This window comes from Fusarium tjaetaba (assembly GCF_013396195.1).
Source record: "Fusarium tjaetaba strain NRRL 66243 chromosome Unknown NRRL66243_c0000126, whole genome shotgun sequence".
Taxonomy (NCBI): Eukaryota; Fungi; Ascomycota; class Sordariomycetes; order Hypocreales; family Nectriaceae; genus Fusarium; species Fusarium tjaetaba.
In genome coordinates this window covers 1-67,750 of record NW_023501322.1, presented here as the reverse complement: position 1 = coordinate 67,750, position 67,750 = coordinate 1, and the positions used below count along the sequence as shown (strand labels likewise).

At 48.7% G+C, this 67,750-nt stretch overlaps 23 protein-coding genes across 23 annotated transcripts; 16 read left to right on the top strand and 7 right to left on the bottom strand.

The window, feature by feature from the left end:
* Positions 1-2,100: 2,100 nt before the first annotated feature.
* Positions 2,101-3,738, top strand: FTJAE_6512 (uncharacterized protein; the record flags this gene model as incomplete). The annotated part of the gene is made up of 4 exons (XM_037353132.1): positions 2,101-2,156; positions 2,212-2,630; positions 2,680-2,959; positions 3,006-3,738. The coding sequence occupies 4 exons, from the start codon at positions 2,101-2,103 to the stop codon at positions 3,736-3,738; spliced, it is 1,488 nt and encodes a 495-aa protein (XP_037206423.1).
* Positions 3,739-4,031: 293 nt separating this feature from the next.
* On the top strand, positions 4,032-6,492 carry FTJAE_6511 (threonine aldolase; the record flags this gene model as incomplete). The annotated part of the gene is made up of 2 exons (XM_037353131.1): positions 4,032-5,059; positions 5,697-6,492. The coding sequence occupies 2 exons, from the start codon at positions 4,032-4,034 to the stop codon at positions 6,490-6,492; spliced, it is 1,824 nt and encodes a 607-aa protein (XP_037206422.1).
* Positions 6,493-8,104: 1,612 nt separating this feature from the next.
* On the top strand, positions 8,105-10,447 carry FTJAE_6510 (aspartic-type endopeptidase opsB; the record flags this gene model as incomplete). Its single annotated transcript, XM_037353130.1, has 3 exons — positions 8,105-8,522; positions 8,580-8,874; positions 8,929-10,447. 3 exons carry the CDS (start codon positions 8,105-8,107, stop codon positions 10,445-10,447), a joined length of 2,232 nt encoding a protein of 743 aa, XP_037206421.1.
* A 453-nt stretch (positions 10,448-10,900) lies between these two features.
* FTJAE_6509 (serum paraoxonase arylesterase) lies at positions 10,901-12,229 on the top strand (the record flags this gene model as incomplete). The annotated part of the gene is made up of 4 exons (XM_037353128.1): positions 10,901-11,157; positions 11,208-11,631; positions 11,677-12,139; positions 12,186-12,229. 4 exons carry the CDS (start codon positions 10,901-10,903, stop codon positions 12,227-12,229), a joined length of 1,188 nt encoding a protein of 395 aa, XP_037206420.1.
* A 90-nt stretch (positions 12,230-12,319) lies between these two features.
* Positions 12,320-14,298, bottom strand: FTJAE_6508 (isoamyl alcohol oxidase; the record flags this gene model as incomplete). Its single annotated transcript, XM_037353127.1, has 5 exons — positions 12,320-12,490; positions 12,538-12,659; positions 12,713-13,334; positions 13,418-13,842; positions 13,896-14,298. The coding sequence occupies 5 exons, from the start codon at positions 14,296-14,298 to the stop codon at positions 12,320-12,322; spliced, it is 1,743 nt and encodes a 580-aa protein (XP_037206419.1).
* A 756-nt stretch (positions 14,299-15,054) lies between these two features.
* FTJAE_6507 (uncharacterized protein) lies at positions 15,055-15,860 on the top strand (the record flags this gene model as incomplete). The annotated part of the gene is made up of 2 exons (XM_037353126.1): positions 15,055-15,186; positions 15,234-15,860. The coding sequence occupies 2 exons, from the start codon at positions 15,055-15,057 to the stop codon at positions 15,858-15,860; spliced, it is 759 nt and encodes a 252-aa protein (XP_037206418.1).
* Positions 15,861-16,049: 189 nt separating this feature from the next.
* On the bottom strand, positions 16,050-16,316 carry FTJAE_6506 (uncharacterized protein; the record flags this gene model as incomplete). The annotated part of the gene is made up of 2 exons (XM_037353125.1): positions 16,050-16,163; positions 16,209-16,316. The coding sequence occupies 2 exons, from the start codon at positions 16,314-16,316 to the stop codon at positions 16,050-16,052; spliced, it is 222 nt and encodes a 73-aa protein (XP_037206417.1).
* Positions 16,317-18,022: 1,706 nt separating this feature from the next.
* On the top strand, positions 18,023-20,334 carry FTJAE_6505 (IST2; the record flags this gene model as incomplete). Its single annotated transcript, XM_037353124.1, has 4 exons — positions 18,023-18,098; positions 18,147-18,646; positions 18,692-19,120; positions 19,171-20,334. 4 exons carry the CDS (start codon positions 18,023-18,025, stop codon positions 20,332-20,334), a joined length of 2,169 nt encoding a protein of 722 aa, XP_037206416.1.
* A 409-nt stretch (positions 20,335-20,743) lies between these two features.
* On the top strand, positions 20,744-22,551 carry FTJAE_6504 (CPS1-Gly-X carboxypeptidase YSCS precursor; the record flags this gene model as incomplete). Its single annotated transcript, XM_037353123.1, has 3 exons — positions 20,744-21,090; positions 21,139-22,346; positions 22,397-22,551. 3 exons carry the CDS (start codon positions 20,744-20,746, stop codon positions 22,549-22,551), a joined length of 1,710 nt encoding a protein of 569 aa, XP_037206415.1.
* Positions 22,552-23,426: 875 nt separating this feature from the next.
* FTJAE_6503 (endo-beta-1 4-glucanase D) lies at positions 23,427-24,461 on the top strand (the record flags this gene model as incomplete). Its single annotated transcript, XM_037353122.1, has 1 exon — positions 23,427-24,461. The coding sequence occupies one exon, from the start codon at positions 23,427-23,429 to the stop codon at positions 24,459-24,461; it is 1,035 nt and encodes a 344-aa protein (XP_037206414.1).
* A 6,083-nt stretch (positions 24,462-30,544) lies between these two features.
* On the top strand, positions 30,545-32,263 carry FTJAE_6502 (multiple epidermal growth factor-like domain protein; the record flags this gene model as incomplete). The annotated part of the gene is made up of 1 exon (XM_037353121.1): positions 30,545-32,263. One exon carries the CDS (start codon positions 30,545-30,547, stop codon positions 32,261-32,263), a length of 1,719 nt encoding a protein of 572 aa, XP_037206413.1.
* A 753-nt stretch (positions 32,264-33,016) lies between these two features.
* On the top strand, positions 33,017-36,626 carry FTJAE_6501 (uncharacterized protein; the record flags this gene model as incomplete). The annotated part of the gene is made up of 9 exons (XM_037353120.1): positions 33,017-33,456; positions 33,509-33,851; positions 33,903-34,066; positions 34,118-34,454; positions 34,507-34,649; positions 34,977-35,458; positions 35,849-36,024; positions 36,083-36,374; positions 36,436-36,626. The coding sequence occupies 9 exons, from the start codon at positions 33,017-33,019 to the stop codon at positions 36,624-36,626; spliced, it is 2,568 nt and encodes an 855-aa protein (XP_037206412.1).
* A 642-nt stretch (positions 36,627-37,268) lies between these two features.
* On the bottom strand, positions 37,269-38,184 carry FTJAE_6500 (major allergen Asp f 2; the record flags this gene model as incomplete). Its single annotated transcript, XM_037353119.1, has 2 exons — positions 37,269-37,726; positions 37,776-38,184. 2 exons carry the CDS (start codon positions 38,182-38,184, stop codon positions 37,269-37,271), a joined length of 867 nt encoding a protein of 288 aa, XP_037206411.1.
* A 1,202-nt stretch (positions 38,185-39,386) lies between these two features.
* FTJAE_6499 (monooxygenase) lies at positions 39,387-40,964 on the bottom strand (the record flags this gene model as incomplete). Its single annotated transcript, XM_037353117.1, has 1 exon — positions 39,387-40,964. The coding sequence occupies one exon, from the start codon at positions 40,962-40,964 to the stop codon at positions 39,387-39,389; it is 1,578 nt and encodes a 525-aa protein (XP_037206410.1).
* Positions 40,965-41,888: 924 nt separating this feature from the next.
* FTJAE_6498 (uncharacterized protein) lies at positions 41,889-42,272 on the top strand (the record flags this gene model as incomplete). The annotated part of the gene is made up of 1 exon (XM_037353116.1): positions 41,889-42,272. One exon carries the CDS (start codon positions 41,889-41,891, stop codon positions 42,270-42,272), a length of 384 nt encoding a protein of 127 aa, XP_037206409.1.
* A 1,199-nt stretch (positions 42,273-43,471) lies between these two features.
* Positions 43,472-45,667, top strand: FTJAE_6497 (serum paraoxonase arylesterase 2; the record flags this gene model as incomplete). The annotated part of the gene is made up of 2 exons (XM_037353115.1): positions 43,472-44,684; positions 45,039-45,667. 2 exons carry the CDS (start codon positions 43,472-43,474, stop codon positions 45,665-45,667), a joined length of 1,842 nt encoding a protein of 613 aa, XP_037206408.1.
* A 289-nt stretch (positions 45,668-45,956) lies between these two features.
* On the bottom strand, positions 45,957-47,652 carry FTJAE_6496 (cyclopropane-fatty-acyl-phospholipid synthase; the record flags this gene model as incomplete). Its single annotated transcript, XM_037353114.1, has 4 exons — positions 45,957-46,142; positions 46,195-46,303; positions 46,348-47,471; positions 47,539-47,652. 4 exons carry the CDS (start codon positions 47,650-47,652, stop codon positions 45,957-45,959), a joined length of 1,533 nt encoding a protein of 510 aa, XP_037206407.1.
* Positions 47,653-48,917: 1,265 nt separating this feature from the next.
* FTJAE_6495 (uncharacterized protein) lies at positions 48,918-57,085 on the top strand (the record flags this gene model as incomplete). The annotated part of the gene is made up of 3 exons (XM_037353113.1): positions 48,918-49,230; positions 49,279-49,860; positions 50,334-57,085. The coding sequence occupies 3 exons, from the start codon at positions 48,918-48,920 to the stop codon at positions 57,083-57,085; spliced, it is 7,647 nt and encodes a 2,548-aa protein (XP_037206406.1).
* A 535-nt stretch (positions 57,086-57,620) lies between these two features.
* On the bottom strand, positions 57,621-59,213 carry FTJAE_6494 (nicotinamide mononucleotide permease; the record flags this gene model as incomplete). Its single annotated transcript, XM_037353112.1, has 3 exons — positions 57,621-58,471; positions 58,522-59,030; positions 59,080-59,213. 3 exons carry the CDS (start codon positions 59,211-59,213, stop codon positions 57,621-57,623), a joined length of 1,494 nt encoding a protein of 497 aa, XP_037206405.1.
* A 407-nt stretch (positions 59,214-59,620) lies between these two features.
* FTJAE_6493 (arylsulfatase A) lies at positions 59,621-60,961 on the top strand (the record flags this gene model as incomplete). Its single annotated transcript, XM_037353111.1, has 1 exon — positions 59,621-60,961. The coding sequence occupies one exon, from the start codon at positions 59,621-59,623 to the stop codon at positions 60,959-60,961; it is 1,341 nt and encodes a 446-aa protein (XP_037206404.1).
* Positions 60,962-61,062: 101 nt separating this feature from the next.
* Positions 61,063-62,865, bottom strand: FTJAE_6492 (positive transcriptional regulator for purine utilization; the record flags this gene model as incomplete). The annotated part of the gene is made up of 2 exons (XM_037353110.1): positions 61,063-62,629; positions 62,699-62,865. 2 exons carry the CDS (start codon positions 62,863-62,865, stop codon positions 61,063-61,065), a joined length of 1,734 nt encoding a protein of 577 aa, XP_037206403.1.
* Positions 62,866-63,452: 587 nt separating this feature from the next.
* Positions 63,453-65,039, top strand: FTJAE_6491 (DNA mismatch repair; the record flags this gene model as incomplete). Its single annotated transcript, XM_037353109.1, has 2 exons — positions 63,453-63,559; positions 63,608-65,039. The coding sequence occupies 2 exons, from the start codon at positions 63,453-63,455 to the stop codon at positions 65,037-65,039; spliced, it is 1,539 nt and encodes a 512-aa protein (XP_037206402.1).
* A 486-nt stretch (positions 65,040-65,525) lies between these two features.
* FTJAE_6490 (general amidase) lies at positions 65,526-67,555 on the top strand (the record flags this gene model as incomplete). Its single annotated transcript, XM_037353108.1, has 6 exons — positions 65,526-65,804; positions 65,864-66,703; positions 66,856-67,057; positions 67,105-67,179; positions 67,229-67,363; positions 67,425-67,555. The coding sequence occupies 6 exons, from the start codon at positions 65,526-65,528 to the stop codon at positions 67,553-67,555; spliced, it is 1,662 nt and encodes a 553-aa protein (XP_037206401.1).
* Positions 67,556-67,750: the final 195 nt, after the last annotated feature.

Below are 67,750 nucleotides of genomic sequence, written 5' to 3'. Positions count from 1 at the left end.
TCAAGAATCGCCGAGACGAGTATCGGCCATTACTAGCTGGCTGGTTAGAGGACTGTAACTCAAGTCACAAAGACTGCATAGTCTCTGACTCGCTACTGCCGAAACGTGTCTTAGACGTTGGGACTGAGACAGCAAAGCAGTTATTCCTTCACATCTCTTCAGACAAAGTGGCCCCCTATGTTGCTCTCAGCCACTGTTGGGGGAATACCGGTATACAACTAAAGACGACGACTTCTACGCTTCAAGACCATCAGAAAGGAATCAATTTCCAGGATCTTCCAATGAACTTCCAAGATGCTGTAACAGCTACTCGCGGGATCGGCATCCGTTACCTTTGGATCGACTCGCTTTGCATCGTGCAGGACGATATCAACGACTGGCAGGTTGAGTCTTCCAAGATGGCATCTATATATCGCGATGCTTACCTGGTTCTCGCCGCAACTCAAGCAAGTGACTCATGTCAAGGATTTCTTGATCGCAGGGACCAAAAAGAGGGTCCCGGTTATTCTCCGCCGCCCTTAACAGAAACGCCAGTATATACAGGACAAATCCGAAACCCAGATTTTACTGTTTCCAAGATATACGTTCAGGACTTAGGCATACATGGGCCATTCGCGCGTCACCACGCTACGGTAACACACTCACCGCTAAATTACCGGGCTTGGGCTTTGCAAGAAAATATATTACCAAGGAGAATAGTGCATTTTACAAGCAATGAGCTACTATGGGAATGCATTAATTCTCTTAAATGCGAATGTATGGAAGTTGACGAGGCACCGAAAGAAGAAAGAACCGTCAACTTGGTGAGAGGTGCGCACTTCTTTAGGTTCTCCAAATACTACTACAGTGGCTCGGTCACACTACATAGGTCTTGGATTGGCTTACTCGAAGCGTTTTGTCGCTTGAAACTTTCCTATGAGTCTGACAGACTCCCAGCCCTATCAGGACTTGCACACCTATGGAAATCTCGAGGCGCTGGAGTTTACCTTGCGGGTTTGTGGCAAGATGACATTTTGGATTCATTAATATGGATACGTTTTGACACACTCAAACAGATACACCCTTGGAAAGACTATAGGGCACCTTCTTGGTCTCCGTTTGCGCTGGGGTATACTTTGGAAAACCAAAAACCTGTTTCGGCTAAATTCGAGTTTCCAGTTAACTACCAAAGCATGTCAACGAAGTATGCCAAGGTAGTTGATTCCTGTTGCGTCCCAGATGGAAAGGACGAAATGGGAGCTGTCAAAGATGGTTATATTATCCTCTGGACACTTGTCGCCGAGGTCTATCCAGAAGACCCTACAAGCATACTGTTGCTAGATTACAGCTGTGCCTGGGACCGTGGCAGAGAAGAAGCTGAAGGGCAGGTTATTACACTAATTCTACTTGGGTCTTACGAGTTCTCTCCAGATCTAGAAGGTCGTGAACATATCTGTCCTAGGGCTATGGTTACTATACCATCGAGGAGACATCCTGGAGCTTATGAACGTATTGGAATGCTTACGCCTCATTGTGGCGAGCGAGCTGACAGGATATATAAATGTTTAAAAGATGGGGAGGAACGCGAGATAAAGATTATATAGAGCTTCTGGGTAAAAGCTTATATCGGGAAAAAAAATATCGTGTTGTCATTCATTATCTGTGTTTGCAGCCTAAAGCTTAACCTTATAGGCCGCCATCATCCATAAAGATTGTATAGAATGTCTAGGTAATAGAGTATTCTTTTTTATTATACCTTATAGCTTTCTTTTAAACTATAAAGAAATTAGTATATAGTCCTGATTATAGTTATTTATATAGCGTGATAATTTAGGGGTTAAATATAATATTTAGATATATTATTAAATAAAATATATTATAAATATAATTTAAGACTCATGGTATCAGCGGCTTATTCCCCAACCCTAAAAGCTTCAGTGGGGAAGAGCCCCAACGACGGCCCAAACTCACCGTTCCTAACCGCAAAAGGCCGCTCCAAGCATCACCCTCCAATGAACAAGCCCCTCTCCACTTCCAACTCTCAAATGCCGGTCCCGGGATCAGATCCAGATCCAAGCCCTGTCAAGCTGAGCGAGCATCTGCACACCGAGACAAGACATCATGGACTCACCTCACCCAGACGAAAAGAACACCACCCTGACAGAACAAGAACGAAAGTACGTCTCCCCCCAGCCCCCGAAAATCTCTCCATCCTCGCTGACAAAAAGGTAGAAAACTCCGCAATCGCTTATCGCAACGAGCCTTTCGTCGCAGACAAGCAGAATGTATCCGCGAGCTCAAGAACCGCGTGAACGCAGACCAGCGATCTGACAGTGAGCGCGTAGAAGCGCTGCAGAAGGAGAATAAATTGCTGAGACAGCAGTTGATTGATGTGCAGACGAAGATGTCACGGATGATGGCGTCGGTGCAGTTGTTGAGTGATTCGGTGGCTAAGACGCTTGATGATACTGCGAGTGGTGAGGGGGGTGAGCGGCAGAGGGACAGTGAGAGAGAAAGAGATGAGCAGCTGAATGGAAATAATCGGAATGAGGAACGGATTGTTGAAGAGTCTGCGTTGCAGTCGATTGATCTGGAGTTTGATCCGTCGATCCTGGAGTTTGATCCGTCGTTTTCATCATCAAGCGTCACGGGTGAGTATCAGCACTCATCTTATGAATCCAGGCTAACGATTGATTCCAGCATCAACAGACAATGGCATCTCATCAGAGCTCATCAACGTTTCCGGCACAAGCCCATTCTACTCTCAGATCCCGAACATCTGGAGTCATGAGTATCAAATGGGGATGCAGCCTTATCTAACCGCCATCAGCGCAACAGCCGAGTCAAGTCTAGTCCTTGGGAAAGACTACTCTTTTACCAATTCGCCATTCTCAGATCATATCCAATTACTTCAACGAATGCTTAAGAATAAGCTCAATACCCTTGGATTCGTTCCAGAAGGTCATAATCCTGTGCAGAGGTATACATCCCCCTCGCAACATCTTCAAGTCTCCTAACATGTTCAGTGTCTACCAACCAGTCCTCATGGTCTTATCCATGTTCAACAGCATGACCCGTCCAGACGTAATGGCATGGTACGCCAAAACACGCTTCTACCACATCATCGAGCTCACAGCCTGGCAACTCTACCCCTCCTCCGCAACCTTCAACAAACTCCATCCGCGCTACCGCCCTACACCCGCACAGCTCGAGAACCCTCACCCCGGCATCATCGACTGGATCCCCTTCGCTACAATCCGCGATCGTTTAATCCAGCTACACTCTGCAAATCCCCACATCGACCAAATCTTCTGCGACGCTGTAACCGGCTACGTCGTCGAGGCGCTCATGTCAGATCTCGTCCTAGGTGCCCCGCAGATAACGGTCTACGTACGTGTGACAGACCTCATCAACACCATGTCCTCCGCACCATCCGAGTCCGAAAACACAATCGCCATGCTTCCCGCCCCAGACATCTCAACACTATTCTCATCACCTGCTTATGCCCGCGCTGCATTTAACAAATTGAACATGGACAAGGGCGCGGGCTACTACAAGATCGACCCCGCATTCTTCGAAAAGTATCCTGAGCTCTGGGACCAAGCCAGCGATGTCACGGCGACGGGAATGCCGCTGAAGCCAAAGTATCAAAAGATCCTCACGTACCCGAAACCGCTCGACTCTTCTACTGTGGAGACTTATCGAAGCTTTATCGATTTTTCCCTCGACGCTGCGAATACGATATCAATGTCCCCGTGATCCAACCAACCGGGCCGGTTCTCGTTATCTTTAAGCTCCTCACATGATGCGATAACCGTGTGAGGACGGCATTATTAGCGCATTTGGGCTTGGTAAAGTTTCGGGGAGCGTAATGGAATGTTGAGTAAACGACCCACCACGATGGGTTTGACTAACACGTCAGTTACTAACACCTCGATTCTGTGATTCATCTGTGGATCATCGAGTGGGGATGAAATCATCTATATAGAAATGCCAGAATTAGTACAGCACCATCTCAACCGTCATCTACACCATTTTAATCCATCGTCAAAATGCCGTCCCAAATACCAACCGCAATTCCTCGCTATAGTTTCATGGACGATTATAGCGAGGGTGCACATCCCGCTCTTCTCAAGGCCTTGATCACCAGCAACACGACCCAAGAGACCGGCTACGGAGGCGATACGTACTGCGATCTCGCACGGCAGCGAATCCGTCGCCATCTCGGCCGCGACGACGTCGGGATATTCTTCGTGCCCAGCGGTACATCAGCCAATGCCATCTCCATCGCCGCATGTCTCCGACCCCACGAGGCCGTCATCGCTGCTAGCTCCGGGCACATCGTGACGAGAGAAACAGGCGCAGTAGAAGCAAGCGGCCACAAAATCATCAACGTCACACCGCATAATGGAAAGCTCACGCCTGCGACGATCGAGCGGGCACTGGATGACAATTGGCATTTTCCTCACATGGCGAAACCGCGACTGGTGTATATTTCCAACGCCACCGAGATCGGAACGATATACTCTCGCGCCGAACTCGCAGCTATAAAACAAGTCTGCGAAAAGAACGGCCTCATTCTCTTCCTCGACGGCGCTCGCATAGGCACCGCCCTCGCCTCCAAAGCAAATGACATGACCCTCTCCGACATCCTCGAACTCACAGACATATTCTGGATAGGCGGCACCAAAAACGGCGCCCTCCTCGGCGAAGCAGTCGTCGTAAAAGACGCCCGCCTCTCCTCAGAATTCGAATTCTACGTCAAGCAGCACGGCTCCCTCCTCGCAAAAGGGCGTGTCATCGGCGCACAATTCGCAGAGCTTTTTGAAGACGATCTGTACTTTGAACTAGCGCGCAAGGCAAACTTGGCAGCTGAGTTGTTATCGAGCGGTATAGCGCAGGGAGGATTTTCAGTATATGCTGCGACGGAGACGAATCAGGTTTTTGCGGTGTTGCCGATGAGTTTGATCAATGTGCTGAAGGAGAGTTTTAGTTTTTATGTTTGGGAAAAGTGTGGTGATGATGAGGCTGTTATTAGATTGTTGACGACGTGGGCTACTGAGGCGGCGCAGGTTGAGAGGTTTGTGGAGATGGTGCATTCTTGGACTGGATAGAGGAGTTGTGCATTGAAAAAAATAATGGATTTTTCTATGAGAATAGTGTTTTATGTTTTTATGAGATTTTAATATAGACTACCAACTAATCAAATCATCACATCGTACTTGCGTCCGGAAGTTGAAGAGAGGCAACAGTTCGATGTCTTATGTGCCAGATCTTGACAGCGTTGTATGTAGAACAACGATACCTGTTCATTCCTATATCTCTCTTCCATCAAGCGCTACCAAAATCTTCATTCAATGGTGCCCGCCGAATCGCTTCCTCGTTGTGTGAATGAACTGGGTTGTATGTTGTGAAGAGCTTGAATTGGGACTTTCCTCGGCCTACTCATCGAGCGTAATTTATACTTTCACTGACCTCACGGATACATATTTCAGCGAGTATATGCCCCTTCTCAGCTTAGACTACAGTATCGTCCACAAATTTAGATGTCACAAGCCAACTGCATGAGGCCTCTTTCGGCTTCATGCCTGCTTAGTCACCAGTAAGCGACGAGAAGAATTCACACCATTTGACCGCTCAACCAACGTTGCCCATTCCTCTCCTTACTAGTCCTCTCATATAACGATCATGACAGCCGTAGATACATATTCTGACAGGGAGTTCGGGTTTCTGAAGTATCTTGACGATGCCGATCAACACCAAGACTCGATAACCGTCAAGCGCTCCGCCTACTGGTGCTACTGCGGTCCTCTCCTCGACCCTTCGAAGTCATCATTACCGGACAACTTGTACGACTTTGAGAGCCAAGTCTTCACTGGCCCTATTCGCTCAAGACTTGACCCTTTTCTGAACTATATCAAGAGTGTTCTCCTCGACAAGGGATTTAAGCATTATTTCCTTACTATACGCGCCACGACGCCGACACGCGAATTTGATCAACCAAGATGGCATACCGACGAACTCTTCTTCGCCAAAGATATACTCCCCGGTACACGCCTAGGTCTCAAATCACAACACCAAAAACATCATCAACCCACCGGAACAGACTTCAAGATCTGCACTACGCTTCTCGGCCCCTCAACGCTCTTCATACCAGCATCCCATCAACCTCTTGCACGCAAAGCACAAGAATCCGCTCGTGACGCTGCAAGCACGGAGCATGAGTGTGTGTCAATTCGCTGTGTTGGCTGTGCAGCTGCAGCAGATGCTGTGCGCGATGAACTAGCTACTGTACTTGAGCCTTTTGGTGCAGAAGCAGCTGAGATAGGTGAATGCTCTGTGTTTAAGGTTGGCAGGGAGTTTGGAGCTGTGCATTCGGAACCTTGTATGAGTGAGGGAGATAGTGGACGGGTTCTCATTAATGTTGTGCCGGGGACGGAGGATGAGTTGAGAGTGTTGATGCGAAAATGGGGCATGGAATTCCCTAGACAGTGGTGGGTTGGCGGGAGATGAATAAGATTATTTGGAGTGTCTTGTTGAGGATCGGAGATTGTTGGTCTCATGGTCAACACGTGTCTCGGTCGCATTGAGGCTTCACAGCATGGGCTCGGGTAGAACTGCAGGGTAGCACGGACACATGAGTCTATGTCTCGGTCTCACGTTGCAAGTTATTATCTCGTAAAACATCATGTTAGAGGATGTCTTGATGCAGAATTGGTTCGATGGCTGGGGTTATACAAAGAGGTTGAGTCAAACACTGATTATTTTGTGTGACAAGAATTGATTCACTGTTGCAATCAGGATCTGACCAGCGGGCTTTTCACCAGCATTTCATCCAAAGCGTCTCCGCGATAAATAAGAATTAATGTGTTTTCAAGGTTTCTAAACGCAATGTCTGTTTATTTATATATACAGAATACTAACATACGAGCCTCACAGATATGTCCATGAGCTAATGCGGCTCTACCGTTTCATGTTAAAAAGCGCTCTCGAGATCGTCAGGTTCCCAACCGCCCCGCCATCTCCCGACCATCTCGGCCGAGCACAAAAACACCAACCAATCCCTCTCTCCACACCAATCCCTCTACAGCAAGACTGTCAATCGACAACTGCGCTTACAACGGTGTAACACCCTCCAACCCAACCCCGTTCATTTCCCTCCATCCAACTCGCTGATCTCAATCAAACCACCAGCGATAACCTTCTCCGGCACCACTAACCCAACGGCGCACCACAGATTGTGGCTTGCATCGACAGGGTGACATTTCGTCAAAGCTTACGGGAGTCGACGTGGCGCTGCACGCCGTTTTTCCCCAGCGGGTACACCAACAAATCTGTCGTGACCTTATTCCCAACCTCTGCAAGACAAACACGGGATCCGAGGTGTCAATGTCTCGGGACGCGTTTAATTCAGGGAAAGCTGCTCATCCCGTGCGCTGTTTCAAACTCAAGATCGGGTGGGATCTGGAAATAACAAGACCCCGTATTTAACTGCGTGTGTGTGTTCCATACGACGGCGGGGGGGATAGCTAATCTCATAATGGCAAGGCGCTAAGCCCGCACCTACTCAACTGCGGAGCTGACGTGACCCCTAACAAGGGAACAGCGCATAAGGGAGTCTCGTATTTATCACCTCTGCAGATAAAACAACCCTTCAGCTGAGAGATTAAACAAAGGGCGCTTTGTATATATCCACAAAGATATTTAATATTCCCATCCTTTGTCTTTTCTTTATTTCCCCTCTTTTTTGCTTTCCACGTCATCTTATTTTTAAGAACCCGCTTGTAATGACCTGGCGCTACACGAGGCCCCCCCCCTCCCTGTGAGATTAGCGCCAGGCACAGATCATCCAAGACAAGGCCCCCTTAGCTCTGCATGTTGCAGTGCAAGCTTGGGTTTCATATAGAAACAAACGGCACCAACACAGAAAAATTCCCGCCCTCTCCATTTTTAGTCCTTCCAACCTCTCTTCCAATTCACCATCTTCTTTGGTGGTTATAATTGTTTCGTTTCCCCGGTCACTCTCTACGCCGGGTTAACAAATTCCCATCTTATTTCCTTCCCCTGTCTCTTTTTTTTTTCTTCCTCTATTCCCGATTAACCAAAACGTCTCAATTGATTGGAGATGTTGTCCGCTCTTTTCCTCGCCTTCGCGGCCCCCGCGCTGGCTCACGCTGTCGCTCCCACAGAAGATGGCCTTATCCGCTTCCCCCTCAAGGTTTCCACCGGCGCGCCCGTCGTAAAAGGCGTGACCAAGCGCCAGAACGAAGTCGCTCTCGAGAGCCAGCAGAACGGTTTCTTCTACAGCATTGACGTCGAGCTCGGCACGCCGGGGCAGAAGGTCACCGTCAATCTGGACACGGGCTCCGCAGAGCTCTGGGTCAACCCCGTGTGCTCCAAGGCGCAGCAGCCCGCGTTTTGCCAATCCTTTGGTCATTTCGGCGAGAGTAGCACTTGGGTTAACCTCAACACTACTGGCGGCGTTGTCTACGGCACTGGGTATGCTTATTGGAACTATGGCTACGACCATGTTGTCGTTGGATGTGAGACTGGCATTCCTCGCTGAGACATGGGTTTTTTTTTGTGCTGACGGGATTTAGCTGCGAATATTCGTAACCAGGTTTTCGGTGTCGCGTACGATAGTTCTTTTACCAGCGTTGGTATCATGGGCGCTGCGCCTGATCTGAACGGTTGGGATGCGCCGTACCCTCTCGTGATTGACAGCATGGTCAAGCAGGGCCTTATCCAGAGTCGCGCATTGAGTCTCGACATTCGCACTCTCGATAGCGATCGCGGCGCCGTTATCTTTGGCGGTCTCGACACCAAGAAATACACCGGTCGTCTGGAGAAGCGCCCCATCATCCCCGCCGAGTCCTCCCCCGATGGTCTCACCCGGTAAGTCCCCTCGCGCTCTATCAATTGACGAGTGCGCCCGTCTAACAATACCAGTTACTGGGTTCACCTCGACGGTATTAGCATCATCCAAGACGACGGCTCCGAAGACGCAATCTTCTCCCAGACAAACGGCCAGCCCGTCCTCCTCGACAGCGGATACACCGTCAGCGCCCTCCCCGGCGCCATCTTCAACAAGATCGTCGCAGCCTTCCCCACCGCCCAGCGAACCCCCGGCGCCTACGTCGATGTCGACTGCTCCGTCGCCGATCTCAAGGGCACCGTCGACTTCAAGTTCGGCAACACCGTCATCAAGGTCCCGTACGCCGACTTTATCTGGCACAACGACGACCGCTGCGTTCTCGGTGTCTTCCAGGACGATGAGTTCCCCGTCCTCGGCGACACGTTCCTCCGCGCTGCCTATGTCGTGTACGATTGGGATAACAGGAATGTCTGGCTCGCTAACAACGAGGACTGCGGTACTAACCTCGTCGCTATCGGCACTGGTCCCGATGCCGTGCCTGACTTGGTTGGCGAGTGCGGCTCTGACTCTACCACCACTTCTGGAGCTCCTACTTCCACCGAGACTGCTTCTGAGTCTGTCACCGAGTCCGTTTCTTCTGCTGAGACGACTGCCGATACTACCCTTTCCTTCTCTACTACTCGTTACTCCAACACTACTTTCACCACCTCCAAGCCTAATGCAACCTCTACTGGCGGATCTGGCAACACTTATGTTCTCCCTACTACTTCTGCTCCCTCTACAACCATCACTTCCACCGTCACAACCAGCAAGGTCTACACGGTCACTGCCTGCCCTCCCAGCGTCACCGACTGCCCTGTCGGCCATGTCACCACCGAGATCATCACCTCTCTCACAACGTACTGCCCCGGCTCCGAGGCTACAGGCGTTGCTCCTGAGCCCACCAAGGGACCCGTCAAATCGACCCTCACATCGACCCATGTGTACACCATCACATCCTGCCCCGGTTCCGGCTCTTGCAACAAGGGCGACGTCACCACCGAGATTGTTCACAACACGCAGATCATCAACCCCGAGCAACCCACCGGCGTGTTCACCATTCCCGAAGCTATCCAATGCGGCTTTGGAAACTTTGGCTGCAAGGAGGCTACTACCAAGGGATATCGCACCGTCACCATCACATCGGTCGTCAAGGCGCCCAAGCCCACTCCTATTCCCGGCCACTGCACCACCTGCGGACCTCCTGGCTCCAACAATCACAACAACGGTACTTTCACAGGTCACTACACCAAGCCAGGTTATGAGCAACCCACCAAGGGCCACGCTACACAAGATTACCCTGAGCCCACTGGCACCGCCTCCAAGCCCACCGGCGGCAACCCTCTCGAGGAGCTTCACACCTACCAGCCCACACACGTCTACGCCCAACCCCCCAACACTGTCGCCACCGTCGTCAAGCCAACAGGCACACCCGCTGACTCAACACCCTCTGAGCCAACGGGCACCAGCCCCGCGATCGTCAACGGCGCGAGCGCATGGAACGTCCCAGGGCTTGCGGCGTTTATCGTTGGCGCATTTGTGGCAGCTCTGTAAAAAGGAGATGAATGGATGAGAGGCATTTAATACTTTTTTAATAAGGTGAAGCGTAGATACTTTTTGCGATGGTAGATATGGGATGATAATATTTCCCCTTTTATTTTGTATCTGTCTGCTTCTAGAAGCGTATTATTCTTAGATTGGATATTTACATCGATTGGATGTATTTATACGACATTGACTTTTTATGACAGCCTTATTAACTTAGTGATGTTTGGTGGGGATGCAGTATGATTGAGGCACTCTCTGTGATGTATTTGGATGAATTGAAGATGTGACTTGAATGCAGCAATGACTCTCCCGAAACTGTCGGCTTGCATTCATCCGACCATGACAGTAGCGACCATGACAGTAGCGATTGTGTCAATCGCCTAGGATGCACATCCTTCATCGAACCATATCCTAATTTTATTTTCTCTTGTCTCAATCACCATAACCAACATCCTCAAAATGACCATCTTCACCAAAATCAGCGTCGCAGCCATCGCCAGTCTGGCAATCCTCTTCCAGATCTACCTCAAAGAAGCAATATGGCTTGGTTTCGGCATAAACAGAACCATCCAACCCCTCAGCGAATTCCCCTACCAATGCCGTAAGATCGTGCATCATCGGCTGGAAGCTTGCGAGGACATGTACTTATCCCAATCTACGCGCCAATTGTTCCTCGCGTGTTCAGATCCATTTGCACGAAAGCAATGGCAGCCAAAGTGTGTTTCTCCCAAATGTATTTATACTCCCAGTGTAATTAATTGTGCAGTGTTGGGTATCGCAATGTTTCGGGTCGATCGCAGCGCGACGCTATCGTTGCGCTGGATATCGATAAGCCGATTGATAACGGGTTTGAGTTCCGAGCGCTGAAAACACTTGGGTTTGAGGGTACTGCTGGTGATGGACTCATCAACGTCGCTGGTTTCTCTGGCGTCGAGCAAAAAAATGGCGAGATTGATTTCTTTATCGTTAATCTGCGGCCTTCGATTGATGCAGACGGAAAATTGCTAGATCAACATGTTCATGGTGGAAACGCGACCATCGAGCACTTTGTTACTGGCCCTCAAGCGACGGAGATGAAACATGTTCGGACATATGCTAACCAAGGAATTGCGACTCCAAATCGTGTTGCAGCACTGGGTGATCATTCTTTTTATATCAGCAATGATCACGGTCCTCATAAATTCGGCTGGGTAAATATGCCAATACCTCTTTCATAGCGTATACTAACAAGGCAGCGACATCATTTGTCCTTGATTCTAGGCTTCTCCGACGTAACCTTCTGCGATACTCAAACCTGCAAAACCGTCGCACCAAACCTCCAATTCCCAAATGGTCTCGTCATAAAAGACAACATCCTCTACGTCCCCGAATCCATAACAGGCCGTTTATACATCTACCGCATCCTTCCTAACAAAGACCTCCAAAAGATCGACGAGGTTAATCTAGGCTATGGTGTTGATAACGCATCGATCGATGAGAATGGTGATATATGGATCGCTGCATTTCCAATCGGCGTTGAGATCTTCAAAGCTTATAATGACCCGTACAATGCTCATCCGCCTAGTACTGTGTTGAGAGTTAGGAAAGTGGAGGGGGAGTATGTTGTTGAGAAAGTGCTTGAGGATGCAAACGGGGAAGTTTTGCCAGCTGCTACGACTGTTGTGCATGATGTCAAGACTGGAAGGCTTTTCTTGAGTAGTAAGTTATATGGTCATCTATCTGTGACATGGCTAATTTTTGACAGGTGTCATTTCACCGTTTATTGCCGTTTGCGAACCAAAGCGATAAACATAAACTATCCTGGTCATATATCTACTTGATCAGTATCAACAAAACTCAACTCCACTTACAAGCCTTGCCAATGTTCCTATCGCAGACTCATTTGACTCGACAGAGACGACCATTGTCCTTCTGTGCCCATTTCTCACTTCCAACGCAAGGAAAGCACCATAAAACATCACCAGGATCAACGCTCCTCTTGATCGATAAAAGTCTCTCGTAGTTCTTGCCCCAAAAGGCATGCTGCCAGTCTGGTTCGAAAGGAAGAGCCTAGCGCATGTTAAACAAGTATTCCATCTAGTAGTATAGAGTCTTACCTCATTGATATAAGCACCTGTGTCCGGAGACAGTTTGCGAAACGGCTCCATGGAAGCATTCAACCTCTTGACGGCCTCAGCTTCAGAAGTCTTGTTGAAAGGCTCAAAGGACTCCCCGGATACTGATAGACTCGTTAGTAAACATCAAACTGATTCTCAAGGTTCTTCAACTTACTAGCGTGAATATAACTCTTCCTCCAACCCGGGTTGACAGCTGCACTCCCTCCTCTAGGCTTCGCATCCCTAACACCCTTCCCAGCAATCAAATGAACCGTCAACCCCCCAGCAGCATCCAAACTCTCCTCCAAGGCCCCCTTAAACTTCTCATCACCCAGCGCCTCCCTCCCCAACAATCTCGAAGCAAGATATAGCGTAACCCCCGCGGCGCCCTGATCAAAATAAACATCATACCACTCCAAGAACGAACCATACTCTTCCTTCGTCGCACTAAACTGCACAGCCCCCGGCCACCGCTTCTGAATAGTATCATTGATCGGCTTGAACAGCTTGAGAATGTACTCTGAGTCGTTGACGTCCTGTGCCGCAAAGACACCCTGGATCCCGGCTACTTCGTCGGTGCCGCCGGCGGGGTTGGGTGTTTGGGGGCTGAGGTTGGTATAGCCTGAAAGACCGGCGTCGGATAAAGAGGGGAATTGGGAGAGGATGTAGGCGAGGAGATCGTATTTGAAGGGTGCGGCGGCGGATGTTCCGATTGTGAAGGCTGATGCGGTGATTTTGGGAGTTTTGTAGACTTTCATTGTAATGGATGTGAGGATGCCGAAGGTTGAGCCGCCGCCCTATATTGTTAGTACAATGGGTAGTAAGAATGGGTGGTAGAAATGGGTGGTAGAAATGGGTAGTTGAATGGTAGCTGACTTACTCCTCGCATTGCCCAGAAGAGATCGGCATGACTATCTTCATTGATGGTCAGAATCTTCCCAGATGGTGTGATAATAGTCATCTGGAGGACTTGATCAACTGCAAGGCCATGTTTAGTCGATAGTAGAGAATGGCCGCCTCCGGTGACATAGCCTCCGAGGCCGACAGTCTTTCCGCCACCACCTACAACAACGCGTCCATACTTATCCAGCATAGTGTAAAGATCATACATTTGGGTTCCTGCGCCGGCAGTAACAGCATCACCGGTGATGACAGTCTTGGAGTTGTAAAGCTTGAAGGAGCCTTTGTGGTAGGTCATGTCTTTGAGATGGTGAGTCCAGAGGGAGAGAGAACCTGGGGCTATAGAACGGCCCATGTAGTCATGGCCAGTGTTCTTGACGACGAGTCTGATGTTGTTCCTCCGAGCTATCATTCATCAGCAAAGCTCTTGTTAAATTGTTAAATTGTGGAATACTTACCAAAGTCGACTCCCGCCTTGATATCCTCCGCCTTGGTAACATTAACAACATAAGCAGGATATCCACTTCCACTACACGGATAACTCGCATCCGGAAGACAGGTCCAGTTCGAATACTGATCATAAATCAGAGAGACAGGGTCCTGCGTGTGAAGATCATAATGCTTCCATGCCTCAGCGACCTTGGGACAAGTATCTTCATCATAAGACGGCCAGCCCTTATGACAAACAGCTCCCGGAGGAACAGGCGCAAAGAGCCTTCCGTCTAAAGTATCATTAAGACGAGACCACGACTTATGCGAAGGCCAATCTGAAGACCCAGGGTATGCCTTGCAAGTCTTGGGCACAGAGCCAGCAAGAACAGAAGGGATGAGAAAGGCGATAAGATTACAAAGACGAGTCATTGTGTGCGATGCACTGAACTAAGATGCTGTGAACGTGAACGATTCTTGGGGTAATTGCTCGCTTGTTATATAGGCAGAATATCTAAAATGGCCCCCATCTTGGCATCACGAACACGGTCTAAACGAGGGATCATGTCCCGAGACTAAAACAGCATTTCTGCGGCGTCGACGTCAACGCGTATTAGTCGGATTTAGTTTCTGTAGCTCAGCCCTGCCAAGAGGGGCATTTCGTGGAGGTGGGCTTGAATGGGGGATCATGATGCGAGATACGGGGCTTGAGACTGTCATGTTTTGTGGAGGATGGTTGGTCTGTGGGTGAGAGGATCATTTGTGTTTTTGGTCAAGTCAGTACGTTCAGTGTCGCATGCCAGTAATTAAACAATCGAGACATTTCACCAACTCTTCATGTTTCACTTCAATATGTTCTACGATACATTCACAACTGAATGAGCCTCGAGATAACGCACATTGTGAATATATTCCGCTGGATGGGCTCCCGAAGTGCCGAGATCAAGAAAAAAACAACTCATTCCAACCCCTGTCCCTCTCGCCATATCATCCCCAAAACAGCCTAACGCCATGCCCGTAATCAATGCTTAATCTCAATCCAGTAAAGATCAGGTCCAATTCCCTCCCCCCAGACCCCTAATACCATTCCCCCCCGTTTTCCCTCGCGTGGCTGTCGCAAAAAAAGAAAATGCCTTCAATCACACTCATTCCTCTCGCCCTACGTCAGGCGTGTTCACTCCCTCGAAAATGCTGCGGCTCTCGCTGCTCGTCCACTCCCTCCTCATCCCTCTAACCTCCGCGCGCAAGTCAGACGGCGGCACGGTTTGGGCGACGCCGCATGATAGTTACTCCTCGTCAATCGGCGTCCTCGGGTGCAAAGTACGCGACATTAACTGCGCCAATTGAACCGGGCTAATTATCAGCAGGTCAACACGAATCGCATCGCCTACTGGCCGTATTCCGTCGACTGTAATAACATCTGCATCGCGCTCACGTACCAAGGCCGCACCGTGCACCTCCTCCGCGTGGATCAATCCCAAGGCGCCTACGACGTTAGCTACGATGCGTGGAATTACCTCTACACGGGCTACTCTGCCACCGACAAGCCCACGGCCGGCGGTCCCGTCGAGATGACATACTCCAACGTCGATGCATCCAAGTGCTCCGATTTAATACATACAAAGAAGAGCAGGTTGCCGCTCAGCGCAGCGAATAGCATGAACTTTTTAACGTCGTGCCTCGATCGGAATGAGAGTACGTGGGTGGGCGATAATTACGTTCTTTACAATATTCTCGACTCGATATGTACGCTTGGACATGATGAGACGTGTGAGTTGGATTATCCGGCGCAGAACCAGGCTAAGTGTCCGCATACGATGGGCGTGCCGGATGAGTTGAAGGGGGAGGCGGTTGTTAATATTCGGTATCCTAGTGGTGAGAAGGTGAGCGCTGCTGATGGGAAGCCAGTGGATGAGGATGGTGCGATGGAGTTGAATAGCCCGGCTTTGGCGATTGTTGTTTTGCTTGCGGCGTGTCTTGTTCTTGGGTTGTGATGCGTGATGCTGATGATGGCGGAGGATGATAATGTCAAGATACCCCAGTGTTTTGTTCTATACCCTTTCAATTGAGCAATTAATTCCGCGTTGTAAGCAAATAACTCAGATCAATTAATGTAACAATTTAGTATCAACGCCGACATAAGAAAGTATTCCCATCGTCGAGTACCTTCGTTGTCGCAACATTTATTTGCCCAGATTCAGCGCCTCTTTAACCTTGCCCATCGCCGACTTCTTTTTTTGTTCTCCCTCCTCACTTGGTCCAACATCATCCTGACACAGCGCATCTTTTCCGTGCATCTATTACTTGTTAGTATATGTACTCCCTCAATCACAGCGACATACCTTTTGCTCTTCCACTTCGGCCTGGTGCATGATGTCGTGGACCTCTTCGGCCGTCTCATCATTGAGACCAGTCGGGGCCTTTGGGCCAGAATGTCTTCTCTCTGACATGATGTTCTTGTCTTGCTGTATTGTGATATGTTTTATAAGTCTCTTGGTGTTTAGAGTAAGTCTGGAGCAGCAATACGGTGCTGGGATGGCAGCTTCATATAACTCCCGCTCTCATCCCTCGTGTCGTCATCCCTCCCATACCTCACGATGATATGATGCTGATCAACGTCATGTTGAACCATCGCGGGGTCGAAATGGTAACGTTGGACGACAATCTCGAGACCCCTCATCATCACAGTGCAAATGGCGCTGCGACAACATCTCATTCTGCCACAAGTCTCGTTACTTGGATGTACACTTTTGTACCGCATACCGTGACTGGCAACCATCATCACCTTTGAGCGTCTAAACGATTCGACCCCATACGTTGAAATGCTAAATTTCCGCATGATGACATCGCGAAATGCTTATCTTTGTCTTGTTGGTGTTCAGCTGCTCGTGTGCCATCGTGTGACTTGGGGAATTGGATGGAAGTGACAGGCATGATATCACCTCCGCGATTTTCATGGCTTGCTATTGAGCAAAGAAGAATGATCTGATTGATTGGCGGCTTGCGCTTCCATCTCGTGATGTGCCTCTGTACCTATTCTTCTGGCGTCTTCTGGCATCCCATTCATTTCCGGCCACCCTTTCATTGGCTCTTGTTGGAGGTGCGTCCATTTTGATCCGGGTTCAGTGTCCATGGCTCCAAACAGAGCAATAGAAGTATCTAGGCCCTTAGAACGAAAATGAATATTCTATCTTATAATTATTTAGTGCACCACACGCCTTCAGTTGCTTGATCCATGGCCCAGCTTAAACAAGTAACTGGACAGGGCCCGCTGCCGGAACAAAGACGGCCTAACGCGACCTTGCGACCTGAACAGCAGTGGGATCTACAGGGCTAAGAACTGCCGATCTACCGGGTATAGAGAAGATATATCTTTACCAAGCCCTCATTGGAGCATAGTTTCAAGATATTCGACTTCTATTCTGTCGGAGTTTGAGTTATCTCTCGTAGGACTATCTCTCATGTTCAGCGACGATGTGTCTCAAATAACCTCATCTGTATAAGCCAATTAGTCCTTAACACCAATAACAAGACCCTAAATGCTTTATAATTGCTTTCCTTACTCAGGATTCGAATAGCAGTTCTTGTGTCTTGCCCATTTCTTATCTTCCGCAATTGTCTATCTTATCAGCGATAAGATACCAGCACACGACCTTCTTGGCAGATGACCGCCAAGTTGTAAGATGACGATGATAATTAAGATGCACAAAACCCGAAATTATCAATACGAAAATCACAGTAATTGTTTCATTGTTTCCATCAAACCTCTCGGCTCCTGGCGATCCGATCTCAATACGCAAGAACCAATTGAATCTCAGACCCCTAAAATTACACACTCCATCACCAGCGAGGCAGTGCAAATTCACTATCGCCAAGCGGCCAAAACACCAAGAACCCTCGTGCCGACTTATCCGCCCAATCCGGCTCAACACTCTTGGCCAAGTGGACCCAGCTGACGTGTATTGAACCCCCCAAACGTGTCTTTTTCACCTTTTTCTTTGCATCAAACATATCCATTCACTTCTTTACACAGCCGCTGTTGTGGTCCGTATTCTCTATTTGTTCGTTTCTTGGTATGCTCCGTCGCGCAAGGGGTATTGCTTGACTAGACCGCGACACCAGACGGGGAAAGCACAGGGATCTTATAGGCTGGAAGATGCCGAGTATGGGTTTTGAGGATAAGACGACGTACAACGACAAGTATGTCGTTCTGTATGATTTCGGCGAGACGGGTGAGTTTGTGAGAAGAGAGTAAAGAGATGAGGTGCTGATTGGGGTAGATCATGATACGGCTATCAAAGAGTTCAAGACCCTAGTGGCAGACCTGGAAGAAACTGGTTTCGACGTTGAAGTCAGAGCGGGCTATGAACAATCCCTCCTTGTATTCGCAAAAGCACCCCGCGAACTCCTCGGCAACGCCGTCTACAAGTCCAGGCAAGTTACTTTTTCAAAATCAGAACAGGATTTTATTAACAGAGACAGCAGGGTTAAGGACTGGCTATACGGCATCACGCCGAATCACCCTGGCGGTGATAAAAACACAGTCGTTGATGGGGCGTATGAGGCAGAGGATATTCTTTCGGTGTATCATATCGTCCATTGGTCCAAGGATCTTGGTGGTGCGGGCATCACCCCCGGGACAGGGAAGTGGGAGAACGTCAAGGCGATATTTCCTATTCATAATTCAAAGGTCAATCAGTCGTTGCTCAAGTATCTAAGCAGAAAGTTTTTCTTATCCAACGAGGATATCGATCAGATTCGCAACCTTCACGGCTCAAAGGTACGCCCCCTTCTCACCTATATGGACATGTGCTTACAATGCTAGGTCGCTTTTTACTTTGCCTTCATCCAAGCTTATCTTCTCTTCCTCACCTTCCCCGCCATAACAGGCGTCATCGCATGGCTCTGGCTTCCACGATACTCCCTCGCCTACGGCATCCTCACCAGCGTGTGGTGCACCGTTTTCCTCGAGTACTGGAAGATTCAAGAACTCGATCTTAGTCTGCGCTGGAACGTCAAGGGTATTCAACATGTCAAGGTCAACAGACCGCAGTTCAAGTATGACTATGAGTATGTTGACGAGGGCGGGCGGAAACACTACTACTTTCCTCGATGGAAGAAGGTCGTGAGACAGTTATTGCAGATTCCGTTCTTGATCGTCGCGTTTTTGGCGCTGGGGATTACGATCATTGCGGTGTTTACTATTGAGATTTTGATCTCGGAGACGTATGCTGGGCCGTATAAGGATTACTTGGTAGGTCACTCATTTTCACTAACAACTTGTGAGTTGTCTGACATGAGCAGGAATATCTTCCAACTATTCTCCTGGCTGTATCTCTCCCTTATATCACCTCCGCCCTCGAAGACGCAGCAGAATGGATGACCGAATTCGAAAATCATCGCACCGCCGATCTGCACGAAATGTCACTCACCCAAAAAGTCTTTGTCCTCAACATGTTCACCAACTATCTTCCCATCTTCCTCACAGCATTTATCTACATCCCCTTCGGCGGGACCGTCGTACCCAAACTTGAAAATTTCCTATCAGCTGCGTTCGCCAGCGTCGGCAAGAAATTCGTTCATCAGCCGTTCCATCTCGATGCCGATAGGTTGAGAAACGAAGTCATCGCCTTAACAGTCACAGGCCAACTCTCAGGTTTCTTCGAAGAGAACATCGTCCCAATGCTAAAGCATAAATTCTCGGATTGGTATCGAGATTATCGCAGGGCACGATCAAAAGGCGATATGCTTCTTGCGGTGGTGAAGGATGATCCTGAAGAAAAAGCTTTCTTATCACGGGTTCGAAACGAGGCGATTCTTCCAAAGTACAACGTCCAGGATGACATTGCAGAAATAGTTCTTCAATTCGGATATCTCGCTTTATTCTCACCAGTCTGGCCAATTATCCCAATGGGCTTTCTCATCAACAACTGGATTGAGCTACGATCTGATTTCGCAAAGATCTCACTGGAGCATCAGCGCCCCGCACCAGTTCGCTCAGACGGAATCGGGCCTTGGATCTACTCCCTCGAAGCGTTGACCTGGCTCGGAAGCATCTGCACCGCAGCGATTGTGCATCTCTTTAGTGTCGACAAAGTCGGCAATACAATGGGAAGCTGGGCTACTCTTCCCGTTACTGTCTTTATAAGCGAACACGTTCTTCTTCTCCTTCGATCTCTTGTCCGCTTCGTTCTTCAGCAAATCGGCTCTGAGCGGATTCGAGAAGACTATAATCAGCGATATGCAAACCGCGTCAAATATCTTGAGGAGTTGGAGACGAAGAAACAGCAGTCTGGACTAGCTGTACGTGAAGCACACCGCGAGCGACGCAAGTCGGTTTTGGTGATGGAGAGAGATCCATTCTGGACGAAGCAGGTCCACGACGGTGCTAGTGAGCTAGCAGGTGTCACACTCATTCAACAGGTGAAGAAGAATGAAGAGCCAGGAGATCAGGAGAAGAAAGATTAAGCGCAACGCGTAACAAAATCAGTGTATAGATTACAGACCAAATTGTTTTCATATGTAATATTATTTTTATTAATCATTCTTTTCATTGCCTCGGTCTAACGGTATATTCCATCGCCAAGACACGGCCGAGACATTCGGCCGTCTAATCCGAAAGAGAATTTTTAACTCTCGTCATCATTCCAGACTCAACATCACGCGATTGTTGCAGGCTGCTTGCGGGGTCTGAACCTTAATGTGCCGGATGCGAAAAGAAACTGTTCAGCTGTCGAGGTGAGCTGACGAAACTCGCTTCTTGGTGCCTGTGTTGGGAATAGAGTGCCAAGAAAGTATTTCGTGTAGATAAAGTATAAGGATGCTCTGACGCCATGTTGAATGATCTGATTGTCAAGCTCAATTACAAGACATCAAGATGAGATTCACTAGTATTTTCTCAACAGCTTTCGTTGCTGGTGCAGCAATTGCGTTTTCGCATGATGCGCAGCATCGTCTTAGTGAGAAGATTAATGTTGCTGGCACCGCAGACGCGAATCCGAAATGCCATCTTCCTGCTGCGTTGAATCCCTCCGAGGATGGGCTTGAGAGTTCGCATGATTTATTCTCCAGCAAGAAAGCACTACAAGTGATGGTCAAGAAACATCAATCGCTCGTCCGCATCCCTTCAATCTGCTATGACGACATGGGAGATTTGGATACAGATGATAGATGGAAGCCCTTTAACGACATTCCAAAGATGCTCAAGAAGGCCTATCCAACGGTGTAAGTAAATTCAATTACACTCCGAATGATGATCCTAACAAAATTCAGACATAAACACATCACCCCAGAAAAAGTCAACAAATTCGGCCTCGTCTACACCCTCAAAGGCTCCGACCCATCCCTCCAGCCAATCCTCCTAGCAGGCCATCAAGACGTCGTCCCCGTAGCCGACGGAACACTCCACGAATGGGTCCACCCGCCCTTTGACGCCTTCTACAACGAAACAGACGGCTATCTCTGGGGCCGCGGCGCCTCAGACGATAAATCAGCCATCACAGCTCAAATGTCCGCCCTAGAAGCACTCTTATCCCAAAAGACTTATAAGCCCCGACGTACAGTCATTCTAGCTTTTGGTTTCGATGAAGAATGCTCTGGTCATCGTGGCGCAGGCCATATCTCGAAACATTTAGAGGCCAGATATGGAGAGCATGGCATTGCTGCTATTCTTGACGAAGGCGGTGCTGGACTGCAGAAGATGGGCGATGTTTTATACGCGCTTCCTGCTGTTTACGAAAAGGGTTATCTGGATGTTTGGTTCAACGTCAGTGTCGTCGGTGGGCATAGTTCAGTGCCAACACCGCATACGGCGATTGGCATAATGGCTGAGATCGTTACTACCCTGGAACACAACCCCTTCAAGCCCGAGATCGCCAAGAACGGAGCTATTCATCAATGCTTGGCTTGCTTCGCCGAGCATTCGCCCCATGTCTTTCCCGATCTCACTAAGCTCGTCAACGGCGGAGATCTCCCAGGCGTTGCGAAGTTCTTGACCAAGCTGTCGCGCGATATGCAGTACATGGTTCAGACATCGCAGGCAATTGATGTTATTTCTGGCGGTCAAAAGATCAATGCGCTGCCCGAGTTTGTGACGCTTGGTGTTAACCATCGGTATGCGCCGCAGGATAGTATTGGAAGCATTCAGCATCGAATCGTGGGTCTGATCAAGGATATTGCCGAGAGTCACAACCTTCGAGTTGAAGCTTTTGAGGATGATGCAGACTATGATGAGTATCTTGCTGCTAATAACCTCTCTCGCCAATGCAACAAGGACGAAGATCTCTGGCAGCAGAAACACAAGGGGACTTTGACAATCGCAGCGAAGAAAAAGTCCTACATCACGCCTCAATCGCCAACAACCGGTCCAGTCTGGGATATCTTTGCAGGCACTGTTCGTCACTCATTCGCCCAAGAGGCAAAGACTGTAGTCGCAGCACCAGGAGCCATGACAGGCAACACCGATACTCGCCATTATCTCAGTAAGTCTTCCAAGTCCAGGGTATTTCGTTTGTCACTGACTCCCAATCAGATCTCTCCAAAAACATCTACAGGTGGAGCCCCGGCAGCCTAAAGTCCTTCTCCAACATCCACGGCGTCAATGAACGGCTTTTGATGAGCGAGCAGATGAACATGGCCAAGTTTTACTATGATTTCATCCGTAATTTCGATAAGGCCAATGTCTAGGGGCAAGAGTTTGTAAATAGGAGACCAATTTATTTATCGCCGATTATTCTGTCGTAATTCTTCCGTTCATCTGAACTTGTTCCGTTTCTTCTGGCGCTGGGTTAGTGTCCACTCACCTGTTACATCCGGCACTGAACCCCTGTGCTCATCAATTTCCACCAATCACTTCATTTCGCGACGCTGACGAGCATGCCAAGGCTGTGAGATTATCTCCGTCAATTGAGTTTTCAGAATTAATTACAATCTACGATTGAATTTACAAGGTCAAAAACGATACGAAATATACAATATTAAACTCGTATTCATCACTTACACTTACAAACAACCTTATATCGGAACGCCAAATTGTTTGCCGTTGTTTCTGCAAACAGTTTCACGATGTCCTCGCTCAATCGCCCAAAGCGCTTAGATGTCCGAGATATGAGACGTCTCGCGTAACTGACAAGACAGGGTATCTCACCAAACTCACCAAATCTCAAACAGAACCCCCTTAACCAGTTCCTCCAAACATTACCAGACGACTCTCAGCGTCTAATGTAAGGAACAGTTTCAGTTGGCGCGTATTATCCACCGATATTCCAGCAATGATGTGCACATCCGAGAAACAAGGGATCCTCCCTCCATTTAGATAAAGCCATGGCCTCTCCCTCTTGCTTCCGTCTCTTCTTTCTTTCCTCTCCATCCCATTCTTTCCATCACAAGATCTGATTCTTCACTTTTTCGCAGCTGTTGCTTGCGCCTTTCTTTTTATTTTTCTCTACGAGATTATTTCATTCTTTGCAGACCCTGGTGGTTTAGCTATCCTTTCGTGTCCAACTCTACGAAAAATACTTCTTACCACTATATCAACCAATCCTTAAAAAGCAACATTCAAGATGCGATCATCCTTCTCTACCGCTCTGGCCCTCGTCGCCGCCCTCCCCACCGCCTTTGCGCACTACAACTTCGACGCTCTCATCGTCAACGGCAAGGTCACCGAGCCTTATGAGTACGTCCGCAAGACCACCAACAACAACAGCCCAATCACCGACGTCACCTCCAAGGACATCATCTGCAACGCTGGCGGTCTCGACAAGGATATCCGCGCTGCTACCAAGACTCACGCTGTTTCTCCCGGCGATGAGGTTGGTTTCACTGTCGCCAACGACATGGGCCACCCCGGTCCCCTGGCCGTCTACCTGAGCAAGGCGCCTGACGGCACTGAGGCTTCGGACTACCTCGGTGATGGCGACTGGTTCAAGGTCTACGAGATGACATGGAAGACCATTGGTGCGAACGGCATTGAGTGGGCCAACTACATGAACGGCCAGTCCAACGGTATCACCAACTTCACCTTTACGCTCCCCAAGGAGACTCCCAAGGGTACTTACCTCATGCGCGCCGAGCACGTCGGTCTCCACGGCGCTGGTGAGAAGAACGGTGCTCAGTTCTACATTGGATGCGCTCAGCTCACCGTCGATGGTACTGGTGCTGGCAAGCCTTCTCCCGTTGTCTCTCTCCCTGGTGCTTACACCGCCACCGACCCCGGTCTGCTCCTCAGCATCTACTACCCTCCCGTCACCAACTACACTGCTCCCGGCCCCAAGGTCTGGCCCAGCGGCTGTGAGGACCACACTCCCAACTTTGCTGGCCAGGCTAGCGACGGTGACTGCACCAACGACAAGGGTTCCGACTCCGGGAGCGCTGCCCCCGTTGCCAGCGACGCTCCCGCCACTGAGGCTCCCGCTGCTTCTGCCCCTGCTACCACTGAGGCTGCCAGCGCTGCTACTCCCACCGAAGCTCCTGTTGAGCAGCCCGCTGAGACCTCCGCTCCCCCTGTTGCTACCAAGGCTCCTTCTACTGGTGGCAAGTGCAAGGCCAAGCGTGCTGCCAAGCGAGCTCTTAAGGCCAAGCGTGCTCTCAGGAAGTAAGTTGAGACTGTGTGAGATGGATGGTTGAGTTTCTGATCTTTGCGTGGATGGAATGATGGATCATTACTTGATCCCACGTAAAACTTATTCTTTGTACATAGTGATTGAATCACGTATACATATAGCAATTGACGTGTGAACAAAAGAGAGTCTGTGACATGTTCTTCATCGCTGTGAATGAATCTGACTTCGATGGCTTTTACCCCGCATGACGTGAGACTGTCTTGGAGGTTGATTGATGATGACCAGACGAGGAGTTCTGTCTCTCCTGTGGCTTACACGATCACCGCCACGATAACACAGCCACAACACAGTCTCACAACTCGCAACACCATCATAGAGATCATCAAGTCAGCTCAGCAAAAGCATAGTCCTTCAATTCTTGCAAATTAAGACTTTCATATCTCCTACAGCGATCTTAATGACTTATCTTGAATATATCCTCATTCCCGATATGGAAGAGTTACAGTGAACAATCCTGATTTCCCTCTGAACCCCATTCAGCTGACTTGGCTTTTTTCGGTGCTGATACTTATACTTGGTAAACGACGAAGCGAGTATCAAAAGACAAAAATGGGCGTTTCGGATCGTCGCTCTCTCAGATGATTGGTCTAACTTGTCAATCAACCACGTTCCAATAACCTCTGGACCCCTATGGCGTTATCTCAGCTCAAATGTCGCCATCAACGCCCTCTGCATCCTCCAACGCAGTACGGTTACAATCCATGCATGCAAGTCCGTTTCAACTACTGAAGCACAGAAGCCTTCTCGAACACACCATAAAAGGGTGCCATGCGCAAAGATCGAAGCCTACTGCATATGCGAGATCCTGCTAGTCAAAACGATTTGCACTCCATCTTTGACGCGCGGCCCATGTGTCTATCACAGTACTTCAGATGGCGCCATCGATGGATGAATGTCGCAAGGTGGGATTGTTCAATTAAGCTTACTTTTTGGGTAGGACTATCAGTACATATGCGAGGATATGGCGTGGGGTGTCACAGCATAATATCAGAGATAAGAACTGGTCTCGATGTTACGCCGTTATCAGTATACTGCAAGCCTCGAATTTCTCTCGGTAGGGTATTCTGTATGTCTATTGTTCTGGGAGTAGAGCCAAAAAGCTTTGACAAGAGATATAGAGTTCTGGCGTCAATAAGAAGTTGCTTCACACTGTCTATAGTCTCATGCAGCTTGTCTGTCTCATAACAAATCGGGGAATCATTGAAGATTCCCTGATGGCTGCCTGCCAGTTCAACACCATTCCAACGTACAAAAAGCAAAGAGAAGCCTTTACATGCTGCAAATCATACGTGCATTGGGAGGCAGCCCGTCTCCCGTCTCTACGCCCTTGGTATATGTATACACGACACCAACTTACGTAGCTGTCACCCTATAGATGAGGCACAGATCCGGAGAATCTGACGCGGTCCACTTAGATTCTGCAGATATGAGTGGCGTGCATGTTATTGAAGTTAATGGGGAAATGGACTTTGGCCGCATTCTGGACTGCTCAAGAAGATGAGAGGCAGTATGAACAGAACGGATATGGATGGAAAAAATAAATACTGGACCTGGATCAAAGATTGAAGCGAAATAAGTTGTTAGATATTGGTGGCCTTCAAGATGTCTGTAAGATGACGGCCGCTGGAGACCAACCTGTTTGCTTTGGGCATAAGCAAGAGATGTTGGGCTTTAGGGAAGCCACTTCGACCCAGATTGATGAACAAGAATTTAATATAATTGCAAAAACTGGCCTTACAATAGCTAGCGGAAGGGGATGTCGGTATAAAAGCCAGCCACGAGGTCAAGTCTACATTGGGTACTTAGAGATGCTCACAGACAGCCTCAGTCACGAATTCAGACAATTTTCACCCAACAAGTAATGCCGAGGGCAACTCAAAGCTGCCGAAGTTGGGAAAATGATATCCCGTAGAAAATTTCACTTCCAAATCTGCCAAGGAGCGACTTTTGTTGAAATTGGGTCAAGTCCCGTCAGCAAGCGGAGAAATCACAAGCGAAGCCATCTCCGCCCGCAAACCTCCATAATAACCAGTCCAACGGCAGTTACCTTGCCCGAAACTTTCAAGAATTAAACTCTAGGACTATGATCACAAGACATCCCAGAAGGTGAAATTTTACCCAAGCCAAAGGTTTAAATCCCCTCCATCCGGCAATCACCTCCTCGATTTGGCCTCGTATTCCCCGCCGCTGACCCGATACCTGGGACGACTGGAATGCGGGAACCGTTGAAAGTCCTACGCCATTGATGAGAGACAGTCAGAACGTGGCTAGAGGGTTTGGCGCCGTCGCCAGTCATGTCTGAGGCGCAGGCACGCTAGTCAAGAAATCAGGAACGCGCTTCTACTGGAATGCTGATCAGTGCGTAAAGTGACGACGTCTTGATCGAGTTACAAAATGGACTTTTGAGGAGCAGCTTGGGATGAAGTGCATTGGTTACGACTGGTGAGGGACTGGATTGGTGGCGGACTTCCTTTGGGCATGTTGCGACCAGCATGCAAGGCACGAATTTCAATTAATCGTCCACGTTTTTCACCGTAGAAAAATGGTACAGACGAAGATGGACTTTGTGCCATCTACCGTGTCAGTTCGGTGTAACCTGGGCGTCACGATCACGAAGATTATACGAGATGCAACTTGGCAAAGAGTTATCGTTCAAGGAAAATCCCATTAGACAGAACACGTAGGGGAAACTCCCGAGCCTCGTATCGCCAGACTCCAAGCCGCAAGGCTCTCAAGCAAACCTACCAGACAAAATCTCGGGGCATCGCTCAATACCCTAAATCGCCAGCCTCAAGTCAATGACACTTGAGGCCCGACAGGATAGAGTATTGGAGGCTTGCTTACCCGATGTGACACAACACTTTTTCTCCCATCCCATCCGGTGAATCTGCACTTCTGGTGGCTTTCTCAGCTACCCAATGTTGTAAGACTTGGGTCAGCATGCAGAAAGGACGGTGAAAAATACATCTACTAAGGGTATGCAGTGCTGTAATGCATCGGATGTCGGGGGGTATAATGACGGCATGGATATAATTCTGCTGGAGGAGTAGCTCGGATGGGCTTACGTTAGGGCAACGCAGTCATTGGACAATGCCGTGAGATGCTTACTGCACGTGGGTCGTGTCGATTTCAGGCAATACGTTGAGAGAGTCTGACTGCAGATCAGGCGTTTTTTGCGAGTATGGATTTGTGTGTGATTACTCTGGGAGGTATTATGGATGGCGGCGGGTAAACAGTAGATGCCAGTTAATGATCTGATAGTGCCGTGATAAAAACAGAACATCATGTGAAAAAAGCAACGCTGAGCTGAAAAAGTCGATTACCATTCCTGACAGTGATAAACATGACATTGCAGCAAACAAGGCTCGCTCGGACCCAAATAAACATGCATCATCCTTTGAGCTCTACATGGATTAGAAGTTCAGCCAGAAATCAGCCGTTAAAAAAACAACTCACAGTGGCCGTCATCAGCTGACCTGTATAGCCAAGGATTCTCCAGTTGTGGCAGAACAACTATTGTCTGCAGGCGTTAAATAAAGTTACCAAACATTAACAAAACCTCGTTAACGCCAAATAATTACAGGGGAAAAAGGAGACAAGTAATCGGGGGGCCAGGCTCTCGTGTTCTGGGGGGACCAATTGAAAGTGATGGCGCCCTGGATCGTCACAACGGGCGGATAGTTTTTCCCAGGTTCGATCAGCCATTCCCCGCAAATAAGCGGCGGAAAACTCTATTCCTCGTGCCGTGATAAATTTATTGATGGGCGTTTTTTCTTCTCTCCTGATGCTAGAGCTGCAGGTGAGATTTGGGCCAGCCAAGACGATTGAACATGCAACGTGAACCAGGATTTCGTTTCTGCCCCGCAGCTGGACCGACCTGAAACGTCACGATTATTCAATAGAAATCTGCTCACCCAACCTTGGCATATCTTATCATGAGTGTAATCGAGTTAAACCATCGCCGTCATAAACACAGACTACTGAAGTTAAAAATACCCGAGAGAGAAAAACGATCTCAACGGTTCTAACCGAGAGAGTATTAGTCAAGGAGTTATGCACGTTGGCAAGAATAGAATCTCCCGTGTGCCAATGAGATGCGCGTTTCGCGGTCTGGAAATCATGATCAAGAGCGAGCTAAAATCAGGCCAAGACTGTCCCCGCGATCGAGCTTATGGCCCTAAGCTTTTGGGGAACAGGGGTCCCCCTGTTTAGGACTTGAACTGTAATTCGCGTGAGTTGGCGGGCCACGGCCACTATTGAAGCGACACGATGTTCTTGCATCGGAACCTCGGGCGGGGTTGATGAAGCGAGAAGAAGCGAGTGATCTGATCAAGGCCTGAGAGGAAGAAGAACAAGATCGACAGAGCATAGCAAACATCCCTTGCATATCATGATACCCCGTTATTTCCACCATCTTCTGATGCTTCTTGAATGAAAAGTTACATCCAAGGCCCCCTCACCCTCCATCGGTTGTCGGAGACGGAACAGTCGGTCGATATTCCCCCTCTTTAGGTGGACCACCAACAACAAGAAAAATGTGGTTGCATGCTTTTCTCTGACTGGTGCCAACCCCTCGCAGCAATGACATGTTTCCTCTGTGGCTGCAGCTGGGGCTATATTTACCAACAGCTGCTATTCTGTTTCACCCGTGCGTGGCTGCTCTGTCTACCAATCAATGCACTCTTCGTATGCTGAAAATGTCCCCCCCTTTTTCCGGGGCCTCGTATTGCAACAAGATCGGCTTGGCTCCAATTGATTGAGATCCCGGATCTATGTACCTCCGTGCGCATACGCTTGTCTGTGCTGAAAATACCAAGACTCAGCTCCGTTGGCAAACGAAACACGGGAAGAAAATAAGTCCTAGATCGCGGCTCCGAGACCTAGACAGGGATCCATGCTTGTCTCACCCAACCTCACCTCTTGATCGTGTTTATTTCCCCTTCCCCTGGTGAGTTGTCCGTATGTGAGACCAAATAATGCCCCTCAACCTGCATTAGCCAGCCTTACGGTCAACCTCTTTTAGCCTTGGTTGTTTTGCGCGGGGGAAAATGGCCCCAACTTGAGCCTCTCATCCAACGAGATGGTGCAGCTTCAACACCATCTGCAACCTGCAAGACCTCGTATTCCTCAAATCGGTGTGTGATGCAGCCAGCGCATCCGCCCCGGGCGTGCAAAAGAAAAAGGAAAACGCCTTGTGTGCGTCACAGCTGTCATTACTAAATCGTTACACTCACTTGTATATGCTGTGCTACTATCTATGGGAACACCAGACCAGACCTTGGTGGCCCATTTCGGCTCGTCGCTCTCCGTTATGTGATGGATTCAGCTGACCGTCGAATCACGGAGATTATCTAGCATGTCACTGGAGCCTGGTCTACCGTTCGAAGACGCGCAGACGGGACAGAATTAGAAATCGCGGCACAAGTCACTAAATCTGGATCAATCACGGCACAGAACACTAGCCTCGACTGAGCTATCGCTATCAAATCTTGTCCGGCTTAGAGCCGGCTCTGCCTTCACGTTGCAAAAAGTAAGCATAATGTTGGGCCTATTCTATGTCCCGTGCTGTCATGGTTTGTCTCCAGCCCAACCTTTTCATGCCCCTGTCCTGCTGTGTCCGTCTTCCCTGTTCCTCGGGCGTGGTATATGCAACCCCCCTGGACCCGACCGACAGCTGGCATCCACAGTTGAGGCTGGAATTGGCATGTATGTCACACTGCGAGAGGAGGATTCCGGTCTAAGAGAGAATTTAGCTTTGGAACTATTGCCTTGGAGCATCATGCTTCCCAAAGTAGCATGAGCTGACTTCCTATCTGGATGCTGGGATCATCTTGACCAAGGATGGGCACCTGAGCATCAGGATCTCGTATTGCATCTGCAGCCAGACATCTCCTACTTAAACCTCAAGATATCCTCACCAAATCTGTTTCTGTCTCTTCACTCTCAAGTCAGAAAGGCACCAGTTTCTCAACTCGACTGACCTCCTCCTTCACTCGCTCCTCTTCTTTCGTTTTTCACCCCAACCACTTTCGTTGCTGAAAGGCCTGCAGTTGCCTATCATGCATATCAAGTACCTCCTCATCAATCTTTTCGCCCTGGCCGTCTCGGTCAAGGCTCTCCCCGATGCCGACAACGACTTCGGTCTTGAGGCTCGGGATGACTCTGACGCTCTCGTCCAGCGCTGGGACTGTGGCCATGACGCCAAGGAAGTCTACGGCAAGTGTGTCTGCAACGACAAGCAGCTCACCTGGGACGGCAAGAAGTGTGTCTGCCCCAAGGACACCACCTGGCAGTATGGCAAGTGTGTGCCTAACAAGCCTACTTGCCCCAAGCCTCAGGTCTACAACCCTCACTCCAAGAAGTGCGAGTGTCCCTATGGCACTGAGTGGAAGTACGGAAAGTGCATCCCCAAGTGCCCCTATGGTCAGTCCTATGATAAGGACCAAGACAAGTGCGTCTGCCCCAAGGGCACCGAGTGGAAGTATGGCAAATGTATCCCCAAGTGTCCCGAGGGTCAGTCTTACGACAAGGACCAAGGCAAGTGTGTTTGCCCCAAGGGAACTGAGTGGAAGTACGGCAAATGCATTCCTAAGTGCCCTGAGGGACAGTCCTACAACCAGCACTCCGGCAAATGCGAATGTCCCGCTGGCACATCTTGGAAGTACGGCAAATGCGTGAAGGACTGCCCCGCAGGACAATCCTACAACTGGAAGACCAAGCAGTGCGAGTGCCCCGAGGGAACATCCTGGAAGTACGGAAAGTGCATCAAGGACTGCCCCAAGGGACAGTATTATAACCAGCACAAGGACAAGTGCGAATGCAACAAGGGCACTGAGTGGAAGTATGGCCAGTGCGTGCCCGTCTGCCCCAAGGGACAGGAGTACAACAAGTGGTCTCACAAGTGCGAATGCCCCAAGGGAACCTCTTGGAAGTACGGAAAGTGCATCAAGGACTGCCCCAAGGGCCAGAGCTACAACCCTCACTCCAACCAGTGTGAGTGCCCCAAGGGAACTGAGTGGAAGTACGGCAAGTGTATTCCCAAGTGCTCCAACGGTCAGTACTTCGACAAGGACCAGTGGAAGTGCGTCTGCCCCAAGGGAAAGATCTTTGAGTACGGCAAGTGTGTCTGCCCCGAGAACCAGGTCGAGAAGTACGGCAAGTGTGTTTGCAAGGATGGCTTCAAGTTTGAGTACGGCAAGTGTGTTCCCGAGTGTCCCAAGGGCCAGACCTACAACAAGCACACCAAGAAGTGCGAGTGTCCCTCCGGCAAGGTTCTGAAGTACGGAAAGTGTGTCTGCCCCGACAATCAGGTTGAGAAGTACGGCAAGTGTGTCTGCAAGGACGGCTTCAAGTTCGAGTACGGCAAGTGTATCCCCCAGTGCCCTCAAGGCCAGACATACGAGCACGGAAAGTGTGTCTGCCCCGCCGGCAAGGTCTATAACAAGTGGCACAAGAAGTGTGAGTGCCCCGAGGGCAAGGTCGAGGCCTACGGCAAGTGCGTCTGCCCCAAGGGACAGATCGAGCAGTACGGCAAGTGCTCGTGCCCCAAGGGCCAGTACTACGACCGCTGGAGCAAGTCCTGCAAGTGCCCCAAGGACCTGAGCTGGGACGGACACAAGTGCGCCTACGACTGCGGCAAGGACGCCGAGTACAAGTACGGCGGCTGCGTCTGCAAGAAGCACGACCAGGTCTTTGACAAGAAGTCCAAGACTTGCAGCTGCAAGCAGGGCTGGTACTGGGACCAGCACAAGGGCGTCTGCAAGAAGGGCGGCTACTAAAAGGTGTTGAATCGGGGGAGAGATTGAGGGGGATAGTTTGCTTGGTGGAGGACAGGCTGGAAGAGGCTCTGATGATCTTATGAGATTGCCTTTGGCTTTGGCTTTGGCTTGGACATAGCACGTTTACTTCGATGGACATTTTCTTTACACTCCTTATATACTTTACTTCATAGTGGATAATACTTAAATCAAGGACATTGCGGATCAAATCTTTTACCTTTGCTTCAATGACTCTACTCTTTCTATCATGGCCGATTTGAAGATTGATCACTCAGCCAATGAGATTACTGGTCAGCTTACACCATACGCAATTGGGGTTTAGCCTTGAAGAAGCTAGGTCATGTTTATCAACCCATCGCGCGAGACAAGCAATCACGTTTGTGTATCATCAATTCGTCTGTTGCTCTTGGAAACCCTCGGGATTAGACACCGGAACACCCGAAAGAAAGGCGGTGTAATTCGGCGCAGTTGGTTCTGCCTCGCTACGCAATCATGCATGAAATTACAAAGGCTGAGTCTGTGTCACAGGAAATGGTTGGATAAGAATTGAACTTATGCGGTTGCCTCATTCTGCCTCACGGCTGAAATTCGCAAGCACCGGAAGCGGGGTTGAGAATTCTTGTTCCTTTACCAATCTCACATCTGTGCAGGCAGCCCGATTCTTTCGAAGTTTAACACGTCTTTTGCCTCTTTGCTACATCATATAACTTGTCTCTTGTTGCAGGACTGTTCTGCACACATCCACCTTGCGGCATGTCCGATCCGCTTTCCGTCGCGGGGAGCGCGGTCGGCATCATTTCGTTGGGTATACAGGTCTGCCAAGGCCTCATTTCTTACCTTCAATCTTTCAAAAGTCAAGATCAAGACATACAGGAAAGTCTCAGCGACGTTCAAAGCGTCATATCAATCCTGTATTCCCTGAAGGATATCTTACCAAAGGTTGAAGAAAGATCTTCTGGAACACCAGCTATCCGTCGATGCTTGGCCGAGAGTGAAGAAAAGCTTCGTGAATTCCAACAATTCTCACTCAAGCTCCGTGGTACACACAGCCCAGAGCACAATGTGCTGAGAAGGATGGATAATGCCAGACTCGCGCTGCTATATCCCTTTCGTGAAGGGAAACTGAAGTCACTTTGCCAGTCATTGAAGGGATTGCTGCAAAATCTGACTCTCTGCTTGGATATCACGTCACTGTATTTACCTATCCCTTCTCCTACTTAAGTATGATGCTAAACAAACGCTTAGGGACGTCGCAGTCGGAATCCACGCTAATGTTGATGTCCTTGGGAATGCCTTCAAAGACCAAGACGCAAACGTGGCCAAGCTCTATGACCAACTTCAACGCCTAGACAACAGCATGTCAGCTTACTACAAGGATTTGAAGAGTGAGATATCTCAGGCTCATCTATTTGCGGAAGGATTCCGACAAGAGATTGGCGGACAGCTGAGGCTGATCAGCACTGACATTGGCTCTCTTATGTCCATCGATCGACGCCACCAAGAATATATGAACCAACGTCTTATGGAAGCTTTCGATGAACTCAAAAGACAGAACAACTTTCAGAACGAATTGATGCAATCAACTCTGGTTAGTCATATCACACGGGGTCTTATGGCAACGCTAACAGAATCATCACAGGGTGTGGATAACATGTATATTCAGAACACGGGATCGAGGCAAGCTACCCCTCTTGCAAGAAAAAGGGATCCAAAGCAGCTCACTGCCAACCCCCTTGGCTGTACCTGCGAGCGGCAGCAAGAATATTCAACATTGTCCTATCGCTTCTGGCATGCTACGTTTGAGTATGAACAACATAGTCCTGGTCAACATGCACGTAGCTGCAGATTTTTCAGAATCGACCAGCCGACGAAAAGAATCGCCAGGGCACAGTTTCCATTCAAGCTCGGGGCTATTTCTTCGAGACTCTTTCTCGCATGCATCGAGTATTCTCTCGGGACAGCAACTCCTGGGATATCTATCCGATATAGAAGCATTGTTCCAAGATCTCGCAGTCCAGTCTATGATGTGACGCAGGAGCTCTACAAACAGATAGTAGGACGATCGAAAGGGGTCACAGCAAACGAGATCTCATTGAGATTTACAGAAGCTGAGCGTACGATTCTCTCTCTCTATAGAGACAGGCAGACCTCTCCATACGACCAAGATGAAGATGGAAGGACTCACGCTCTGGTCAGTCGTATGGAAGATTCCTAATCATCCGCCTAGTCTGACCAATTCACAGCTAGTATATGAGAAAACACTTTCCCTACTTGACGGATTTATGCGCAAAAAACTCGCTCAATTTACTGTTGAATCACTTATTTTATCGGCGAGGAGACTGATAGAAACACTTGCTAGTACTGCTGGCGATGAAAATGGAACAACGTAAGCCAAGAGTCCTCAGGCTTGTGAATAAACAAAAAGCTAATTTCTTTATTATACGATAGAGGAGATGTGTGGGTCCCATTATTTTTATTACAGAAGAGATATTGGGCTCGGTTTTTTCAAACAATAGATTTAACGAGCATTATATTTTTCATGTGCCTCAAAGGGTATCGACTTAGAAACCTTTGGCTTTTACTGAATGGAAGCGAGTATGGTAAGTCCTACTCGAAGAACCTAGGTCCCTTCTCCAGTCAATAAATATATTATAGGCTTTATAGCTTCCGAATTTCACCCTGTTTTCCAGGCAATATTTCAAGAATCTATTAGCATGCTTGAAGTAGCCATTGCTAAGTCTCCTGAGGCGGTAACAGAGAGTTTATACGGAGCTACGACTGTTCGACTCTGTTTGTGTTGGCCCGAGGGCCTAAGCAGACTTCTGCAGACCAAGGCTGTTGACGTTGTGGATGAATATGATCTTCAAGCAGGTGTCGATGCGGATTTTATAGAATCTGTGGATCTGCTATTGAAAGCTGGATGTCCCGTGAACTACGGATTTACAACAAAACTCATCTTCCGCGACGCTTCTGAACGATGTATGGATGTCATTGCTTCGAACCTGGCTAGAAGAAGATCAGATTTGCTTTCTCTGGCGCAACAACAGCAGGTTGTTGGCCAAGATCTGGTACTTACCTCTGATATCCCAGACGACCAAGCAAGCTACCTTTGTTCATGCCTTAATAATTCTGGCATCATCATTCCGCCCGCACTCAGAGTTCCATCCGACTATTCAACAATCTATCACTTCTACGGTACAACAATTTATCACTATCCTATTCTTTTCAAAAATGGGTTTACGAATTTGTCAACGCCCAATAAATTTGGACTCTTACCGGCTATGACAAAGTATCGTTCCCATGAGCCCACTTGGCTTAGAGGCAAATATAGGATACGCATAGATGGTATAGATTGGCTAGAAAGCCAAAGAATAATGGATCAGACGCCAACAGATCTCTTTAATCTCGGGCTTAATGTTCAGGCTACTGGTTGGCATTATCTGGCGGGATATTTCTCCCGTTCTCCTTCCGGAGTTAGAGGATTTTACCCTGGAAAAACAAAGGACACCCTTGGGGCTCCGGTACTTGATAAGTGCTGTTGCTGGTGTATGCCCTCGGGCAGGGGGTGCACACCACTGACAACAGCGTTGGAATCATACGTCAAGGAATACAATAAACCAGTACCAGCGGCCCTATGCGATTTCTTCCACATCGCGATTCAAGATACCGAATCAAGTGATTCACGCATATCAGACTGGTGCATCGAAGTTATCCGATTTTTGACTTTCGAGGCTTTAGAAATGACACATACTTGTTGTGATGTAAGTTTCAGAGCAGAGATAGTGGTTGTATGATGCTATTTACTGATCCCGAGTATAGTTCGCTGTCGTCTATAGGCCAGATATATCATCAAACAACTTTAATGTGCTGATGAAATGCGACCCAGAAAGGTGGCAGAAAATCAGAAGTGACAAGCGAGAACAAGAAAACGCCGTGCTCTTAGAAGCTTTAATGGAAGAGTTCATAGCATACATGGTCGGCATGCAATCATCTCCAAGGTCTCTGGAGATATTCGTCAATAGTTATTGGCGGCAGCGCATGTCGGAGGTCTACTCTGTTGACTCCGACGAGATCAGAGACATAATGAATTGCTTGATCGACACCAAGACCTGTAAGTGCAGCTGTTCAAGGATTCTAATTCCAATATCAACAGTTGCTAACTTCCTAGAAAGATGTGCTGCCGGACAGGGTTAGACCTTTGCTTCGTAAGGGCTTCAAACTGATTAAACAGCAAGATCTGAAGCCAGAGCTGACGCCAGTCGGCGAAACATCTGACGATAACAAGGTAGAGTTGGGCGATGAGCCCTTCGAACTGCCCTTTTGCAAGTGGTGTTTAGTCAGATCAGGAAACAAGGCTCGATGAAAAACTTTGGTTCATGGGATATGTTTTATTCGTATATTGATTCAGTACAAGGAGACCATAGACTACGTATCTCAACTTTGACGCCTCATAAAACCCTACTAGGTATCGTAATTGTGTTGAGACTAACTTTTTTTTCTCATATAAAGTGAGTTAGTACGGAAAATTTAAAACCTACAAACAACCCCTCTTTTTATAGAAAGAGTAAAAGCTAACTAACCTCGTGTACTCGTACAAGTGGGATAAAGTCTATGAGCCAGCATGAGACAGACTAGGAAATATAAGTAGAACAAATGGGTTTCAGTTCCAAGTGACAGAAAGTGTTGAAACTTATCGTTTCTTCAGAAGCGAAATAGAAAGCATGCACTTAAGGTCAATGTCCGAAGCGATCATGTGTTGTACTAATTATCATTATGTTTTGTTACCTGTTGTGCGATCTATGTGAAACATTTCTAATATTCCAGTATCTACTTGTACCCATTGAACCCTTTGAGTCCAGCGGTCGATATTAGTTGCCAGATGCCACAAGCAGAAAGTTCTGATATCCATAGCGGCTTGTCGTCAAAGCGATACCAATTAAGGTCTCAACTCAATCGACAATCAACGGAAAAGGGTCTTGAGAATCGAAAACCAGTTCACACTCCCTTAAGAGCAGTGGACGACACCGTCACTGTGAGTGTGGCACTCCTTAGGGGCCTCCTTAGTAGCACTAGGCTTAGCAGACTCCGCCTTAGTAGGAGTCTCCTTCTCCTCAGCCTCACCAGTGCATCCCACACCAGGAGCAGCAATGTCGTAGGCGTAAACGTCAATGGCGAAGTACTGAAGGGCATCACTGTCAATGACGCTCTTGGAAGGGTCGGTCTTGGCCAGTTCCACGGCTTCAGCGTAGTCCTCGGCGAAGTGGTCGACGATACCCTCGCTGATGGTGGGGACGTGGAGGACGCGGTGGAGGAGATCAGTGGCCCAGAAGGTGTTGAGCTTGGATTGGGCGACGGTGTATCCGAGACCGCAGACGGAGTCGAGACTGCGGCGGATCTCGAAGGAGAGGGGGCAGATGACGGTCTCGGTGGTGGCGTTGCTACCTCGCCAGTGGCCAGCCCATTCTATAATTGTTAGTCGCATACTCATGCTCGGGCTATGATTTAAACTTACTATCCTGGGTAGCGCAGTTCTTGTCAGGGTCATCGCAACGGAACAGCATACCCGCCTTGTTGGCGTTGATAACACGATCGTACCAACCAATAGGCGTAGCAGTAGATCCATTACCAAAGTACTTCTGCTTAAACTCAGACTCATTTCCCCATCGGAGGAGATGATCCTTTGCGTGCTGAGCTAGCTGAACAGTCTCATCCAGAGCATTGACCAGCTGGCGACGCAGTGTCGCGTTGCAGGACTGGTGGATGGGATAGTCCTTGGCCCAGCCCTCAGACCAGTCGTACACGCTGTTGGTAGCGGTGGTCTGAGCAGCAGACTTTGTGGTGCTGGTCTCTGCGCGGCCGAAGATGGGAGTGGCGGTGGCGGCTCCGAGGAGGAGGGCTACGGCGGTGGTCTTGAACATCATCTTGACGGTTGAGTGTGGATGGAGAGGAGTAGCTCTGGGATTGGCGGTTGAGATGAGGCTGAGAGGCTGAGGAGACAAGTGTTATGCAGGAGGTATTGGATGGTATTTATACAGCTCTTTTGCCGTCCATCGTAGCATCCTGGTTCCCAGGTTCTGGGTAGAACCAGCCACTAACTGCTGAAAATCCTTCAGACCCTTGTCTCGGTGTCTATCGTGGGGGCTCATACAAGGTTTGACGGTTGAACCGGTCGATGCATTAGCAAACAGAGTCCATCAAGAGATTCTGCAGTGGCGTCATATGTAAACAACCAGCAAATCAGAATCTGTTAGACTTAGTGCTAGTCTCGGTGTTTTCTGTGATGACATGTCTATCAGGGTTCTTGTTCCCACTGCGCGGTAACTATCAAGGTATCTTGGCACTAACAGGACCCAACGCTTATTCTCGATTAAGGTAAATAATATGCTTAACCCGCCGCTGCAACCTTGTTGGTCAGCTATGCTTAAATCTCTGCGCTCTTGTCCCCCACGGATTATTCGATACTTGACCTAATGGCGCGTGATCGGTGAGATCGTTTGCATGCATGGTGAGGCATTTTACTGAGGTCCGGCTCGCGTTCCCCGATGAGTTCCTGCACGGCTTGATATTATTTGTGATTCTATACGCTGCTGCTAGTTTATTAACAAGTTTCGGCCAGCTGGACTGAATTGGTAGACGGCATCGTGGTTGGTGTCCCACTATTGGCTAAACCTAGGGGCTTCCAGACCTCCAAAGAGGTCCTCATCAAGGCTAGGTTCGGAGTTGAGACGAAAGACTAGATGAAAGACTGGACGGATTGGGACAAACAAGCGTTATTTTGTTTAAAGATTGCATCTCCGGGCAAATGAAAGATACTTGGCCGACAATACAAGGGTTCAATCTCGGTAACCGCATGACAGTTTGTAGTCAAGTAAACATGCAATAACTCTTGTACGAAAATTTCAGTCAAGATTTTAGCTATCTATTTCTTATATCGAATCGTGCACGGCTCATTTAGCTGTCTCATCGCTTGAAATCAATCGAGCCATTGGCCAGACAAAATTATTACAAAGTCGAACTCACTACACATATTTCACGATGACCTCTTATATATCCTGAAGTGATCTTCTTTCTCTATGTAAAACTGACTGATTGAGACTGCATGAAATACCGACTTTACACTGCACTATGCCTTCTCCAGATCACTAGGCCGCGCCCATAACCCCTCTGGCTCAGCACCCTTCGCGACCCTCAACAACTTCCTCTTCTCCCTCTGCTCATTATACGTATCCAACCACTCCTTCGAATGCCCAACCAGTGGTTCAATCTCATCACTTACAAGACTAGAATTCGCCCAGTCCAGTAAATCCCTCACATACGCGATCTCTTCACCATCTCCCGCCAAACTGTGAAACTTCCTCCCACGTCCCTTGCTAGCAACGCGCTGGTCGTATTCCCGTCGCAGAGACTGAATATCAGGTAGAGGTGTTTTTCCAGTGAGTACGCGAGCGAGAACTTGTGCTTGGAAGTCGAACAGAGAGAAAGTCGCGGTATAGTATGGTACGCCGATGAAGGAGAGGGTTGGATCTTCGGTGTAGAATATGTCTTTGTGGAGGTTATGCACCATGTTTCCCTCGGAGGTTATGAGGATATCTCGTGTTGCGTTGTTGGCGGATATATCATCGCGATGATACTGTGCCAGGAAGGGATAAGATGTTAGATAGCCCGTTGCCAAAACAACAGCATCAACATCGTCGAGAATCTCTCCATTACCCAGAACAACTCGACTCTTCACTCCTCCACTTTCATCTTTTTCCAACACAAACTTCTCAATCTCTCCAACATGCTCAACGCTCCCAGGAAACATCGAAGGCGGTAGATCAAAGTCTCCGCCTCTAGTACTCTGAATAACCCTCTTCGCCGTCTCACTAGTCTCACGGCAAACATCATACGCAGAGGCACCGCCACCAATGACTAAAACAGTCTTTCCTTCAAACTGCTCCGGACGACGATATTGCTTCGTGTGGATAACATCATCGCCGAAGTGAGCTTTCCATTCAGTGAGACCATGGGTATCCGGAATGCGAGGTAGGTTATAATGACCTGTTGCTACCACGACAGCGTCGAATTTCCAATTGCGTTCGATGATTCTAGGCTCGCCATTCCCTTTGAGGAGGGTTATCGTTCGAACATCCCAGTGGGTTTCATCGTCGCTCTTCTTTACATCCTCAACACGCGTATGAAAGACAGTTGCATCGTCGACGCCGAATTTCTTGCTAAGACCCTGGAGATAACTCTGGATATTTTCATGACCAGTGATATCTTCTGTTCCCTTTGGCCAAGGACCAAGATTACTGTAGAGCAGACTTGTAGGGACGTTATTCCTCAGACCGAAATAAGCGGGCCCAGGAGGAGAAAATGCAACGTCGAGATCGTTCCTGTCTTTACTCTCGAGGGGATGAGCAGTGCTTCCGTTCTTGTTTCGGCTCAATGAGAATTGTCCTGGGAATGAAGTCACATAGTCGCCGGCAGATGGCTTCTCGCTAGGGTAATCCGTAGTCGCTGCTCTGGGGTCGTAGTGCCATACTCCGGATGTGACGCCGGAGCGCTCGAATACAGTGACATCGGCGCCTTCTTTGAGGAGATATGCTGCTGCGCAGATTCCGCTGACTCCGGCGCCGATCACTGCGACTTTGATGTCGGGGCCGAACTTGGTGGACTCTTCGGGAGAAGGTGATCGATCACCGTTGAGGAAAGGACTCATGGTTACAGTATCGCTGAGACTACCACTATAGAAAGGCAGTCGGCTAATAATAGTAACTGGATTTTTGGTAGTTTGGAGCAGTTTAAATCAGTCGTTTGGGTTCCAGCGCTGAATATAAAACCGCTCAAGACCACCTCATCCACACGGGTTCATCCGGGACATCCATTAAGTGTTACCACTATCGCAACATCCCGTCCGTTTTTTACTTTCTTATCTCCGTTTGAACGGTAAACCTAATACTCTTGCTCTATTGTGTGCGTTTCCCGGCCGTTGACAGGTCGATAAGACCCCAGTATGGAACCGTTGAGCACGCCATATCACGAATTATGTCACAAACGGTATAGCCCAGGACTGTAACGTTTGACGTCAATCTCGAAGTTTATTGTGCAATAGTCTACTATCGATAGCTTAGTAATTCTCGATTGACCTCTTGACCACGTGAGGGTCGAGACTAAGAGCTCTATATCTTTTAGCCCTTATAAGTATAGCCATGTAGCCACCGGGCCTCAAGTCTCTTTACAGCTTATCGGGTATCATTGCAATTATGATTCCATAGTGCGCGAGGTGCCGGCAGTTCCGATATGTCTAATAGCCTCGGGCCTAATGATGCCGGCAAATAAGGGGGAAGGGCTGATTGGCGCATACGGATGGCTAGCTGAAGTGTGTTCAGTTGCTTATTTACTACGGTATCACCGGCCGACACCTCAGCCCCAGCGCCAGATAGGGCAATCTTTGGCTCAGTTCTTCCATGCTGGAAAACATATGGCATGCATCTGATTACCTAGTCCTGAATATTTATATCGGCGAGGCTAATTCCTGCTCTCTTCATCACCTAACTATCCTATCTGACCAAGTTCTTTCTGTTGATTTAAGCTCTTAGCCACAAGTCTCAACTGAAAATGTTGCAGAGAACCCAGCATCAACATGCCCTATATACAGGAAGCCTACGAGTCATCATCTGCAAATTGCCAGACCTGCTATGACTTGGACCCTAAGCATATCCCCCAGGCATCTTCTATCATCAAACCCGGCCGTCAACCAGGGCACTTTTCCATGCGAGAGGGTCACTTGAAGGACGTTCTCAAGCTTGGAAAGCACGTCTGTTTCAACTACCCCGGAGCAGCGGAAGCGCAGGATGAGTGTCTGGCTTGTCGCCTAGTGATCAGCGCACTCTATCACCTCCACTATAATGAGGAATTGTTTAATTATGCCGGTGCACTGGTCTATATTGATGGCTCCATAGATGGCTCCATGTCGCTCCGTCTGCTGTTCGTTTATGACAAGCTGGACACTGGAGCTTTCTGGTAGCAGATGCCGAATACCCGCGATAGAGGGATGAAGTTAGGTCTTCCGGACTTTGGATTAGAGCTTTACACACTTCAGGGTACGCATGTAGCGAAACAGTCACATTTGAGACCACATATGACTAAAGAAGATGCGCCTTATAGACAAACCAGACAAAGACCTTCCCGCGATAGGCACTTCTCTTCACGTCCGCGAGAACTTCCTGTCTGTGGGCTGCATGGCTACAGTAGTGAATTGGATGAGAGAATGCATAGAGAGCCATTCATTGTCCCATTCTGATGGCGAGGAGTTGGCTCCGGAGCACCAACTCTTTACATGAGCCCAGGCGAAATCGAGCCGTACGCCGCATTAAGCCGTTGCTGTGGGAAGGCTTACCTACTCAAAACCACCACAGCTACCCTAGCGTCCAAAATTCATGGCATCGAATTGTCAGAGTTGTCCACCAAATTCCAAGAAGCTATCCTTGTCACTAGAGATCTGGGCCTGCGGTATCTTTCGATCGACTCCCTCTGCATGGTGCAGGATGACACAGCTGACTAGGAAGAGCAAGCCTTGGCTCTTTGTTATCTTGGTCAGATTGTATCTCCCCAGTATCAAAAATCGGATCAGTCTAGCCTCTGCGAAAGCATTTTCAAGTCAGCTCCATTGCTCAGCTTCGGACAATCTCCCAAATCCCGAACGATATTTATGGACATCTGATAATTCCGGTCGGCCCAATCAACTATCCTAAGCCACTATAATCGATCGCCGTGCCGCAAAGGATTCGCGGGGTCGAGTTCCATTCATCACCAGCGCACGTCACGACGGAACAGCTTTTCCGCTCTATATGTCCCCCAAAGTCAGGATTTTACAATCTCCTACTATCCATAACCAATGATTCCCCAGTGTTTACGACAACAGGTCTCGCAAAATCCCTGTCCATTATTAAAACGTCAGCTTACCTAAATCTGCAACTCCACCTATGGGCAGCTTATATGCATCGCTAACTCCAATCCTTCGTATATCGCATGCCCAATACCAATCACGATACTTTTTCTCAACCTAAACGAGTCAAGTCTTGGTTTTCAGTTGACGATCTAACCTCAAATTCGGACCTCGGCAAAAAGTCTAGCTGTTTCCACGTCCCCCTCATTTATCATGAAGATCGCCCTCATGAAACCGGGGAAGACTAATTACTCTTCTTTCCATCAAACAATTTCAAAATGGCTTCAAAGTCTTCTACAGTCGGTCCAAAAGCCTTGGTTCTATCGGCCATCACCATAGGCCTTGGTGTTTTTCTCGCGCGCCCTGTTAATCGCGTCACAACCGTTCTCGGCTTCTTCCGCACTCCGTCGTCTACTATCGTCTCCGATGCAGATTTTATAACCATTGACGATACAATTGTCTGTGAGGACGTGCATCTTCACTCTGGGTTGTTGTACACAGCTTGTGAAGACTCGTACGCACCGCGGTTCTCGTGGTTTCCTGGTCTGGGCGTTCTGCATGATCCCCTCACGGCTAGCAAGTCGCGTGGGTCTATCCACATCATAGACCCCAAGACGTTCAAGTCGAAAAGATTGGAGTTTGAGGGCTTTGAGGGACCGTTTATTACGCATGGTATTGATGTTATTGCTGATCCTAAGGATAAGGATAGTGTTTATATTTTTGCTGTGAATCATGTTCCGAACCCTGAGTACCTTCAGCATGTTGTCGATGGGAAGAAGGATGAGTTTGGCGGAAACAAAGCTGCTTCCCAGATTGAGATCTTTCATCATCGCATTGGATATTCGACAGTCAAGTATGTCCGTTCGATCAGCCATTCTTTGATCCAGACTCCAAACGACATTGTTGGTCTGTCGCCGACAAGCTTTTATGTCACCAACGATCATCATTATCGCGAGGGTCTCATGCGACAGGTTGAGGATATGTACTATGGCGCGAAATGGTCAAACACAATTTATATTGAAATCACCGATACCGACACCAAGGACTCAACAGCTGGATTCAGTGCTTCCGTCGCTCTGACCGGCCTGCATAACAATAACGGTCTCGGCCACGGAAGAACTCCCAACGAAATCGCCATCGGCAGTGCAGCCAGCGGAGACATCCACATAACCACCGTCAAGCCCGACCATACCATTCAAGTCCTCGAGACAATCCCCTTCGACACAGCCGTGGACAACCCCTTCTACTACAGCGATCCATATGCAAGTGGAGACAACGACAGCAGCGGTTATGTCTCGGCTGGCCTCTCAAAAGCCTGCGAGCTAGCACACACCATTGGTATTGAGACTGCCACTGAGCCAGTAGTGGTATGGCTCGCTCAGCGAAAGAGTGGAAAGTGGGAGAACAAGCTCCTGTTTGAAGATGATGGAAAGAGAGTGAGATCTGCAGCTACGGCTGTGTTGATTGGAATTGATCCAAAGCTTGAGGGGGGTAAGAAGAAGGGTTGGTTGTTTGTCACTGGGTTCTATTCACAGCATATAGTTGCTGTCAAGGTCGATCTATGATGGCGAACATATTGGGGTGGCGATGTACGATGACCTAGTAGAAATTCTTGGGCTAGCTCTGATAAACCAAATACTCTCTGAAGTCATTATCTGATTTGGAAGTCGGACAATCGTCACGGGTCACGGAAACTTGTCAAAGGCCGACATATACACAAGCGTCATGGCCAAATGCACATTACGTCATCCATAATCTCGTAGAATAGATATAAATCCAAATGCTTAGGATGACCCTGCCAATTCCAAATTTCACAAAATACCAATTAATTTACTATTTTCACAGACATGTCGACAGCTGAAATCATCTCCATCTCCGCAGCCTTGATGGCGTCAGGTGGTATCGCAACCCTGACATTCTTCGACGTCCCCGAGCTTCAATCTCAGCCTGCCTCTCGATCTCTACCCTCTATCCGATGGCTGTTCAGTCGGGGGTCACATGTCTTCCCATCTGCCTCACTGCTATCAACTATCGGCTTTATGTACTCTGCATCTTCTAGCAACTCCCTAAGCACCGGCCCTCTCTACGCTTTCTCAACAAACACTGTCAAAGCCAATACATTCTTAACCGCTGCGGCTCTAGCATTTAGCATCGCGCCATTTACTCAACTCATGATTCCGACAAACTTCGCTCTGATCAAGGAGAATAATAGACTTGGTGGAGCTAGAAGTGAGAAAGCCGCTGAGGAAGACACGTCGCTGGATAGAAGTGCTTGGGAGTCTGTCAAGGGAACCGGTGAAGGTTTTGAGTTTACAGATCTAAGCGGTCCCCAGGAACAGACTGACAGGGAGTCTACGGCAGAGGAAGATGAGAAGATTCGTGGTTTGTTGGAAAGGTTTCGATGGCTGAATCTCGTAAGGGCTGTTCTTATCGGGGGTGGAGGAGTCGTTGGTCTCTATGCTGCTATCAACTAACGACTAGAAGACTGTATTGTATGCTACCTTTCTCGCTTTGTCTCGGCTTCTCCCAGCTTGTCGGGCATTGTGTACTATCATATGTGCACGGTTGACTCATGAAAAGATTGTAAAATCAAGATAAACACTGTCGAACTACCCAGACCTCGTTACCTGGCGTCATATTGAATGACAAAACCTAAAGTTACACCGCCAAAACCATGCTCAAAATATGCACTCAACTATCAACTGGAACGCATCTGCCAGTGTTTTCATGCAACACAATCTCACTTCCCCCAACCGAGTCCCATCACTTAGGCAGAACAGCCTTTCCGGCCGCTCGAGCCGCCTCCAAGGCACCATGCAGACCATACTGAGAGTAAACACCGTTGATTCTCTGTGTTGAGTTGAGGTTCTTGACCACCACGATCTGGAAACAAGTAGCGGAGCCTTGACGGGATCCGATGGTGGAATAAGCCAGGAAAATCTCCCAGATCTGCTCTCAAGTCAGCTATTTCGTTATGAATTAGATTGGTGGAGATACATACTCGGAACCATCGAACGCCATATTTGGCTTTGACCTTTTCGGCGTTTCCAAGCCAGTTCCTGTACCATCGCCAGAGAGTGCCGGAATAATGAATACCGACAGTATCAACACTAACAAAGTTAGTGAATACCTCCAATAGGGTCGAGTAACTTACCTCTTGACCTCGAATCCAGCACTTTCAAGACATCCAACGTAAAAGGCCAAGGGCGTAGACGCATCAGCGCCAGGGAAGATATACTTGTTCAGAAACAAGCCCCAAATAAAATCCTCGTACTGCCACGCCTTTCGGAATCCCGACATCTGCACGTACATCGCCCCATCATCCTCCAGCAAGTCATAGCACTGCCGAAAGAACCCCGTCAGCCGCCTCACGCCGACATGCTCCGCCATCTCAAGCTGTGTGATCTTGTCAAACTTTTGCTCCGGAATATCGCGATAATCACAGCACAATAGTCTACTCTGCTCCTCGCTAACGCCTGCTTTTCTCAAACCGTCGTTTCCCCACTCTACCTGATTTCTTGCGAGAGTCACACCCGTGACGTGCGCGCCGTAGTTCAAGCTTGCGAATTTCGCTAGGGTTCCCCAGCCGCAGCCAATGTCGAGGACGCGGTCGCCGGGCTGGATGTTGATTTTCTGGCAGACGATGGCGAGTTTGTTGTCTTGCATTTCTTCAAGCGTTTCTTCGCGATCGGGGTGTGAGATGATACCGGTGGTGTAGATCATTCGTGGACCGAGGAACCAAGCGTAATGATCATTTCCGCTATCGTAATTGGTGCGGACTTGCTCTTCATCCTGCGAGCGCAAATGAAGGATAACATCGGGGAAGAAAGTGAATAAAATATAGTTAAATGTCTCGCTGGTGAAATTAAACGTCGCCCAATCATGGCGATACTCAAGTACCTCAAGGGCGTCGGCGTTGAGATCGACTTGGCCTGTGAAATAAAGCTCGAAGAATTTACTCATGGGGACTTTATGACGGCCTGTATATCGCGCGCGGAGCTGGTCGGTTTTGAAGGTGAGGTAGAACTCGATCGGTCGGCCGGGAAGATGGACTTTATCGTTGATTCGCGGGCTCAATTTAGACATGAAGGTCCAAATGACGACGAGCACAGGGACCGTGGTGAAGATGGCGAGAAAAAGTGCAAGTTTGAGGCCGCCGCCGAGTTTCCATGATAGCCATTGGGGAACGCCGTAGAGAGCGACGCCGAGGAAGATGTTGGACCATTGTTCGTATCCGGGGCCGTCGGCGGGGAGCGGAGCGTTCTTGATAGCGGGAGACTATTCGCAGCGATTAGCAGATGTGACATGATACAAATGCGACGAGACTTGCGTTGGTCAAAGGAACGCCAGGATTCTTGCCGGTAGAGAGTACGTCAGCGGGCGCTTTGGGAGTTGCGATAAAGTCAATGTCGCTGCTCAAATGAGCACCTCCATTGAGGCCATTCTGCTTCAGGGCCATGGTCACCGACTCTGTCGCCCATAGATGTGTCAAAGGGACAAAGAAAGAGAAAGGTGAGATGGATGAAATGATAAACACGAGATTGAGCGGTCAAAGCAACCCTTTTAATCGCACGGCATACTGAGCTGATACATCAAACCACCTCCAAAAATGATGTGAGGCCCCGCTGCATCCGGGCCTCACAGGCCGTGCATCCCTGCCCAAAAGCGATAGGAGAAGGAGAATGTAACCGAGATGAAGAGGGTTATCATGAAATTGGGACGCGTAATTGGATGCCGCTGCGGCATGCAGTGTATTCTGGTGCCTATCGGGGTTATTCTGTAGCCTAATTTATTGGCGTTTGGGCATGCCACGCTGAGGTGCGGCGCTGCAGTTATCCCTGGTGTGACGTCGGCGGGCGAAAGATGTCCCCGAGACTGCGTGCGCTCTGGGGAGATTCGCACGTGCTTTTCTGCTCGTTTTGGTGAGCAAGTTTTACGCGAGGCTGTGCCACTTTGGCCAAGACGGGGAAATGCGAGAGGGAAACTTGTCATAACGTGGATATGTACGTGCCAAAGAAATGCTCGCTGGTGGTTTGTGCTGTGCTCCCACGAGCAGACAAGAGACAGCGGTTTCAGGGAGGAATGGAGTCTGGCTCTGGCTGGCACGCGGGAGATCGGCGCCAGGCACCGCGATTCTGACACTCTGCGCTAAACTCTAGTTATCTTGAAACTTGAGTCACGAAACATGACCAAAAAAGAAAGCGAATAACATCACCAAATGACGTTTGAGAAGCAAATGAAATGGCCTTGTAAACTTTGGAATATACCGCAAGCCTTTTAGTGTTCAGTAGTTTTAAAGCGATATTTTTCTAGGCACAGGGTGCACGATCCCAGGGAAGGTGATGTTCATTAAGACAAATAATATACGATACAACCGAATAAGATACTGACATTGGGACACTCTGATCTCAACTCTAATTCTTTCAATTAATATTAGATATTTTAACTCATTTTTTGTATTGGCGCTTTTGAGAGTCCATATCGCCCTTTGTCGGCGTGAACTAAAGTTTATCGCCTTTCCAACCAATGATGGAAACCTTCTCACCTTAAGATAGGATTTACAACAGCACAGATGTAATAGGTAGGTTTTCATGGCAACTTCTTTACCTTTTATAGCGTTTTTTTAATTGATCTGGAACACAATATAAAATGCCATGCCTCCCCACCTTTCCCTTTACGACACTCTTCCCTGGCAAGAACCACTACATCCTCCATCTCATCAAAATGGACGCTTCTCACATGACTCCAGCGCAGACAATGTCTTGCACGAACGAGCAACTCGACTACTTATTTAATCATCTCATCTTACCCTCCAAGTTACCAGGGCATGATGATACCATGGCAACAAACGAAGAATTCCTCATCAACTTCGTTATCCAATCCCTCTCACGCTTCCGGGAATTATCGGACGACAATGACGAGACCGTAACAAATCACTGTATCTCCATGCTGAAGAACACGCGGGATGCTCGAGATTCGAACGGCTATCTGGATTCTAGAAGTGTCCAGGCTTCCTTCAAGAGACTTTCAGAGCAGGGTAAGTTTTGCAGCAAACCTTGACCGATCACTACTGACGTATGAACAGCGGACGCTGCCTTAATGTATCATATTACGGAACAAAATGCAGGCCTGATTATTCGAAAATTAGAGACTTCATACTATTTCGAGACATTTGACCTCTCTCCTACCAACAGAGCAGCTATGACGACAAAAGGCCGCCTTATCCGCGAATTCCCCGCCACAGCGACAGAAATCTCCGCCAAAGACTTTAACGATTCCTCCTTCCAAGAGAACTTGGCTAAAACTCTCGTCAAAATGAGTCATCAGGCAGTCGCAGAGATGCAGCCAAAGGTCAGAAAAGCACAGCAGATGCACAATGAGGAACGCGACACAACAGATCCTCGTATCGTCACCGAACTATTGACAAGCTTTCTGCGAGGTGCCGGGTCGCCAGCTGAGATTAAAGCGGTTCAGAAGAGGACGCGTGAAGAAGTTTCGTGGAATAATAGTAAAAGTCCTTGGACGAGATCTCCGATGTGGCTTCTCCTTCGTGTTGGACTTCAGCTCACCATGGTGCGTCATCCACGAGGATCACAGGGGCTTTACAAGCGCTTTATGGTATTTTTGATAGCTCAGGTTCTTAAGACTGCTTGCAACATCATCTGGAGTAAGAACAGCGCGGTCTCAGGCTTGTTGAAGTCTACCGTCGGCATAGCTAGCTGGGTGAGAATGTTCATCCACTGAAGGCGATATCCATAAGGCAGAACAGCCAAAGTCTTGAACTCCCCAAGTGACATGTACTCTGGACACTCAGATTGGCTCGCAATGGCCTGATTGGGTGTTTCTCCGTTCTCACGAACCCAGGTTCGAGCGATAAATCTTTGCAAGGATTGAGCTCTTGTTGGAAGTTTGATGTTGCATCGCTTTGAGATCTCGGTCGTTGGTTTGAAGGTAGAAAGAAAGGTATTCCTGGAGCTATCGTGATACTGAAACCGAAGGCCATTATTAAGGCAGACATCAGCCTCAGTACAAGTTTCGATAGATTTCTGATTGCGGTGTGTCTGAGAGTGCGGTTTAATTTCAGACAGGAGCTGCACTCTATGCCTTTGCGATTCGAACCAGTGACTTAGCGGTTTACAGGTCGTCAAAGGAAAAGACGCACGTGGATATTCTCCAGTGCAAGACGATTCAAATCTCAAGATGTTATCCAACATACTCGACTGACAGATGTGGAATTCGGTTGTCAGATTCTGAAGTACTTAACTGAGAGCGTCTCAAGGGTTCAGGAGAATTGGGAGTCGTACACCTCGCTGTGCTCTTTCACATGCTTGGCCACTCGTCTACTTGCACTTGATGACAACTCCCTGTCATCAAAGCTTCTGGACCTCATCGCAAAATGCCGAGAGATCTCTTACAAGTGGGTGATACACCTGTTGTCTAAGGTCCAGGATATTGAGCATCGCACGCAAAGGGAGGAGTTTCTCGAGGCGGCAGTGCAAATCGCCCTCGTATGCGTTGAGACATTCAATTTGAAGGGTGACTACTTTGAACAGGTATTGGCTGACGAAGAGCAAGCGGCGATACTGTCGGAAATCTCGATCATCATCCATAACAATGCCGACTCTGAACAGCTACAGAAGGATGCGCTGTATGGAATTATGCTCGACCGATACAAAGTCGCAATGCACAGAGCCTTACCTTTTTTGGTGAAGGATATAACCTCCAAAGGAAGTTTATGTCTCGATAAAGCCATTGAGCGACGATGGCCTAACTTTGCGCGAGAGGGCAAGTGGTCCATGATCTCCGATCACTGGGCCACAGAAATTACTGGAAACCTCCAAGTCCATGTCAGCCTTCTCACAGGAGAGTTATTGGTGAACGGAATACCCGTCTCACGACTTCCTCAAAAGTATGAGACTCACCGGGAGTATCAGAAACTCTTCGGAACTGCGAATATGGAAGTCATGCCCAGCAAGCTGCCGGGTATGAGCTTCTGCGCGACCAAGACGTTCCATGGGTATACGGTTCATCTTGGTATGGAGACAAAGAAGGGCGTGGATGACCTTCTTGTACATCTTTCCAGGAATGGCTTCACGTTGGAATTAATACCATCAAAGAAACTCCAAGGTTACTTTCCTGGGGACTTCACCGAAAATCACGCTCATTGGTTTGAGGAGGCGTCTGGAGAGATTGAGTTCTGCCACGTAAATGACCCTTGGCCAAGCACGAATAAGGATAACTGGAATTTACGAAAGGACATTGGCACATGGAAGTTATCACTTGGCAAGAAAAGCGTGCTCGTATGTCCATCGAGTAAGCTTGGGCAGAGGATCTCCAGTATCTTCTTACGACTTCAGCCTGTCTCGGACCTACATCTGGTTCTTCACAAACAAAGCAAGGAGCTTGAGGTCCAGCTACCGAAGCTCCGTCTTGAGTTCACAATTAGGCCGGGGACACCCAACATCAAGTCGCGGCAATTTCGTGATATGGAGGTTGATCAAAACCAAGCCATTGGGACACTCGTCGGCCTTGAGAACAAACTCGCCCTACGAAACTCCCATGATTCTCAAATCAGGTCGGTCATCATACCTGAAGGAACCGTTAGCTGTCAAATGTCTGCTGACTACGGGGTCGAGAACCACGCCGAGATTTCTATTGATCGTGAAATGGCTAGTAGAGTTCAAACTTACAGATTAGACCCTCTTCTTTGCAGGATCATACCCAATGACAAGGTAGAAAGCAAATTGTATCTTGCATACATCCACGCCATAACATCGTACTGCCTCCCGGATCCCTTCCTTCAGCGCACTGGGACCGAAGAGGCTCTCACTATCCTTGGTTCCGCCTCTGTGAGAGCTCCTACAGCATTATCACAAGCGGCGTATACAATGCTGTTGAGGATTGCCCAATTATCGCCGAAGAGATCATTCTATCCTGCTGACCAACGGGAGATGCAGAGGGTCCGGTGGCGGAATGATCTGAGCTACACGATCCAAGATGAAAGATTCGGGAAGGAGGTTCGAAATATCCTTGATAAATATCGCGAAGTTCAGTTCCTCTTTCCAAAGAACCTTATACCAAGCTTGGATCAACACCACTCAATAGATGATTTGGTGGATCGCGCCATTCTTCGGACATCTGGAACTCGAGTCTCTGGCTTCGGTGCAGAAGACTTTACTACAAAACAAGATGTCAGATACGTATCAAGGGAGAAGAGCAAGTCACTCGAAAGGTCTACACGAACTGTAGAGATGGCGTATCGAGTCTACAACAAGTCAGGCACCCTTTCAAGACCGGTATCTGGTAGTCTTGGCCATCGTCTATTCAGTCTCATGAGTGGCGACGAACGTGTCCACACCAAGGAGATCTTGCCGAAAAACAGAATCGATTACGACTCGTCTTGGCTTGAAGGCCCTGAGTCATACTTATCGAGCGTATGGTTTCAGCTTCACAATTCGTACATGAAGTCAGTCACATGGTTCGACAAGTTTGAGCTGATGATGTGGATGGCCACAATGTCATATTCCTCAGGGTACGATCCTCAAGTTGGCCAGGCACTGCTGTTACTCACCCAGTTGCGAACAATGGATAATTGTAAATTAATCGGGGCATCAACATACAACCTAACAGCTGGCTGCCAACTTCGAGACGAGGACCTACGTGCCGCCATAGCACCACATGTAGTCAGCTACGCAAACAGTCCCGATGCTACATCTGCTCGTCGTTTCGATGAGAGAGGTAAGGAGTTTGGGCAAAGGCGAAGAGAAGACTACAGGAAGAGAAGCGCTAAAGCCATTGAAACGTTTGTAAAACACCTGAAACAACAATGGCCTTCGGAAGATCCAAAAGAGCCGGCAGATCCGCACATGGAGTTGGCATCTTATATTAATATGGGGCCTGCAATGGAAAGTGCCCTCGGTAAATGGAAACAGTGGCTGAAGAATCTTCGCCTGAGGAAGCATCTGGATGCAGTAGCGTCTTGTATGAGAGAAGGCGCACCGATCGGGTGCATACAGGTATCACCAACACTCCCAAGGACCTTGATCCCAACCATCAGACCAGTCTCGAGATTTGTGGCTACATCAGATCTTTTCTCTTCATGCGGCGTCTTGCATCACACAACTCCGCCAGCATTAGGTCGACTCCTCGTGAAGTCAGAGAGGGACAGACAGTCTCACAGGCTCAGTGGTATCATTGACAACCTTGATTCCAAGGCCAAGCTTGACTATGAGCGTAGGTATTTGAGAGAGCTGAAGGATAGCCTTTCGAGTCTACACGGCCACGTCGAATCTGAGTTGAAGGAACAACAGCTTCGAAAGCTACCAGGTCTATTGCAAGACCACTTGGGGAGATGCGGGTCTCACCTAACAAAGCTGCAGGAGACTCTGCTATCTTCCCTGTCGACTCCAAGCACGCTCCCACACGCGATGTATACTGTCCTTGAAGAGGCTGGATTCCTCCCTAGGATCTCACCTACTCAACTACTGCAACAGCTCAGACCAGCGCAATGGAAGACCCTTTCCGCTGGATGGAAAGAAAGCCTAATCCACTACGGCATTGCAATCACTTCCCTCCAACGAGCCAAACGTCTAATTCGATTTCAGTCCAGTCACGTCGATTTTATTCGTGAACTCGAAAACGGCGGCCATCAAAGCTGGTGTCCCTTTGACCATCCAGAATGGCTACTACTCGAATGCGAAAGCGAGATCATGATTCGTGATGTTCAGCAGCAGATTGCAGGACAGATGATAAATCCCCCTGAGAACCAAAACTCAGTTATGCAGCTCAACATGGGCGAAGGAAAGTCAACGGTCATCGTGCCCATAGTCGCTACAGCTCTTGGAGACGGGACGAAGCTTGTTCGAGTCATTATCGCGAAACCACAGGCTAAGCAGATGCATCAGATGTTGATTTCCAAGTTATCAGGTCTCCTTGATCGACCTGTGTATTTGCTTCCGTTCTCTCGAGACACGAAGATGAATGTACAAACGGCTGATGCTATCCAGTGTCTCATGAAACGATGTATGAAGGAGGGTGGTGTCTTGATGGTGCAGCCAGAGCATCTACTCTCATTCCAGCTGATGGAGGTAGAATCTCGAATCAGCGGAGACATGCAAGTCGCCGAAGCAATGTCGCAGACAAGGAATTTCTTTGATCGCTCCTCTCGAGATATCGTTGATGAGAGTGATGAGAATTTTAGTGTCAAGTTCGAACTCATTTACACCCTTGGACAGCAAAGGCCCATCGAACATAGCCCTGATAGATGGATTGTCATCCAGGAGGTCATGGGCCTCATGGCTAAGTTTGGTCCAGAGGTCAAGTCCAAGTACCCGCATTCCATCGAATTTGACGCTCGGCAAATTGGAAGATATCCCCGCCTGCGAATCCTACGACCTGACGCCGAAAGCGAGATCTTCAGGTTTGTTACTGAGACGGTATGTGATACTGGTATGGCGGGTTTCTCTATCGCACGCCAGCCTAAACGAATCCGAGATGCAATACAGCGGTATATCTCTCAGCCTGAGCCAACAGCTGCCGACATCAAGGCTGTAGAGACAAGTTCTCTCTGGACCGACATGACAAGCAGAAACATTTTTCTCCTTCGTGGACTCTTCGCAGGCGGAATCCTGTCCTTTGCACTGGGAAGTAAACGGTGGAGGGTGAACTACGGGGTTGATCACAACAGGGAGAAAATGACCAAACTGGCGGTTCCTTTCAGGGCAAAGGATAGCCCAACTCCGCGATCTGAGTTTAGTCAAGCAGATGTGGTGATTATGCTCACTTGCTTGAGCTATTATTACAGCGGTCTCGATGATGAGGCGTTGTTCGCTGCGTTCGAGTTGCTAAGCAGATCGGACAATGCCACTCAGGAGTACCAGGACTGGGTTAAGACTGCACCATCGCTCCCACAAGCCTTTAGGAGCTTGGAAGGAGTTAACTTGAGGGATCGGGTGCAGTGCACTACCGAAATCTTTCCTCACATACGATACTCTAAAGCGGCAGTGGATTACTACCTGTGTCATCTGGTCTTCGCAAAGGAGTCTAAGGAATTCCCTCATAAGCTGTCAGCTTCTGGTTGGGACCTTGGCAAGAAGAAGGATAACCCAACAACGGGATTCAGCGGAACCAACGACTCACGATATGTTCTACCATTGGGTGTGAAGCAGCTCGACCTATCTGAGCAGAAGCATACAAACGCCCTTGTTTTAGAATACCTACTGCAGCCAGAAAATGGAATTTCATTGATGCCCCAACAAGCAAAGGGTACCATTCTCGATAGCAGTCTTCTTTTGCAGATGGTGTTTAGGATGAGCCCTAATACCCGTGTTATTCTCGACGTCGGCGCCCAAATCGTCGACCTTACCAACCAAGAATTCGCTAAGCAGTGGTTAGCCTGCTATCAGGATCACGATTCCACTCAAGCTGTGGTATTCTTCAACGACAACGACGAGATTGTTGTTATTTACCGTTCTGGCAAGATAGAAGACTTCCAGACTTCCCCGTTCTCCCAACAGCTGGATTTATGTCTTGTCTTCCTAGACGAGGCACATACCCGCGGAACGGATCTGAAGCTTCCTGTCAACTATCGTGCTGTAGTCACTCTTGGTGCTGGTCTGACGAAAGATAGGTTGGTTCAAGCTTGTATGCGGATGCGCAAGCTGGGTAAAGGACAGACAGTGGAGTTTTGTATTCCTTGGGAGATCGAGCAAAAAATTGCTCACCTCAAGGGTAAAGGTGCCTCTGGCAGGGAAGCAATTTCTGTCTCTGATGTACTTTTCTGGGCCATCACTGAGACATGTCTTGACCTGAAGAGGGCTATGCCGCTGTGGCTTGCGCAGGGTGTCAGGTTCTCGAAGCAAGAAGTCATCTGGTCCCGCCTCTCTGACAAAGACACCAAACCAGATGAGTTTCTTGAAGATGAAGGGCAAAGTTTGAGGGAGAGGTATCTTCCCCAGAAGGGTTTGTCCGACCTTTCTTCACTGACACAAGGCCTGGATGACTCCGTCGCAGAGGTCTTCAAGTCGCGGTGCGACGAGTTTGGTCTGGGAAGACTACGCACCCGCTCTCTGCAGGAAGAACAAGAACGAGAGCTGGCGCCAGAGACACAGCACGAGCGCCAAATCGAAAAACTTCCTGCTCTGAAACCGGATACCCATAGTGTCAACAGGCTTCTGCAGGAGTGGATAGTAGAAGGCTCGTTCCCAGAGTCATCCACCGCCTTCCGAACTATCATGAAACCCGCATTCCAAAGTCTGAGCAAGACCTCAGCAGCCATTCACTTCGATGTCAAGGAGTTCCCCGAGACAGTATGGGTGACAATGGACTTTGCGCATACTGTCAAAGGTGTGTTTAGTGGCAATAGTTACTCAGACTCTTATCAACGGCCCGTGCAGTGGGTATTGAGTGGGAAGAACGAGGAGGGTGTCTCTCGAATGGTGGTCATAGGTCCATTCGAGGCACAACATTTTCTTCCGCTTATCGAAGATTCGGAGCATGTTACTCTCCACCTATATGCGCCGAGGGTCAACCTTAGTTTTCGACCCTTGGACGATCTCCAACTTTATTCCGTGGGGAAGAAGGTTGTGGAAGGGATACCGAGGGACATCATTACGTTTCTAAATCTCTTCGCTGGGCAGCTTTATCTGTCGTCGTATGAAGACTATAAGCTAGTCTGTGACTTGCTTGGTTTGGCGTGGGATGCCGCGGACGATGGTGCTGGTGGTGGTCGTGGGAGTCGCTGTGGGTTTACAAAGAGCCCTGCGACGTTTCTGAAAGAGCTTTTGGAAAAGGTCAGGCAGGACTGTGGGACTATTGACAAGACCGATATGGGAAAGGTCATTGAAGGGGTGCGCCTGGTTGAAAGTGATTTTGAGAACAGGCATGCTATTTAGTTTCTCTGTATAGTAGGTGACTTATCGCATGTATGATTTAAAAACAATATTTAGACAAATCGAAAAGAAGTAGAAATCAAGATTGGCAGTCAAGCATGTTTCAGAGCCGTCACAGTACACACAATGAGAAATGCAATTGTAAACGCAGAATCATGAACTTATTCCCGCCATCCCAAACATTAGAACATGACCTAAAAGGAAAACGACAGGGCTGAAATAAAGTTCTTCGTTGATAAGGAGTATTGAAACTAAAAGGAAATTAATTACCGGGCTGTTATCCCTTCAAGTGGAGGATTCTATGTTTCGGACCTTACTTTTCTTCCAGGGTTAGTTCATTGGGCTGTAATGAAGTGGCTGGCTGGTTGAATTGACCCCACTCCTGGGCTCATCGCCTCCAAGCTCAGACTGAAATACAGGGAGGGCATTAGGCATAGATCGTTGTTATGGTCCATCTCTCGATTGAACTAACATAGAGACTATAGGCAGGCTTGCAAAATGACAGAGTATACTCAAGATCTACAGCGATTTATCCCATCTACAGCTGAAAGCGCTGGCTTCTTCCTGTCCGCTCATCCACATCACCTGTATCTTCAACAAGCTCCTTGTCCAATTTCTTATTCTGCCTCCAATAAACTCCCATAATCATAGCAGTGATCGGCAAAGCAGCAGCATACAATAAAACAATAGCTAGGAATCCCTTTGTATACTTTGGCGCATCACTCTCACGAAATAGCTGCTTTCCAGCTAATCCACCAGCATTGCTCCCAATGACGACCATAGCCAGTCCAATACTACGCGTCTCAGCAGATCGAGCATTGATACTCAACCAGGCATCGTTCAGCCCCTGAGACAGCGCATTTCCACTACTTAAGAGGGTGAAGAGTGTATATTTGGTCCACCTGCCCTTATCAGTTGATCCAAACAAAGCACTGCCGAATGTAATACTCCAGAGAAAGGCGGCCATGCACCACAGGCCTCGCTGCTTCGTCTTGTCGGAGGCCCAGGCGATGGCGAAGCTGAGGAACACGACGAGGAAGCTGCTGACCGAGTTTAAAAGGTTGGAGTTGATCTTGCTAAAACCCAGGCTTCGGATGATGGTTGGGCCGTAGAGTTGAAGACCGCCCTTGGGAGCGAGCGATACGAGGTTTAGAATAGTGTGGATCCAGATACGATAATTGGTGAGGGCGACGATGACGCCTCGGACGGTGATCTTTGCGTGGGCTTCAGTCTTGGAGATGTCTTCTTGATAGATCCTGTCGTGCATGATTTCGCGCTCACGAGAGTTGAAGAGGTCGAAACAGCCATGAATGGGTTTGGTATGCATTGGAGATCGAGGAAGAAGAAGGATGAAGACCAAGAAGACTAACAGGGTAAAAATGCCCTCGACTTCCTAAGGTTAGCGATATCCATAACGGGGTAATGCAAGAGGAACGAACTGATAAAGAGCCACTGCCAACCAGCCAGGCCAGCTATACCGCCCATCTGCAAAACACCCGCAGCGATCAACGACCCCGTAGCAGTAGCAAAATAATTCCCGAAATAGAAAATCGACGTCCTCAGCGCCAACTCCTTTTCCCTGTAGAACAGCGCAAGCATATACTGCCCACCCGGGATGAACCCAGCCTCGCAGAACCCCAGCAGAAAACGCGTCGCAAAGAACGAATGCACATTCGTAACCCAAGCTTGCGTCAGGGCAATTGTGCCCCAGACGAGTACCTGGCCAGTGAGCCAGATCGGTGCGCCGAGCTTCTGGAGGACGATGTTGGAGGGGATCTCGGCGATGATTATGCCAGCCATCATGAGCTGGTCGCCGAGGTTGACGTCGTCTTTGGTGATGTTTAGATCGGTTGTTAGTGTGTCGGTTAGGGCGTTGCTGATGTTGCTGCGGTCGAGTTGGAGGGCGTAGAAGCCGAGGACGAGGAGAGGTATGAGGATCAGGTCGAGTCTGGTATGTGAGCTTGAGATGTCAGTTGGAAAAAGGAATATCAACCTACTTTCTGACGACTGCCTTCTCTTCATCATCTGTCCAAACAGGCTGCGCAATACTTGATTGCGGCGCATCATCAATATCGTAGTTTTCTTTATCACCGCTGACAGATTCCATTTTGGGAGAGCGATCCAGAGCCATGATGATACCAGGTTCAACGTAGTGTACAACCCAAGCTCTGTATCGAATTGATCGTCCAGTGGTCGACTATCATCCGTCTTTATACCCTTTCATCACCATACCAAGAGTTGTAGCTCACAAACATGATAAGGTATCAAAGACAATCTGGTGCGCACGCCATTGAATTTCAAGATTGCGTATCTTTACCCGTCAGGAGGGTTTGCTAGATAATCTACGGGGGGGATCATCTAGTCATCGGAGGTGAGCGTCGGCGATGAGCGAAAATGTGGGGTTTCGGACGAGTCGCCGATGGCTTCAAGCTGAGCCCTAGAGTATACGTGATTGACGAGGATAATGAGCTCACAGGACAGTTTAAATGAAGTTGAATCAATGGCGAACTCAGGGTCGCCAAATCTAAACATTCCAAAATGTCCAAGCATCCATCAAAACCAAACATCGTGCTCATCCTAGCTGATAATCTCGGCTGGGGTGAGCTCGGCTGCTATGGCGGAGGCATTCTGCGCGGCGCTGCAACACCACGCATCGACAAGCTCGCTACTGAAGGTCTTCTTCTTCACAACTTCAACGTGGAGAGTGACTGTGTTCCCACGCGCTCGGCCCTAATGACAGGGCGTCATCCCATCCGAACCGGCTGCCGACAGTCTGTCCCGGCTGGGTTTCCCCAGGGTCTTACAAACTGGGAACGTACACTGCCTCAATGTCTCAAGCCAGAGGGTTACGCGACGGCTCACCACGGGAAATGGCATCTTGGTGACATTCCTGGTCGGTACCCTTCTGACAGGGGGTTTGACGAGTGGTTTGGGATTCCAAGGACGACTGATGAGAGTCAATTTACGTCGGCTTTGGGATATACACCTGAAGTTGCCGAGTTGCCGTATATCATGAAAGGTGTTGCTGGGCGAGACTCTGAGAACGTTTGTGTGTATGATCTCGAAAAGAGGCGGTTGATCGATGAAATGCTGGTTGGCCAGTCAAAAGATTGGCTGTCACGTCAAGTCGTAGCAGAGAAGCCCTTTTTCTTGTATCATCCACTCGTCCATCTACATTTCCCAACTCTGCCGCATCGCGACTTTGAGGGGAAGACAGGCCAGGGAGAGTTTGCTGACTCCATGGCCGAGATGGATTACCGAGTTGGTCAACTGATCGACCATCTGGATGACCTTGGAGTTCGAGACAACACAGTATTGGTATTTGCCTCTGACAATGGGCCTGAGTTCAGACCCCCATACAGAGGCACTGCTGGTCCGTGGTCCGGGACGTACCATACTGCCATGGAGGGAAGCTTGAGAGTCCCATTCATTATCAGATGGCCTGGAAAAGTCCCAGCTGGAGTTACATCCAACGAAACAATCCACGTCACCGATATCTTCACAAGCATCCTCGAGATAGCTGGCGCAGAAGCACCATCCGATAGACCCATTGATGGTATCAGCCAAGTAGCATTCTTCAAGGATCCCGCTGCTGTCAAGTCCCAGCGTGAGGGCTTCCTGTTCTACATCAAAGATGAGCTGCGCGCTGTCAAGTGGAAGGACTGGAAGCTTCATCTGGTCTGGGAACCAAAGGTCAACCAATCGTCTGGAAGGCTGGAGTCTCCATATCTATTCAATGTGGTGAGAGATCCAAAGGAGGAGACGGATATCTTGGCTTACAACACTTGGGTCATGCAGCCGGTTATGAGATTGAGGGCTGCGTTTGAGAAGAGTTTGAGGAGTGATCCGGCACCGCCTGACCCGCTCAAGGGTCTTTAAGGGTTGGTTTAGATTAAGATAGAAAGCCAAAATCAGTAATTTGAATTGTTTGTATGGAAATGAGTATGCTCATCACTCTTCTTCAGTGACTATCGTTACAATTATGTTTGATCCAATATCCACGGATCCAGAGTGGTCGGCGTTGACATCCATAGCGTCGCTGCCCCATCCAAGTCCAACGAAGGCAATACGTTATGTCCAAAAAGGAAGTCACTTGAAATATCCATCGGTAGCTCCGAGGCCATCTCATCAATGGTAGCCAACATCTCATCGAAGCGGTCACGGTATGAAGCTCCAGGAGGATACCGTTCTGCCATTCCCCACAGAACTGTTGAACACACAGATACCCGACTCTTGAATGCATTCACATCAAATACCGCACCTAGCAGCGTAAGATTCTTGATGCAGTGTATCAAAGCTGCACCGGATTGAAACAGATTTGGCGTCGTTCGCCAATAGAACCTCAACTTTCCCTCTTTGAAGCCTTCTCTGTAAAGCTCGATGCTCGTAGCAGCATACTGTGCGAGATCTTTGAGCTCATCTTCCGAAAGGTGAGGAAAGTGGCGAGATGGTGATAATAGAGAGACAAGAGTCATGTATAAAGCGCCGTCAAAGAAGTTCTGGGGCGCGAGCTTCGATGTTGGATCCAAGGGAGGTACGTTCGCATGCCATTCCACAAGACGATCCTTCATGCCCAACTTCCAAGCTTTGTGATCAAAGAAGCTGCCATTCGCGGGTGTTTTGTAGTTGAGCGTGTGGAAGATTTCGTACTCGAGTTGGCGGAACAGAATGCAGTGGTTTGCCAGTGGACTTGACGACTCGGGTCCGCCTGTGGATGGGAGGGGGGTAAAGATAGCTTCGTCTGGTATTGATCGTGGACGATTGAGTATGACGCAGAGGTTTGTTTCGAGAATGTATGTGGACCAGAAAACTCGGCGTCTCTTATTTACCTCTGCTTCATTCTCATGCGCGTTGTCCACCACGGACAGACGAGTTTCATTGAGAAGGTCAAGGTCAATAGCCAATCGTGTTGCTAGACCAATGAAGTGCCAAGCCGCAGAGAGATTCGAGGCGAAAATGGTATACTGTACAATGAGGAGAAGGTTTTGGAGATGCTCAAGGTCGCCTCTCCAAGTAGCTTGTGGCCGTTCTGTGAGTATTCCAATAGCCGAGGCGAAGAACGAGTCGGATGCAGTCGTGGGAACGGAAGAATCTGTCCTGTTGAGAAGTCTGATGGCGATGGCTAGGACCATACAAAGCTGGAATCTCTGTACTGAGGTGCCCTTGCCGGGGGACGTCTGATCTTGATACAAGAGGGCAATGGTATCGTGAAATGATTTCTGGTTCAAGACAGGAGAGAAGAAATTAGAGTGTTCAAAGTATGTGGCAGTGAGTTGAATAGCGGTATGCTTGGGAGGGAATTTGATGGTATCTGGTACAGTGATGGTATCGAGGAGAGTATGGTAAGCTGAGTTTTCGGGGTGTTGTACGTCATTTTGCCTGGGCACTAGCAGGCGCAGTAAATTCAAATCACTAGAGCTGTGCGCTTCTGATGTTGATTCAGGAACATTCTGGGAAACTCGGCTGGCAACGGACTCAGTATCTATCCTTTGATTTTGAAGAGCAAGCTCAAGCTCAGCCACTCGGTCCTCGAGGTTCTTGATATAACTGAGGACGTATCAGTAAACATGCAATCTCTTTTGAAGGGAGAAACGGAAACACCTTCGAGGTACTGACTGTCCATCAACATCAACGCTTACACACGGCACTCCGGCACGGGCGCACGATGAACATGCTGGGATGCACTGGTCACAGCGCTGTTTTCGGGACTTGCATCGCTGACAGGCCGTCACGTTAGCACGTCGGACACTGCTTCGTTTGCGATTTGAGGGAGCGTCGGTCATTTCTGGCGGTTGATCATGATGAGGAAGTCTTTTGTGGATAATAAATGATAAAAGTCAAGTTCGCCGAAGCTTTCCCCGCGTTGGAGATAAGGAGGACCCGCGATGGCGCCAGCCGCGCTAACCGTTGTTGGACTTGGGGTTGAGATCCTCATCAAGAACGAGATTGCATCAAAGGAGACGACCAGATCCAGTGGAGTGAAAATGTATAGAATATAAGACTCTGCGTACACTACATCTCTTGGGACTCAATCGTCATGAACTCCAGTCAGATAATGTTTAACAAAACAGCTGTTAAATACTCATGTTCTCAGCAGATTTGCCACGCACTGGCAAGGAATCAGCACCATTGAATAAAAACTAGACTTGGAGTGCATGAGCTCTTTATTTGTCTGGCAGCTGCTTGACACTGCAAACCCTTCAGTCTGCTTCACAGTGATATCACGTGATGGCAAACAACATCAAGTTACCAAGCCACTTCAAAACAAACTTACGACGTCGCCTCTTCTCACTTCTCCTTTGCTCTCACAACAAAAGACACATCGCCTGTTTGCTTTCTCAAGACCTTTCATCTTCATTTGTTGTTCGTCATGAAGCGGATCTTCGAACTCACCGGTAGACGCAATATCCCGAGCCGTGCCTCGCTTGATTTGCCTCCTCTCTCCATCCCGAAGAAGCGAGCCCCCAAAATACCCGAGTACGTTGCGCTGCATCTGTTGATGTTGTTTGTCTAACCCTGCCGCAGAAAGCCTTGGCGACTTCTTGATTTCCCCGTCGAGATTCAACTCACTGTCTTGGGCCTACTATCCAAGAATGACTTGGCCTCCTTGTCGCTCGTCAACAAGCATCTTGCCGAAATCGCCCAGCCGATTCTTCACAGGGAAGCTGATCTCAGCTGCCCTCCCATCCGTCTCGAAAACAATTTCACCCCACTGCTCCTCTTCGTACGAACTCTTCTGAACCGGCCGGACCTGGCCCAAGCTGTTCAACATCTGCATTTCGATGGATATGACTTTCCCAGAAGAATCGTTGACGAATATCCTACAACATTCACCGCTTCCCTCACGCGGGAAGACAAGTTGAAGGCACTCACGTTGATTCATGGTTCGCTTCTCAACGACGCAGTCCACTGGAGCAAATGCTTCCTGGCGGGTCAGATTGATTCTATCGTCGCCCTCCTGTTGGCTCTTACCCCCAAGGTCAAGACTATCTATCTCGGCGAGGACTTCTCTGTTGAGACAGACTGCCTCAGACTGCTTCTGGATCCCGAGGGCAAGAGTAGTTCGATATACAGCACCTTGCATAACTTTGAGCATCTGCGTCAAGTCACTGTCAACAACCACGCTGTGAGCTGTTACCACCGACGCCTCAATTTCACCGACGCCTACCAGAGCTTCTTCCATCTTGATAAGCTCGAGAGGCTCTCAATCTCAACCGGCTTTCCCAAAGTTCCACGAGCGCCGTTGGTGAGCACCAAGAAACTGAACAATCTTAAATATCTGGATCTCCAAAGGGGTAGTGTAGCCGAGCTTGGGCAAATTCTCGCCCTCGTGCCTAATCTCACAGACTTGAAATATGCTTTCGCAAGGAATGACAAGTCAAGGGCTCGTTCGAATCCCACCAAGTCACTGGACCTTGGCGCGCTGCGCGAATCTTTGGAAGGCCACAGACTCGGACTCGAAAAGCTGGAGCTCCTCACTATTGACCTGATTACGTACGGAACGCACTCAGTGCGCTGGGCCTTCAAAATCCAGGGTCCTCCTCTCAAACTGTACGACTTTTCTAATCTACGCCTCCTGACTGTCCCATGGATCTTCATTGCTGGCAACTCAATGGCCGCGCACCCTACACCACTGCGATACATCATCCCCGAGTCAGTCGTTCAGCTCAGCTTGACAGACGATCTGCACCAAGAGCGTTGCTGGGGCTGGGCTAGCAAGGACATGCAGGACATGGTCACTAACTACTTGCATGATGTGGACGAATCGAGGACTGCCCTTGCTTCGATGTACTTGGTAGGGCCGTTCATTACAAAAATCTTGACTGATGAACAGTTGTTCTTCACGAGATTGTTCGCTCGCTCTGCGGGTATCGATTTCAGAGCGGTCGAAATGACTATACCCGAGAGGGATGAGTTGCGTGAGAAGAACGAGCGCGCGCGTCGCTATGCGCCATAGTGGGTTGGGCGTGAGCCCCGTGACGAAGACGGTAGAGAATGGGTATCATTGTGAAGACATCGTGACTAATTTTCTCTGTCTTTGCGAGGCTTGAGAATGAATTTGGGGTTAGAAGATTTTTAGCAACCTGCAGGTCCCACGGTTGAAATTGGAGTTTCTTTCACCAAAAAGACTAATTGTTTGCAGAGTACAAGGCTTTCTGTACAGGCAATCTTTGTCGCTATGGGATATTCAGCAATGCGATTTTTTTTGGCAGAGAAAAAGAATTAAAAAAAATTGTATTATTAACGTAAAACTCCGAAACTTGATGTGCATGCCGGGCCATTTCATCACATGTCTCAGAACTACAGATGTCGTCGTCATTCATTCTTGTACTCCTTTCACCTGCCAGGTCGGCATCGTACAAGCTGCAAAGATCTCTCCGGAATTTGATTAACCTCAGCTCTGCCGTCAATACATCCGTAACACTCATTTTAGGTGTCAACAATGGATAAAAGCTCGTGGGAGTCTCGAGCAGCAGCCAAGCGCGCCGCCACCCTAGACAAGATCCCTCCAGAATGGAGATTATCCTCAGAGGACCTCGAACGAGCTCAAAGCCAACGCGACATCACGGGATCTTTTATTGAGCAATTACTTGACGAAGACACAGTTTCTATCACGGCTCTTAAGACTGTTGAGATTTTGAATGCTCTATCGGAACGAGAACTCCCGGCGACAAAGGTCGTGAGGGCATTTTGTCAACGAGCAGCGGTCGCTCATCAAATCGTAAGTTTGGAAATGAAGTTACTCACTCACAAAATTATACAGCTAACACCATCTGCCAGAATAATTGCCTTCATGAAATCTTCTTCGATCAAGCACTCGAACGCGCCCGGTATCTGGACGATTACTTCGCCAAACATGGAAAGACGCTCGGACCACTTCATGGTCTACCTATCAGTCTCAAAGATCAATTCCACGTCAAAGGCGTTGATACAACAATGGGCTACGTTGGATGGATAGACGGTAATCTGGGTATTGACTCTGATGAGTCTCACACGGTAGAAAGCCAGATCGTTAGCGAGCTACTCTCCCTCGGAGCAGTGCTATACTGCAAAACCAGCCTACCCCAAACCCTTCTCTTCGGTGAGACAAAGAACAACATCATCGGCCAGACCCTAAACCCAATAAATCAGAACTTATCTTGCGGTGGGTCCTCAGGTGGTGAAGCAGCGCTCATGGCACTGGGCGGAAGTTCAGTTGGCGTTGGGACAGATATCGGTGGATCGCTGCGAATACCAGCTGGTTTTTGCGGGATCTTTTCGATAAAGCCGACGTCAAACCGACTCAGTTATCGCGATGTTGCGAATACGAATCCAGGACAGGATACATATCGGTCTACGATTGGTTTCATGGGCACGTCGATTGATGCGCTGGAGGTGGTGTTCAAGGCTGTTCTTGGTACGGAGCCTTGGTTGAAAGACCCAGCTGTTATACCGGTTCCGTTTCGAAAAGAGGTAACAGAGTCGTATCGAAGACGTGCGGATGATAAAGGAAATGTCAAGTTTGGTGAGAGACCACTGAAGATGGGCGTACTTTGGTGTGACGGTATGGTTGGATTACATCCACCTGTTCTTCGCGGGATGAAGGTAGTGGTTGAGGCGCTGAAGAAGGCTGGGCACAAGGTACGCACCGACAAGTGAGGCAAAGGCTTACAGCTGATAAATGGTTATTGGAAGGTCATTGACTGGAAACCACCATCGCACGAAACGGCAACAAACATTCACGCAAGTTACTCGTCCCTTAAACCTGTGAATACACTGACAATACGCTACAGGGAGGATTTCTCAGCGCAGACGGAGCGCACGACATCCACCAGCACCTCAAACGATCCGGCGAACCTCTAATCCCAGATTTGCAAGACGGCCTCAATCTAAAAACCCCAAAAGAATTACTCAAATATCAAGATCTTACTATCCAAGGTCTTGAGTACGAGCGGCAGTATTCCGATTACTGGAACGCCACCGCCGACTTAGATGGTATCTTATCAACACCCAGACTTGAACGTCATGCTAACACCTTATAGATCAAAGCGTAGACGCTGTTCTCATGCCTGTAGCGCCTCATGCAGCTGTGATACCTGGAAAGTTCTACCACGGAGGTTAGTAGTGTGAGGCGCTGTTTCATGTGTCGGTGCTAAGATGGTGCAGCGTATACTGATGCGATGAACTTGACGAATTACACGGCTGTTGTTATTCCCACGATCAGAGCAGATAAGAGAGTAGATGTTTTTGATGAAGGGTATGAACCGCTGGGTGAGATGGATAGGAAGAATTGGCAAGCTTGTAAGTTGCACCTCGGAACTACACTGTAATCGATGACCCGAGGCTTAACTAACTCCTGCAGACGACGTAGATTTGTATGACGGAGCTCCAGTAGGCGTCCAAATCGTAGGCCGAAAGTTCGAAGAGGAGAAATGCCTAGCCATAGCTAGAATAGTCCACGCCGTCGTCCAGAGTGCAATCAAGACAGTGTAGTTAGCCTCTACCAAAAAGCGGAAATACACGATTATGGAAATAGAAATGGTTTCATCTGCCGAAGGATACTCGAGCTGGATACCGGTTTTGTACAAGACTGCCAAGAAGCCAACCTCTTTTTGGGGATCAAGTTCATGTTTCAGGGTTGTATTGCATGAACAGCTGAAAAGTGATGGCTTCTTGGCGGGTTTGTCT